At 33.9% G+C, this 72,089-nt stretch overlaps 3 protein-coding genes across 3 annotated transcripts; 1 reads left to right on the forward strand and 2 right to left on the reverse strand.

Moving 5' to 3' along the window:
• Positions 1-4,103: 4,103 nt before the first annotated feature.
• Positions 4,104-6,054, reverse strand: LOC140014387 (berberine bridge enzyme-like 21). The gene has a single exon (XM_072065201.1). The coding sequence runs from the start codon at positions 5,997-5,999 to the stop codon at positions 4,368-4,370; it is 1,632 nt and encodes a 543-aa protein (XP_071921302.1). The 5' UTR covers positions 6,000-6,054; the 3' UTR covers positions 4,104-4,367.
• A 21,496-nt stretch (positions 6,055-27,550) lies between these two features.
• LOC113707773 (berberine bridge enzyme-like 21) lies at positions 27,551-29,530 on the reverse strand. The gene is made up of 2 exons (XM_027230096.2): positions 27,790-29,530; positions 27,551-27,715 (listed from the first exon to the last, which is right to left on the reverse strand). Exon 1 carries the CDS (start codon positions 29,439-29,441, stop codon positions 27,801-27,803), a length of 1,641 nt encoding a protein of 546 aa, XP_027085897.1. The 5' UTR covers positions 29,442-29,530; the 3' UTR covers positions 27,551-27,715; positions 27,790-27,800.
• Positions 29,531-45,391: 15,861 nt separating this feature from the next.
• Positions 45,392-47,469, forward strand: LOC113708916 (berberine bridge enzyme-like 21). The gene has a single exon (XM_027231637.2). It carries the CDS (start codon positions 45,672-45,674, stop codon positions 47,298-47,300), a length of 1,629 nt encoding a protein of 542 aa, XP_027087438.2. The 5' UTR covers positions 45,392-45,671; the 3' UTR covers positions 47,301-47,469.
• The last annotated feature ends 24,620 nt before the right edge of the window (positions 47,470-72,089 follow it).

A 72,089-nucleotide genomic window follows, 5' to 3' on the forward strand; every position in this document is an offset into this window, starting at 1 on the left:
TGAAACAAATAACACATCAAAGACCCTTGGATAGCAGAATGGCTACATTGCTGGAGGATATCTATAATATGCAGAGTTTGTTTTGCATGTGCTCTTTTTGCTTCAGTAGGGAAGAAAATATGATAGATAGCAGAAAACTTAGTGCTGATGCCTTTGGCATTATTGTGGAAGAGGAAAGGATTTTTCCTCAGTGTCTTTGAGCACTTTTTGTATAGTTTCTCTCAAGTCGAGCGATTGCTCACACATGTATTTTCTTTACTATAATGAAATTCTCCTATCGTTTCGAAAAAAAAAATAGAACCAAAGTGGGGACCCTATTTTCAGGAGGTGTGGGGAAAAGAGAGAGATGGTGGAACATACCCTATTGAAACTGCAGAGAAGCTAAACAAATATGGCAGATTGGTCCAATCCAGTGGGAAGGCATGCAAGAGTATCATGGAAGTTTCAGAAGATAGTGGACCTCAATCACAGAAGCAAGACAGAGAACATTAGGTTCATAACATTTATCGTTAACTATCAACATACTCTGGTAGATATGGAAGGACAGGAATGACATGGAATTCAACGAAAAACACCACATTTCATGGAGGACAATGTAGAAGGCACAATAGGAATGCATAGAATTTAAAGAGATAGCAAACCAAGGAAGCTAGGATGAGCACAATAGAAACATTAACTCAACTTCAGAACCACCAGCAGCTAGGGCTAGAAGAGGAAACCGTCAAATTGAGAGTTGTAGTAACAAGACAAAAGGACAATCCTATCTCGAAAATTGGAATCACTACAACAGATGATAACCAAGAGTCAATGATAGGATGGGCACTGAGAGAAAGAAGCTCAGGCTCACATATTATTATTATGGATGAGGCAGTAGCACTAAAGCTACCATGAGCAAAGCTACCACTTTGCAACAAAGGAAAGTGCAATTTCAAGTGCAAAACAAGCAGCTTCTCAACACATTTGATCACAGAAGGCACGGGACATCAGAGTAGCATACTTTGGTGGAAGATATTATTCAATTAAGAGTGTTGTTTAAAATGTGTTCATTTTGTTTAGTTAATAATGATAAAAATTATATAAACTCTAAGATTAGCATTTATGCTTTAGGCATTACACTAGATGAGGAAATCATGTTTCCTCAGTGTCAAGTACACTGACTATAAAGTCAACTCAAGCTTTTGCTCGCAATTACATAACTTTTGACAACAATATAATCAAATATTGTTTCGACCAAAAAAAAAACAGCAATCAATGTAATAGAATTCAGCTACTTTACTTCACATCTACTGCGTAACTAGCAGTTCAATGTCATAACTGCAAAAGAACTATGGTCATCATGATCGAGAAATCACATTGATTGATGACTTGATGTTTATACCTTTTCTCACCTCCTTTTACAAAAGGATCCAGTGGACGGAGTTGGGATACTCTGTTCATTCTTGAAGAAATTTTCAGGATCTACCATGGTCTTCAATTTAACCAATATATCAAAATTGTCTTTGAAATATTTGCGCCCATAAAACTGCCGCTACGGATTTTTAGCTCCAGCCCTGTTCCTCTGGTGCTTAAAATTGCTGCTTGAACATGTGGGATTTCCAAAGGTGTGACAATTATGGATGGTTTTCTGGTACTGGAAATGTTGAACCTGAGCTTTCTAACATGGGCTTGTAATACAGAGTTGAATGAACTGTTTGTTGGACCATAAAGAATGTTAGAAATTTGGCCACTTGGGATTCCAACTTTTGTTAGACAAGTAGCAAAATTGTCATAGATCGAATCTGCAGCTGCAACACAAAAGGGTTGAGGAATTGAAGTGAACAAAGGAAAAAGAATGACAAGAAGAAGAAAGGGGAACATGGTAGAGGACAACATGTAATGAGCCCCAGGACAGAACACTAGGGTTATATAACTTCTGTTTCTTGTACATGTTAAAGTTTAGTAGACAACTAGAATGGTTGCTAGACTGTAGGCTAGTCGAAATTTTGGAAAATTGATGGAAATGCAAGGGGAACCGGAAAGTATGCCGTGAAGATTTCCATGACTGCCTAAACCATTGATCATGGAATTAATGGTTGAGAAAATGTTAGGCTAATGTAATCCCATGAAGACAGACAAGGGCGGACACATATTGACAAAGCTAGGAATAGCTGTGTCAATTAGGGCTTTTGAGCCGGATTTTAACAAACCCAAATTCGACTCACATATTATATGGATTTTTGGGTTTCAATCTCATAATAAAAAACTCAAACTCAATTCACACTATTATATGAGTTTTGGATTCAAATCGAACTTCACCCAAACTGATAATTAAATACATAATTATATATTTTATAATTATGAATTAATACAAATTTATATATAAATTATTAATTTTTTATATCGTAATATGTATAATTATAAATTATAGATATTATTTTATATACTTTACATATATAATTATACTCATATATGAGTCGAGTTTTAACCGCATCTGAGTCTAGTTTGAATCAAACTTGACTCACATTTAGTTTGGACCTAATATTTAAGTCCAAAATCTGCCTGACCCAATTAAAACTTAGATTCAAGGAACATTTCGGGACTGAACGAGTCGAGTTCAAATTGGCCTGACCCCATTGATAATCCTAGTTAGGAATGAATAAAGACTGAGTTGGTTAATTGTATAATGTTCCCCATATGTCTGTGTCTGTATCCATCAAAGATTTTCTCTGCTTAGTATTCAATGGACATTGTTTATTGTATAATGTTTCCACTGTGTCTAGATTCATATCCAACAAAGATTTTTTCTGCCTGGTATTCAATGGACATTCTTTAATGTGTTTTATTTTTGCCTAGTATATTATATATCATTTGTATATAGACACTTTCCTTAAATTAACATCACATTTTCAATAAAAAAAAGGACACCCTTTCAAGTCTTAACTAATTTCCATTTTCTACAATTTACAGTGTGTTATATATATATATATATATATATATATTCTTTTTCAAGTAGGATTGTGGATTGATAGTAGGATTGTACCTTCCTTGTGACTCCAATTTGGATCTATAGATGCATGTGAAATGTTGTACCAATTCAAGTCCATTTTTCCCTTTTATTTTTTAATTAAGGTCAAGTTTATTGATGCTGCGTGTATGTTTATGCGCTGACGTTTAATTCACAAAGATTCTCGAGTTGGCATAATCATGGGCATAAAAAAAAAAACAAAAGAAAAGCAACTAATGGAAAGATCTTGTTGAAAATGTTTCTTATGGGCCAAACCAAATACAATTGGCTTGTAAGTGATGTTAATGAAACTAAAGAAGAGAAGCACCAAACTCTTATACCCTTCTGTTCAACTATCTTTTCATAACTTGAACTGTAAATTTTCTATTACAGACGAAATGTATTGCCAGTTAAGATACACTCCGTTCTACTCTTTATTTCCCTCAATTTTGTTTTCACAGTATATCCACACCTGAACTTTTAACATTTTTGTAATATTCGAACTATCTCTGCCCCATGCAAGCTGGTTTACAAGATATATCATTATAACTGACACACAGAAAAAAAATTAGTCATGCGGATTAAAAAGTAGAATAACGTTTACACTTTTTTTTTTTAATACGGCAAGGCAGTGCATAAATTAAGTAGTAACAAGTCTTACATGACTAAATCCTCTCCTATCAGCCTCGACGAGGTTAGCATGTCCATAGGGGTAGGAGGAGAGGAGGTAGTTCTAAACAAGAAATAAAAGGTACAATAAGGCATTAACAGCCTGGATTGACAAAAAGTAAAGGGGGCAAAGCCAGTGATGATCCTATGTTGGCTAAGTGGTCTGCTCGATTCGATATTATCAACTGAATTAACTTGTGATCAACATTATCTACTGAACTAACTCGTATTGAGGGTCCATTTTTTTATTACCATTGCAAGTTTTTAAAAAATATCAAATTAATAAAACGCGAAAAATACATTGTTTAAGGCCAAGTTAACATTTTTTTTCAATTTGTATAGGGCAACAAATTCCCGTAAAATTACTAGAGATAAATATGCATATAAGTGTATCTTATTTGATTTTTTATATTTTTTTATACTTGTCTTTTACTTTCAGTATCATTCGAGATTCAACACAAGAAATTCACTGTTTTACAAAACCAAAATACAATATCATCCGTTTAATCAATTGACAACATATTTCGAGTCGGAATCTTATTCTATCAAATAGTAATCAATGAAATCGAATTCAGCTGCTTTACTTCCATCTACTGCATAACCAGCAGTTCAATGTCATAACTGCAAAAGAAGTATGGTCATCGTGGACAAGATATCACACAACTGTAAAACCATTGATGACTTGAAGTTTATACCTTTACTTTCCTCACCTCCTCTAACGAAAGGACCTAGCGGGCAGAGTTGGGATACTCTGTTCATTCTTGAAGAAATTTTCAGGATCTACCACAGTCTTCACTTTAACCAATCTGTCAAAATTGTCTTTGAAATATTTGCGCCCATAAACTTCTCCTTCACTATAACTGTTCTTCCCGTTATCAGTTGTACCGATATCAAGATCCCTATAGTTGAGAAAAGCCTGCCTTGGATTACTTGATACATAAGGGGTCGTGAAACTGTACAGTTCCCTTGCTTGCTCGAGGTATTGATTTGTTATGTTGGGGCTCGCATCGTCCCAATTCACTGAGTATTGAATCTTGTAAATGATCCCTGCCCTGTGAGGAAATGGTGTTTCATTTGCAGGGATTTCACTCATTCTTCCACCATATGGATTGAAAACAAGTCCAGGTTTTCCAAGCTGAACCATTTTGTTGAAGATTGAAGTCAGTGCATCCTTAGGAATTGGGGTTTGGACATAATCTGATTTTCTCTTCAAGAAATTGACATCAGAAGTTCTGTTAAGAAGAAGTTCAGGTTTTGCCCCAATGTCAAAATTGGACCAGAATAGCATTGACTGTATCCAGCTACCTTCTTTACAATCACTTTTCTGCAATCCCAGAGCAGGGAATCCAGCATTCATCACAGACATAAGATTGTCTGAATCTCCTAGATACAATGCAATGAATGTTAACCTGATGATCTTCTGACTCTTACTTTTGCCACTTTTTGAAGTAATTGGTTGGACAAGAATTCTTATGAAGAGACCATTGTCCATTTTGTCAATAACATTCTGCCACTGAACAAGAATATCTGTTGCATTTTCTGCCTCAGTCCTTTGAACATTAAAGACAGTCACTATCTCAGGCACCTGGACTAACTTAAGTTTGTATGCCAAAACAACCCCAAAACTGGCACCACCACCACCCCTGATAGCCCAGAAAAGATCTTCCCCCATCGCCTTTCTATCCAAAACCTGGCCTTTAACATCAACAATCTGTGCATCAAGAACATTATCCACCGCAAGACCAAATTTTCGCAACATTGCACCATAACCACCCCCACTGATGTGCCCGCCAACGCCTACAGTTGGGCAAAGACCAGCAGGGAATCCATATACTTTGCTCTTCTCCCAAATTCTATAGTAAAGTTCCCCGAGCGTCGCCCCGGCTTGTACCCAAGCAGATTCGCTCGGGATATCAACCGTGATGGACCTCAGATTAAACATGTCAAGAATGATAAAAGGGACATCAGAAACATACGAGATACCTTCATAATCATGACCGCCGCTACGGATTTTTAGCTCCAGCCCCGCTCCTTTGGTGCACAAAACTGCTGCTTGAACATGTGGGATTTCCAAGGGTGCGACAATTATGGATGGCTTTCTAGTACTGGATGTGTTGAACCTAAGGTTTCTAACATAGGCCTGTAATACTGAGTTGAATGAAGTATTTGTTGGACTATACAGAATGTTAGAAATTTGGCCACTTGGGATTCCATTTTTTGTTAGACAACTTGCAAAATTGTCATAGATTGAATCTGAAGCTGCAACACAAAAGGGTTGAGAAATTGAAGTGAAAAAAGGAAAAAGAACAAGAAGGAGAAGAAAGGGGAACATGGCAGGGGACAGCATGAAATTTGTCAACTGAAAGTTGTTCTAATAGTAGCGTTCCAAGGATGTTATTAAATAAGCACCAGGACAGAACAAAAGGAGAGCTGTATTATATACTTGTTGAAGTCAGTACCATACAACTAGATTATCAGAGTGCAGGCTGGACGAAACTGCAAAAAAATTGATGGAAATGTAATGGGAACCGGAAATTTTGCCGTGAATATTCCCTTGAAGGCCTAAACTTTTGACCACGGAATTAATGGTTGAGAAAATATTAGGCCAATGTAATCCCACGAAGGCAAAGACAAGGACAGATACAGATTGACAAAGCTAAGAATGAATGAAAGGCCGTGTTGGTTAATTGTACAATGTTTCCGCTGTGTCTAGTTACGCATCCAACAAAGATTTTTTCTACCCGGTATTATTTTTTACCTAGTATATTAGCTGATTTTGGGAGTGTTTTTAAAAAATTTTGCTGTAGCAGAGTTTTTAAATTATATTTTGAGATATTTTCAGAAAATATTTTGGAATATTTAAGAGTAGAAGAGTTTCTAGAATATATTTTGAGATATTTTTTAAAATTTTAAAAAAATTTAAACTAATTTTTAGATTATCTTTTAGAATATTTTTAAAAAAATTTTATTATATTTAAAAAATTAGTTTTAAAACACACTCCCATCCAAACAGTCGTTGGTGTTTAGACACTTTCTTTAAATTAACATCACTTTTTCAAAAAAAAAAAAAAAGAAGAAGTAGAAGAAGAAGACACCGTTTTAAGTCTTAACTAGTTTCCATTGGCTACTAAAACTCATTTTATACCATTTACATTGTTATAAATATCTTATTTTCAAAAAGGATTGATAGTATAATTGTACCTAACCTTTGTGACTCGAATTTGCATCCGTAAATGCACGTGAAATGCTATACCAATTAAGGTTCACTTTTTTTTTCCCCCTAGAATTGGGGTCCACTTTATTGATGCTTTATATATGTTTATGCGTTGATGATTACTTCACAAAGAAGTAAAACTAATCTTTTTAAGACATTATAACTCACATGATTGATTCTCAAGTAATTGATATCTTAATTAATGATTAATATTCAATCAATGATTAATTAGTATCTTCTATTTAATAATAATTGACTGCTATATTTGGTTAATTGATATCGTATTCAATAAAATGATTAATCAAATCAATCAAATAGTCAAAGATATTATTTGTAGTTATGAATTATGGTAAGATTTTCTTGATAGAAAGAAACAGTAGGCATTTTGATATTTGTTAGTAAGGGTCCTAACATAACTTATAAAAGGTCTCTGATACTCCATCTACAAGAAAGATTTTTTGGGTAGGCATAGGTTAAAAGATTTTTTACTCTAAGAAGACAAGGAGGTGTATGGGATTAATTTACACTTGACAATAATGAACAGAGATAAATTATTTAGATTTTCGCTACTTAGTACATGTCGTTTGTACTTATTTCATTTAACAAAAGATTCTCGAGTTGGCATTAGGGGAAAAAAAAAGAGCAACTAATGGAAACATCTCGAATGAAACTTGAAAATGTTTCTTAAGGGTCAAACTAAATGCAAATGGCCTGTAAGTGACGTTAGTTAAGCTAAAGAAGAAAAGGACCAACTGTTATACCCGCCCGTTAGAAAAAAAAAAAAAAAAAAAAAAACTGTTCTACCCTCCTTTTATGTTATTTCATTTTTAATTTTTTAAAAAGAATCAACAATAATTTCTCAATTATTTTTTGATACTTGGAACACGTAAACTGTTTATTATAGACAAAATGTATTACCAATTAAGATACATTTTGTTCTGTTCTTTATTTCTCTCAATTTTGCTTTCATATGTAGCACAGCCACACTTGGACTTTCACATTTTTGTAATATTCCAACACAAACAAGTTTGCAAGATGTACCGTTACAACTAACACAGAGAAAACCATTATTCATGCAGATTAAAAGTAGAACAACATTTAAACTTTTTTTTAGTACGGCAATATACTGCATAAATTCAGTAGTAAAATGTCTTACATGATTAAATCCTCTCCTATCAGCCTCTATGAGGTTAGCAAGTCCATAAGGGGAGGGGGAGAGGTGGGAGTTCTAAACAAGATATAAAAGGCAAAATATGGCCTTAAAATCCTTGATTAACAAAAAATAATGGAGCCAAAGCTAGTGTATAATCCTATATTGTCCAAGTGGTCTGGATAGTGATTTGCTGCACAAGGGAACCCGTCACCTCCTGCATTTGCTGCAGAAGGGCCCTGCATGCAATCACCCACAGGACAAGCATATGGACGTAGGGCAGGGATGGGGGGTATGCAGCGGCAAATTCAAAACCCCAAGGTGAATCTCTGACTAGAGCTGTTAAACGAACCGAGCTGTTCGGTAACTCGGTTCGTTTCGACTCATTCATGTTCGTGAAAGGCTCGTTCGAAACCTTAAACGAATCGAGTTCGAATGAATTTTTTTGTTCGATTAATAATCGAGCGAACACGAGTATGTTCGCGAGTTTTAATGAACGTTCGCGAACATGAACATAATTATCATTTGACAAATTTTAGGGTTAATTTTATGGCTGGATTTTTATATTTGGAGGGCAAATTATTTTGTTTTATTTGTTGTTTTTATATTAATGATAGTTATATAGCTAATGAATAATAGAATTTAGTCACTTAGTGCTTTAATTGTTTTTGAGAATGATTAATGATTTGCATGGCATATTTAAGGTTTAAAATAATTTGGATTCGAGTATTTCAAACATGTTCGCGAACAGCTCGTTTATGTTAAACGAGCCGAACACAAACTCGAACTCGAACACGAATTTTGCTTAACGAGCCGAACACGAACATAGGTTTGGAGTTCAAAAATTAACGAACGAACACGAATGTTGTTCGAATCGCTTAACGAACAGAGCTCAAACATGAGATACTCGGTTCAATTCAGTTTGTTTACAGTTCTATCTCTGACAGTGTACATTTTTTTTTATCCTTTATGTCAAATATGGTTTGAATTTTAAATTTTGCTTAAATTTGGTAGTGGAAATCATTCTATTTATTGAGTTTAGAATCATCGAAAGATATTATATATGGATTAGGATGCATATTTTAAGTCAAACACTTGTGAAACTGATCCATTGATAATCCTAGTTAGGAATGAATAAAGACTGAGTTGGTTAATTGTATAATGTTTCCCATATGTCTATGTCTGTATCCATCAAAGATTTTCTCTGTGAGAGCCCCACCTCCCCCTAAGGCGAACTAGAAGGGTTAGCGGACTGCCTGCTCAACTCTCGCCAGGACTAACGGGATAGTTCAATGCGATCTAAAACGTTTCGGAATGTACAAGCGCGTTTAAACAAGTCAAAATAGCATACAACAGTTATCCAACAAGCTTATACATGTACGGTTTGCAAATTACAACTCAACGAATTGGTTGGATCAAAATACACTTAGGGTTTTGCCCAAAAGGAGCTATTCAAAATACATTCACATAAGCTCAACTCGGCAACCAACATTCATAGCCTTTCCAAAAGTATTCAAATTCCTGTAAGAAAAACAAAAGGGAATAGAGTGAGCTTACGCCCAGTGATATACTACCACTCAAGCAACGAAGTTCATATAAGCATATAGCATTTCATTCCAATTCATCTAATAGGAAGTAAGCCAAGAGCACACATCATTAGAATGGGTAAAAGGATACGGACGACTCTCAGGAGCCCCTTTCCTCGCTTGTATACTTGATCGGATTTCATTGACCCTCCGTCAATGTTTACAAGGTAACCAACCGTAGGCTCCACTTTACTTCCATTCTTTCCACCCAACATACCCCTACCGGGCCCGAACTCCATACAGTATAATTTTGGTAATACTCGAGTATACCGAAATCGAAAGTCTTATACTACAAGATTCCATATAACAGTCCCTATGGCTCGTCAATTTTTCCGACCAAACCGTCGCTGGCTCGATTCAATCGACTACCAATGGGGTTGAGTTCAGTAGTAATAGTAATGGCCGTTGGATACTCGTTCAAACGACACCAAATCAAGTATTTGCATGTATCACTCAATTACACAGTAAACAGTCATATAAGATAAAAGGGTGAGAGTGATCAAATACACCCTCACCTCAATCAAGGTCAACAATGCAATTAAGCCATCAAATCATCGATTTTCAATGTAACAAAGCCACATAGTAACAATCAAGTGAGTAGTACACTCACCAAGCAAGCAAGTGAAATTTCATAAACTTCCGCCCAAAGAGCGTCTTGAATCACCGTCACGCCCTAAAATATTCAAACAAACACAATAAGACTCGATTACAAGTCATAAACCAATTCCACATACTACCAAAAATAAGGCTCCATTAGAACGTATAAGTACTAAAGTAAGCTAGGAAAAGTCCGGAAATGAAAGTTAAACTCTAAAACCCAAAAATAGTTTTGACATCTTTTAGCGTATTGGATACAACCGGCACTACGATTATCGGATGGATGTAAAATATACACCATTTCGAAGCTAACAGAAAGGGTTACAATGTTGAAGAAGGCCACTCAGTCCAGTTTGTAGTGCAACTAGGTCAAAAGTTCAATTGTACCAAACCAGAACCGCATAAACAGGTTGACGAACCGCATTCTGGTTAAATAATCATAATTCGGGCTACCAAAATCCAATTCAAGTGATTCCAAAGCCATCCGAAAGCTAAGATACCAGGCTATATTTCTTAAGAAGACATCAACAACCAAATCAGTACTATTCCCAATCAAATTTACCAATTACCAAAGCTGATTATCAGTTTCGGACAGAAACAGGACAGCAGGGGTATTTCAGTCTTTTCATAGGTACGTTACTCCGATTGGCCTGAAATTTTGCAGGAAACTATAAAACATCATTCTATAAAACTTTCATGTTTTAACCTATGGCTAATTTGGCCTCTAACTAGGGAAAATAGTACCGGGCAGAATGGGGTTAATTGAAACCCTAATTCCGAAATTTCCTTTCAAAGCGGAAATTTTCCGCAAATAGCCACAATTTACGCACTATAGCTTCATTCTAACCCATTCCCAACCATCATCCATGGCCACACAATATTAATCATATTAAAACAGAAAAATCATGAATAAATATAAAACTTCACCAATTTCTACCAAAAATCATGAAACAACACCTAAAATCATCACTTCATCTCACATAAGTCACTAATTAAACATTATTGAGAAGAAAGAGAGGTCCCTTAGCTACTCACCTTAACAACCCAAGAAAAGGAGCAACTTAGCACCTTAATCTTCCAAACCACTTCACTAATCACCTCATAATCACTAAATTAAGGATTTTTATGGAGAAATTTCAAGTTTAATCGGTTGAAACACAAGATTTAGGCAAGATTAGAAGCAAAAGGTTGAGAGTTTTCTTTCCTTGTCTTCTTGAGAGAGAGAGTTGGCCAAGAGAGGAAGAGAAGATGATGAATTTTGGTCAATTTTGGTATTAATTAATAAAGTACTGAATAGTGGTCAAAAAGTAAGAATAAATCTCCAAATGACACTTGTCACCACCATTGATGCATGGCTATCCTTTTGTCCCTCTCACACTAATCCATTTAGTAACCTTTAGTTATCTCTTAACACTTGTTAAAGTAAACCCGATATCCAAAACTTAACCTAACTGGTCGAATTTTTCCGAACTTTCTGCACTAGCGGGTTCCACGTCCGGTATACGCTCTTAATTTCTCAAAAACTAACCGATAATAGAAAAATCATCTTAAAACTATATTTACTCATAAAAATTATCTAGAAAATTTTTGCTAATAAAGAAAATGCAGAAAAACATGCCATTAAATAGAATAAAACCTAGAAAATGATAAAATTTACAGGGTCTTACGTTCTCTACTTAGTATTCAATGGACATTGTTTATTGTATAATGTTTCCACTGTGTCTAGATACATGTCCAACACAGATTTTTTCTACCTAGTGTTCAATAGACATTATTTAATGTGCCTTATTTTTTGCTAGTATATTATATATCATTTGTATATAGACACTTTCCTTAAATTAACATCACTTTTTCAATTAAAAAAAAGACACCCTTTCAAGTCTTAACTAATTTCCATTTGCTACTAAAACATGATTTCTACCGTTTACAGTGTTATATGTGAGGATTCATAATTTTATTATTTCAAAATATTATTAAATTGGTCATTTTAAAAATATTTCGTACTCGAGTTACCCAAAAAAAAATTTTACTAAAGTACATGAATTTCTCGAAAATAAATTTTACCGATTGGTTATTGAAGCGTATATTATTTTAATGCCCAAATTTATTCAAGATGAATTGCTTATCGTGATTTTTATTGTTATATATACTTGGATTATCATATTGTAGAGTTTTAGAATCGAATATGTTGAATTTCCAAGTTCAAACGAGAAAATCCTTAAATTTGACCTTTATACGCGAGCGCGCCGAAAAGGCCTCGACAGGCACATTAATTTGATTAATTTGAGATTTTAAGAACATGAGACTACTAGTAATGAACTATTAATGTACTAGGAGAATTACCTCAGAGGTTTAGTGCACAAAAGTTGCAAACGAGCTCGAAAATTGGACACGCGAAGACCCTAAACGGATCTAGCATGAGTTGACACTTAGACTTAACCATTAAGTCACCAATTCTCTCCACTTTCATTACAAAATCTGATTTCACTCTCTCTCCTCTCTTCACTCTCTATTTGGCCGAAAATAGGAAGAAAAAAAAAGGGAAGAGAAAAATCTAGACAAAATCCTCACAAACTTGCTTCAATCCACTTCCAAATTTCATCATCCATTAGAGGGTTTTGATCCTAGCTTGGAAGAGGGGGCTGTTCATCAGTTTTCTTGGAGGAATTTCGGTCAAAATTTTTGCCCTAAAGCTGTCCAACTAAGTTCTTGAGGTAACTCACTCACCCACACTTCAATCTTGCAAAATTATAGTTCAAATGGAGCAAAGGTAGCATGGGTTTGCAACCTATGGTAGAATTTGGGTTGATTGGTTGAGTAATTATTTTCTTGCAATTTCATGACATGCTTGAGGGCTTGAGGATGCTTATTGGTGGCTGATTTGATGAATTGACATGTTGTGGTTGCTGATATTGTGCTATGTTACATGTATATAGAATGATTGATGGAATGAAGTTGGAAGAAAGTTAGAAATTTGGAGAAGGTATTGTCTGAAATTTCAAGGACTTGCCGCCCTATTTTGCTTTGATATTTTCGTGCATAAATTGGCTACAAATGTGAGTGATATATGTTGTGTTATGTGTGTAGTGGTTGTCTACAAAAAAATTAGCCAATTTGGTTGGATAAATTTTGAGTTATGAGCAAAGAGGCAAAACTGGACTAGGTCCAAAAATTTTCTGACCAGTGATTTTGTGGAGATCATAATGTTTTTCTCGATGATCAAAATTGAGTGCCGTTTGTGGCATTTGAAAATAGACTCTTAGAACTTTAAAATGATACCAAGCTCATTTTCTAGTTCGTCCCGAACGATTCGTGGCGAGTCTTGAAAGTTGGCTGCCTGTTTATTACTGTTCATGCCGAGACTGTCCAGAAAATCCATTTTGTTGCTTGATTTTGAACCACTTATGTCTGGATTTTGGAAATTATTTCTTCTACGTAAATATGGCCTTGTAAACCTAGTTTCTAAAGCCACCAACTGTTTTCAATTTCACTGAGAATCGAGTGAGATACGGCCTAATTAGCGAAGTGCATTAAATCTGGAAAATTTCTGGAAAGGCCAACAGTCCAGGAATTTTAGCGAAACATCAACTTTTATTTCTTGAGCTAGGAACATTGGAATCGAGTTCCATTTTTTTTATTTGAAACCTGGATTGGAACTTTACCTGCATATCAAATTTCAAAGGCTAGTTTTGATTCTATGATTTTGGCAAAATTCCAAAGTTATTGGAAAAACTTGGACTGTTTTAACCTATCTTCAATTAAAAGTAAACTTTCTTGGAGAAATTGACTTGTTTCTGATTTGATTCTTGGAAAGTGACCCTCTACAAAGTTGTTATGTTTCAAATGAAGTTTCTGACGGTATAAAATTTTCCATTTTTAGACTTTCCAAACTTCCGAACTGATTTTTCCAAGAATGACTCGAAAAGTGAAAATTTCCAATTTGGACCTAAATGTTCTTTTAAGGGCATAGGTTACATTTTACAACTCTTAGAGCATTTCAAACCTATTTTCATGGTGAATTTGAGTTCACCTATCACTTGAGACCTCATTTGAAAGTCGGCTTCTTATGAACTGAAGTACTTTGGAAACTTGAATTTTGGAGTCAAAATTGACTATTTCTTTTCTTTACACGAATACTGTATGGCCTGGAATTTGATATACAATGCATTATTCCATACCTTCAGGATCTCAAGAGGACTTCGAGGGAACTCTCGGCGAAGCGTGTTAGAGCTAATTTCTCAAACTTTGACTTTTGATACTTGGTGAGTGTCAAGTGCATGTTTACTTGTACTTCACTTGAGATTTGTTGCCTACATGAACTCTACTTGAACTTGTTGTTACATGAACTATACTTGTTGAGAGAAATGTGTACTTTACCGCACTTCATCTCGTTTACTTGGATCAATACATGACTTGCTACATGAATTACATGAAATTACTAGATTTTACATGTACATGACCTGAAGTCGAATGCATAGAAAATCTCATCGACTAAAACTTGATTTGTTTTTGAAAACCTGACCTGTGGGGACGCCCAAACCCAATGGTTAAATCTCGTAATCTCGCAGCCAATTGTGAGGTCTTGGTCGGGAAAACTTGGTAAATCTTGGGATCTGAAACTTGATCTTTTGAGATCTAGTTTGGCATACTTGTATAGTATCGCCTTTACATGCCGGTTGGTTACGGATCCGAGAGGGTGAAATGATGAATGGAGGAAAGTAAGTGGAGATCTATAGATTGGATATTTATTCGGTTGACGAAGTGTCAACCCCTGGTTCGTGGATCGGAACTATGGCAAATAATCTGGAAATGAACTCCGAAGAGCTCCAGTATCCTTGAATTGTTTGTATTTATGAGTACTTGCCGATACTTGAAACTACATGACAATTACTTTTGATCACTTGATCATGTTACTTGAACTACGTGCGCATGTTATATATATGTATTTTTTTCCTGGCCTCACTGAGCAATTGCTTACCCCATTAGTTGTTTTCCTTAACGGGGATCTGGATCGGAGATGTTTTGAAGAGATCGACTTGTTTTTGATATTTTAGAACTTTGGAAATGAAATTTAAGGGCTGGTTATGAACTTGTATTTTGGAAATCTGAATGCATATATTGGATTCTTGTGTTGTAAGTTTGAATATATTGAAGGAAACGAATTTTATTTAATTTGCCCTTTTAGCCATTAATTGCTCGTTAGTTTAAGTATAAATGGACCTGAGTCCTGGCGAGAGTTAGGCAGGTACCCCGCCGATACCCTTGGGTATGCCCTTGGGAGAAGTGAGGGCGTCACATTATATGTTAAGTCTGACCCTAGAATATTGACGAAAGGATTTTGGCAACCCCGAAGACAAATAACAATGCAGAAATAAATAAAACAGAAACACAAGAATTTACGTGGTACGATCAAATTGGCCTACGTCCACGGATGAGAGAGGAGCAATATTTTACTATGAAAAATAAAGTACAAAAAATGCCTCAGGAAAGTGTTCTTAGCCCCAAAACACTTAATATTAAAACACAAGAAAGGCCAAAAATATTTAACTAAACAAAAGATTTAATGACCCAAATGCTCAAATAACCCATTAATGCTCTCCTGATTTTGGTGCACTTAACTCCATCATATGCCCACTATATTTATAGGTAACTAAGGGAAATGCTCCCTTATACAAAAGACAATGTGGGACAACGCCACCTTGACAAATTTCCACCTTGGCGTGTCCCCAACATCGACAATAGCAAAAACTGCTCCACCTTTCCACATAAGCCCCACTGAGTCTAAATTACCAACAACGAATATCTGCCCAATTCAAGTGTCGCACCTCATTTTTTGGAAAAAAAAAAGTTACGGGTTCGTAAAAATGAATTTTTATTAATTTTGAGTAAAAATGAGTTTTTAATTTTTAGAAAATAAAAAAATAGGCCTAAATGGGACTAAAAAGTGCGACGGTTTTGACCAAAAAATAATAGTTTAAAAAGAATTTTTAATGAAAAATAGGAATCACTATTTGGTATTGAGTTAAAGTGTATCAAGTCACCTAAAATGAAGTTTTAAAGAAAAAGTAGAAGAAAACCCTTTTTAAACGACTCCAAGTCTACGAAAATCAAGAGAAAATGGGTCGAGAGTTACATTTGAAGGAAGGGAAGGCAAGGATAAAATTCAAAGCATCCTTTCAACCTAACCAAGGCTAATTACGTGATTTAGTCAAAAATTTTCTTATTTTAATCTAAAAATTTATCACATTTTGATGTCACTATATGGATGTAAAACCTAAACCTAGGAGGATATCGGGGGGTCGAAATATCTCTTTAAAACTTAATTGGGGCAAATCGCATTAATTGTGATGCCCAAGAGTGACTCTTTGAAAAGGTCACGAATATGTAACATATGAGATTCGAAGGAAAGAAAAGAAAAGAAGATAATGATATATACAAATATACATGACTTAAAGGAATGCATTATAATGGGTGAGGAGAACTAACATTCGTGATTTCAATTTTCTCTTTGATAGAGGGAATACGAACGTGTTAAGGTTAGAGAGCCATACTCGTCCATATCACATATTCGATGGGTTATCTCCCTAATTTAATCAGGCAAATGCACTAATCTACCCCTAATTTCCTAAATGAGATGCAAATCTAAATACTATGTTTCACACATAGGGATAGGGAATATATAAAGGGGAAATATGGGATAAGGGATATATAGGAAAAATGTCATGCAAAAATGAAGAAACCCTAAAAAGTGAAAAATATTGCATGAAAATGTAGTGATTGTGTCATACAAACATGGTCTAACACGTAAACGGTCCTTAAGGGTCTAGCGTTGGACTAACCCATGTCTATAAGTTCTCACTAGTATTGGACTAGCGAGAAATCGAAACAAAAGACCACAACTAGCATTGAACTAGTGTGGTGTCGGAAAATGGAGGTCACAACTAGCGTTGGACTAGTGTGGTGACGTCATGCATTTATTATAATCAAATAAATTATATCCTTATACTATATAAGATTGAATTTTTGTTAAAGAATATGTTGAATTTCAACCGCATAGGTGAGGATTTTTTGGAAATATGAAATATTGTGTATTAGTTTAAAAACTTTAAGTACAAGTTAAGGAAGCATATATTTGGGTATGTTTATTGATTTAAAGTTGTCATTGATGAGCCATCTAGGTATTGATGGAATGTGTAATTAATGTACAACCGTTTTTGCATTTTGTACAACCCATATATGCTTGTATGTTGGTGTAATTATCGGAATATCCCTTAACTACCAATAATTTCCGTTTTCAGCCGCAGATAACCGTTTGAGATGTTGCTTTGTCTGAAACGTTTGAATGCACTCGGATTTAGGAAATGAGCCAACGATTTCTCTATCAATGGTAGAAACCCATTTCTCTATCATTTATAATCTGTATTTATGAGCCACAAATATTAGTCAATTTATCCCCTTTCAGATTCAGGAGTTAAGTTTTCCCTTTTTGCCTTTGTCTACAACGATTTGCCTCATCATTTTCTCTTCTATCCGAACTTAATTCTGAAATTAACTATTATTTCGTCATTAATTACGCCCAATTCAATTGCCGAACCGTTGGTATGTTAATGCCTAAACGGTTGATTATCAGTTTTTCCCTGTTTGCATTCTAGGATTGACATAATTCTACCTGATTTCATACTAATCAGCTCAGAATGCTCTTCAGTCCCAACTACTCCTGGTGGTTCAGCATGAGGTTAGATTTCACCCCCCCCCCAATTCTTCAGTTCCTCTCTTAATTTTGTCGGTGTGTTCTTAGTATCTACAATTAACGAGTCTTATCGCGTTGCCTAACTGCAAGATAGCATTTTTCGCGTTGTCTAACCCCAATTGGTCTGGGTTGGTTATAATCTTCTAGGTTTGGAGCAACAAAAAGAAAGAGTTCTCGGTGGGGATTTTGGAATAAGGTTAGCTTTCTGTATTGCTCTGCCTTTCTGCATTATCAACGACCTTCAATTTGACACAGTTTTATTGTAATGCTGTGTGAATTGATTGATTATATCATTTATCTTTTCATACTAAATTTTATTTATTCTCACAATATACTATTGTTTATTCAACAAAAAAACCTCCTTCCCCATAGGCACTAAACACTCGTGCGATGCGCGGGCACTCCCCCCTAGTAAAACATAATAAACACATGAATCATATGTAGCACATAGTACATAATTATGGTATCTAAATGCAAGACCCCCTAAGAAAGCGAGCAACACATAAACACACAATCATGCAAAACACACAAAACAAATAAAACAAATAAAGACCTAACTATTACATTCGAGAGCTTTAATTACAATCTAAAGGGGATAAAGAATGAAATAAAAGGCCTAATTACAATCTAAAGGGGTAAAGAATGAAATAAAATAATAGTCTAACTATTATAATTTTAGCATTTAATTGCCTTCCGAATGATTAAAAATTAAATTAGATTAAAATAAATACACAAAATTAAAACAAATAAAATGACTAAATAAATAAATAAATGAAAATAAAATAAAACATTCAAAAATTATGCAATTAAACACATAAAATCACATAGGAGCACATAGAATAAAATAAAATAAAATAAAAATAAAGGATAGAATATACCTCCCTTGAATTGATGACCTAAGGAAATAAAAATTTTCTTATTTACCCTCCAAAAAATAAATAAAAAGGTCAATGCATCACTTTAATTAACAAATAAAAAGAAATAACATGTAACGAAATAAAATTGATTAATTAAAACATTTAAATGGAAGTAAACAACCTATATTTAAGAAAATTAAAACAAGTAGGGACCTAATTGAAAAATTAAGAAAATTTTTAGGGGTCTATTTATGATTATTCTAAATATTAGGGGTTCAAATTGAAGAAAAACAAAGTTTAGGGATCTATTTGCAATTAAATTAAGGACCTGATTGAAAGAAATTAAAGGTTTTTAAGGCCGTAATATAATTATTTAAAAAGAAAGGGCTGATTTACAATTTCATTTTCTAGTTTCCGGTAGAGGCCAATGGCCATTTTTGCCTTGAGTTTGGGCCCAAAATCACTTGGTCCGACTGGAAGTCCAAGAAAGAAGCAGGTCAGCCCACTTGTTTTTACCAATTAAACCCAGATTTAAAATCCAATCAAATTAATCAAAACCCAACCAAAAGTGTTGGATTTTAACCTCCTAAATCCAAATCAAAAACCCAGAAAATAAGCCGACAACCCATTTCTAAAACCCAAGCCTAATAGACCAGATTTTTATACCAAAATCCAACCAAACAAACCTTAATTCAACCCTCTAACTATTTTTACTAAACCCAAAAATATAAAAAATCTACTAAAATTTATTAAAGATTGGTTATACTCTGAATTCCAGAAAATGCATTTGAAATATGAAAAAGAGGATTAGACCTCAATGGGGGGCAGAAATGGTTCGATTGCAACAGTTTTCAAGCCATAGTGAAATTATGCAAAAGTTTAAGGACCAAAATGAAATTTTAAAAAAACTCATGCAAATCAAAAGCGAAGCTTTCTTCTTCATTCTTCTTCTTGCAATTTACTGCAATTTACGAAGCTTTATGACCCAGAAACCACACAAACAAAATCCAAGCAAACAAGACCCCATACTCATGCCTTTTTTATTTTCATAACCCCAAAGCTAAACTCAAACATAAAAGGGCCATGACCAAGCAAATCATCTGAAATCAAGCATGGCAGAAACATGAAGCAAACCCATCAAACCAGCAGCAAAAGTTCAAAGTTCACATCCAAAAGGTTTTGTTCCTCATAAAAAATATGTTAAATCAAGTCAGGAAGGGAACTACGGTTACCTTAACCACCTTATGGAGTCGAAATTGCCATGGAAATCCACAGGAAGATGAGCAAAATCCCCCAAGGACGAAAATCCAGATTGTAGTCAAGAGCTCTTAACCTGGGGAATTTGGGCTCGGATTTGAAGGTGTTGTGGTGGTATTTTCTGAAAAACTCCAACACAAAACTTCCTCCTCTACCAACGTAGATTACCTAGAAAGAAAAATATTTCCAAAATAATCTCTGATCCGTTCGGAAAATGGCCGGGAAAGTCCCTAAATCTCCAACCCTGGCTCAGTTTTTTTTGTTGACGAAAATTTCTCTCTTTCTCTCTTGATTTTTTTTCTCCTTTTTTTACTGTTTTTCTCTCCCTCTAATCCCTTGTTCCGCCGCCCCTCTCTGTTTTTTATCTTTTTTATACCAGATAAGGGTTTGGAACCCTCATCTCAAGGGTTCCTATGAAACCCCAATTTTGCAGCCAATCTTTTAAGCCATTGGATTGACTTTGTTCAATGAGATTCTTGATGCTTGGATCAAGGCCCGGTGGATTGGTACTGGAATGATCAATGGAGCGAAAAAAAATGAAGAAAAAAGGGTGAAAAATGAAAGGAAATGGAGCTGCATCTTCCTTGTACTGTTTTCTGGTTTCTGGTACGAACCCAGCAAGAAGAAGGTGTGCGCGTGCGTTCAAAAAATTTTTTTTTTTACTGATTTGATCTTTGTTTTCTTCCTTTTCTTTTCTTTTCCGATGAATTAATTAATTAATTAATAAAAAATGATTTTCTTAACAAAATAGTAATAAAACAAATAAACAAAAATTTGAACAAAGTCAATTAAAATGAAATAAAAATGCTAAAATTTTGGTGTCTACATCAAACATTGTTTGAACTTGTAAACTGGAAGAGGTTTCGTGAACATGTCAGCAGGATTCTCCTTGGTACTGATTTTCTGAATAAGCATTTTTCCCTCAGCAATGGTATTTCGGATGAAATGAAATTTTACATCAATGTGTTTCGTTCTTTCATGATACAACTGGTATTTAGTCAAATGAATAGCACTTTGACTATCACAGTAAATAGTAGTAATATCTTGATTTAGACTAAGTTTACCAAACAAACTCTTCAATCATAAGGATTTTTTGATTGCCTAGATCATGGCCATATATTCTGCCTTCGTAGTAGATAAAGCTAAATAGATTTTAAAGTAGCTTTCCAACTAACTGCACAACCGCCAATGCAGAATACGTAACCTGAAAATAATTTTCTCTTGTTAAGATTCCCAACATAGTCAGAATCTACAAAACCAACCAAAGTGTCATTATTTCTCCTAAACTCCAAACAAAAGTTTGAAATCCCTCGCAAGTATCTAAGAATCCACTTCACAACCTGCCAATGTATTTTTTCAGGACAAGACATACACTTGCTAACCACATTAACCGCTTGTGCAATATCTGGACGAGTACAAATTATTGCATACATAATACTGCCGACTGTACTGGAATAAGGAACCCGTGGTATATATTCTTTCTCTTCAACTGACTGTGGCGATTGAATAGCAGATAGTCGAAAATGACTAGCAAGAGGAGTAGTCACAGGTTTAACATCTTTCATGCCAAACTTCTCTAAGACCTTTTCAAGGTAATTTTCTTGAGTCAAAAATAACTTTCCAGCTCCTCGGTCTCTTTTGATCTTCATGCCAATAATTTGTTTAACTACTCCCAAATATTTCATTTCAAATTCATTATTTAACTGCAACTTCAAAGTGTGAATTTCTGACAAATTCTTGGCAGCAATAAGCATGTCATCAACATAAAGCAGCAAATAAATGAAAGAACCATCATCTAACTTTCGGAAGTAAACGCAACTATCATACATGCTCCTTGAATAACTATGACCCAACATAAAAGTGTTAAACCACTTATACCACTATTTTGGAAATTGTTTCAATCCATACAAGGATTTCTTTAGCAAATAAACATGGTTTTCTTTTCCTTCAATTTCAAATCCTTGAAGTTGCTTTATATAAATTTTCTCTTCAAGTTCATCATGTAAGAAAACTGTCTTAACATCAAGCTGCTCCAACTCCAAATCATTCATGGCAACTAAAGCAAGCAAAACACGAATAGAGCTATGTTTAACTACAGATGAAAATATTTTATTAAAATCAACACCTAGCACCTGACTATAGTTTTTTGCAACCAATTGTGCTTTATATCTTGCATCTTCAACCCTTGAAATACTTTCTTTTCTTGAAAACCTATTTACGTCCAACAACTTTCTTATCTGGAGACGGCTTCACAAGAACTCAAGTTCTATTTCAATGGAGAGATTCAATTTCTTAATTCATTGCAATCAACCACTTAGCAGAGTCATCACAAGAAATCGTCTCTGAATAGGTATTAGGCTCACCGATTACATCAGTTTCTTCTACAACAGACAAAGTATATGCAACCAAATTTGCATATCTTTGTGGTGGTTGAATATCCCTCCTTGGTCTATTTCTGGCAATGGAATATTCTTCCTCTTCTGAATTATTTTTATCAGTAGATTCAAATGCATCTACTGGTACTTTTTGAATAGAAGGACCAGAACTACCAATCTCAAGTTTCACCTGCTTCTGCATACTATCATCCACTTGACAAAAACTAGACGATTCCTTCTTGGAAGAGAATATAGAAAATTCATCAGAAATAACATCTCTATTGATTATAAATTTTGAAAATTTGGGATCAAAACACCATAATCTGTATCATTTCACCCCAGAAGCTTACCCAAGGAAAATATATTTTTTAACTCGAGATTCTAATTTTTCATTATTTACTTGCATGTATGCTGGACACCCAAAAATTTTAAAATCAGAATAATCAGCAGGAGTATCTGATCAAATTTCTTCAAGAGTTTTGAAATTAAGAGCAGTAGAAGGAGCACAGTTGACAATATAATAGGCCATAGAAATTGTCTCAACCCAAAAATTCTTTGCCAATTCTGCGTTAGAAATCATGTACCTCGTTCTCTCCAAAAGTGTTATGTTCATGCGTTCGGTCACACCATTTTTCTAAGGTATCATCCTGACAGTGCGATACCGAACAATTCCTTCATTTTACAAATTTCTTCAAATTCTCTTTGATAAAATTTCATGCCATTATCTGTTCTAAGCTGCTTGATCTGTTTACTTGTCTGTTTTTCAATCAAAACTTTCTATTATTTGAAAGTGAGGTAAACATTATTCTTATATTTAAGAAAATAAACCCAAAATTTTCTTGAATAATCATTAATGAAAGTCAACATATACCTGACACCACCCTTAGACGGAATACGAGATGGACCCCAAAGATCTGAATGAATATAATCAAGAGTACCTTTCGTCTTATGGATTGCTGGAGAACTGAAAGTAACTCTTTTTTTCTTCCCAAAAACACAATGTTCACAGAATTTCAGTGACCGAGTACTCTGATCGCAAAGAAGTCCGCTTTTGCTTAGTATGCCCAAACCTTTCTCGCTCAAATGTCCCAAACGCATATGCCACAATTTGTTGATGTCAGAATCAGACAAAGATGATGACGAAACTGCAACCGACCCTGTGACAGTAAATCCCTGCAAAACAGTGGCGGAGCCAGAAACAAATCTTAATGGGGGCAAAAATAATATTAAAATTTTTTATCCACTTTTTATCTACTTTTTTAAGCAAAAAAATAAATAAATTCACCAATAAGTACAAATGATACATTTATTTCATGAAAAACATAAAAAGACAAACTCAAAATTATTAATGTAATAATAATTTTATTTCAAAAACAAACTAAACTATTTACAATTGCTCACGACGAATTTTCATATTTTGATAACGGTTTATAATTTTATCATTTTGAATTTCACAAAGTATATTTTTCTTAATATAAGTAACTAAACTAAATTTTGTGATCCATTCTTTCACATCTTTTCTAAAAAAACTCTGGGGGCACACTTAAAATTATGTCAAAATTGTATAAGTATTATAGAAATTTAAGGGGGACAGTGGGGACCCGTGCCCCCAGTGCCCCCACCTTAAATCCGCCCCTGCTGCAAAACATATAAACTACCCACCCTGCAAGCTTTTATTACAACGAGAGCATCTTTAAAAACCTTCATAATGCCATTTGCAGCTGCGTATTTGCACCCAAGAACCTCTAAAGTGTCCAAAGAGATGAGATTATTTTTCAAATAAAAAATATGTCTAACATTAGTGAGCGTTTTCACAATACCATCATACATTTAAATTCAGATTGTACCCTTACCAACAACATTATAAGTAGGGGTGGCAATTTTCGACACGACCTGAAAATACGACACGAACCTAACACGAAATTAATGGGTTTGGGTTGAGGTTTCGGGAATTCGGGTCAGAATCGGGTTGGACCCGATGAACCCGAAAAGAAAACAGGTCGATTTCGGGTCAACCCGTAGTGACCTAATATGACCCGATATGACCCGTTTACGAATTAAAAATAATTTAATAAATATAAAAATAATTTTATCTAACTAAACTAAGTTATTCTTTTTTTCAAAGGCATTAATTACTTAATCCTAAATGAATTTATTTAATTTGTGTGAAGTTGAAATTATTATATTTAGACAAATAATATATTATATTAGTTTTTACTTTTATACTATTTTAATTTATTTTATATTTTGTTTGGAATAAAACACTTTTACGGTGTTTAATTTATTTTAGATTTGGTTTGGAATTATTTATTTAAATTTTTATTACTTGATTATGTAATTAGTTTTGTGAGAAATTGATTTTATTAGAAATTACAGTGATAAATTAATAAATTAAAATTAAGTTTCGGGTCATTTCAGACCGACCCGCCAACCTGAAATTTTCGGGTTCGGGTCAGCATACCTGACCCGTCACGGGTTGGCGGGTCGGGTTCGGGTCAACAGATTTTCTGACGGGTTGACCCGAACCCGACCCGCCAACCTGATTTGGACCCGAATTGCCACCCCTAATTACAAGCGGCCTTATTGTCCATCAAAACAATTCCACCATTTTAAAATTCATAAGTACAAAACAAATCTCTATTGGGACACATGTGATAAGAACACCCCGAATTTAAAATCCATTCATTTTTAAACTTTGTCCTGTCATCAGTCACAAAAAAAATATTTCCTTCATTCTCATTAGCTGCAACACCAGTTTCGGCAGTCTCAATATTTTTCTCACAAGATTTTCTCTTTTGTTTCAATCTATTTTTCAATTTGAAACAATTTGCCTTAATGTGCCCCATTTTATAACAATAATTCCACTCCACATTTCTATGTCTTGATTTAGATCTACTACTGTTAAATTCTCTTCTTTCAATTTTGTCCCTAACAACCAGACCTTCTGCCTGACCTCCATTAATCAGATTTAATGTTTAAAATCATAGTATCGCGAAAATGTTTAAAATATTGGGGAAGGGGACACAAAAGTAACAGGGTCTGATTCTCATCATCAATTTTCGAATCTATATTCTTCAAATCCATAATAATGGAATCAAATTTATCAATATGTGAGAGTATAGATGTACCTTTAATCATGTGAAGCATATACAAACTTTGTTTTAAATAAAGCTGATTCTCAACTGTTTTTTTCATATATAAGATCTTAAATTTGTCCCACATGGTCTTTGCTGAAATTCCAGTGACCACTCCCGTAAAATCTCGTCAGAGAGATTTAAAATAATACTAGATCTTGCCTTTTTATCCATCTCAACAAAATTTGCATTTGTCACATCCTCTGGCTTTTTCTCAATTCCGTGTATTGTTAGGTCAACTCCATCTTAAACAAAAATGGTTTCCATCTTGAGCTACCACATCCCAAAATTGACATTCCTGTCGAATTTCTTGATAACAGTCTTTGTTATTGTCATTGTTGTCACAAAATCCAAAACCTCCGAAGAAGGTCTGATATGAATTTGTTAGGTCTGCCCAGAAAATTGACGAAAGAATTTTTGGCAACTCCAAAACAAATAACAAAGCAGAGATAAATAAAACAGAAACACAAAAATTTACGTGGTTCGATCAAATTGACTTACGTCCACGTGCAGAGGAGGAGCAATATTTTACTGTGAATAAGAGAATACAAAAAATACCTTAGGAAAGTGTTCAAAACTCAAACCACCTAATACTAAAATACAAGAGAGCCCAAAAACATTTAACTAAACAAATGGTTTAATAACTCAAAGGTTCAAATAACCCACTAATGCTCTCTTGATTTTGATGCACTTAATTCCATTACAGGTCTACTATATTTATAGACAACTAAGGGAAAGGTTCACTTATACAAAAAGCGATGTGGGACAACGTCACCTTAATATTATGTGTATATATATATATATTTCTTTTCAAGCAGGATTGTGGATTGATAGTCGGATTGTACCTTTCTTGTGACTCCAATTTGGATCTATAGATGCATGTGAAATGTTGTACCGATTCAAGTCCACTTTTCCCTTTTATTTTTAATTAAGGTCAACTTTATTGATGCCGCGTGAATGTTTATGCGTTGACGTTTACTTCACAGAGATTCTCGAGTTGGCATAATCATGGACATAAAAAAAAAAAAAAAGAAAAGCAACTAATGGAAAGATCTTCTTGAAAATGTTTCTTAAGTGCCAAACCAAACACAATTGGCTTGTAACTGATGTTAATGAAACTAAAGAAGAGAAGGACCAAGTTATACCCTTCTGTTCAAAAAAATAAATAAATAAATTTTATACCCTTTTTTTTTGTTTTTTATTTTTATTTTTTAAAACTGAATCAACATTGACTTTTCAACAATCTTTTCATAACTTGAACTGTAAACTCTCTATTACAGATGAAACATATTACCAATTGGGATACACTCAGTTCTACTCTTTATTTCTCTCAATTTTGCTTTCACAGCATATCCACACTTGAATTTTTAACATTTTTGTAATATTCGAACTATCTCTACCCCATGCAAACTAGTTTACAAGATATATCATTATAACTGACACACAGAAAAAAAATTAGTCATGCGGATTAAAAAGTAGAATAACGTTTACACTTTTTTTTTTTAATACGGCAAGGCAGTGCATAAATTAAGTAGTAACAAGTCTTACATGACTAAATCCTCTCCTATCAGCCTCGACGAGGTTAGCATGTCCATAGGGGTAGGAGGAGAGGAGGTAGCTCTAAACAAGAAATAAAAGGTACAATAAGGCATTAACAGCCTGGATTGACAAAAAGTAAAGGGGGCAAAGCCAGTGATGATCCTATGTTGGCCAAGTGGGTGATTCGAAATTATCAACTGAACTAACTTGTATTAAGAGTCCACTTTTGATTACCATTGCAAGCAAAAAATATCAAATTAATAAAACGTGAAAAATTCTTTGTTTAAGGCCAGGTTAACATTTTTTTTTTCAATTTGTAAAGGGCAAGAAATTCCCGCAAAAGTACTAGAGATAAATATGCATATATCTTATTTGATTTTTTATATTTTTTTATACTTGTCTTTTACTTTCAGTATCATTCGAGATTCAATACAAGAAATCCAAGAAATTCACTGTTTTACAAAACCAAAATACAAAATCATCCGTATAATCAATTGACAACCTATTTCGAGTTGGAATCTTATTCTATCAAATAGTAATCAATGAAATCGAATTCAGCTGCTTTACTTCCATCTACTGCATAACCAGCAATTCAATGTCATAACTGCAAAAGAAGTATGGTCATCATGATCAAGATATCACCCAACCGCAAAACGATTGATGGCTTGTAGTTTATACCTTTGCTTTCCTCACCTTCTCTTACGAAAGGACCTAGCGGGCAGAGTTGGGATACTCTGTTCATTCTTGAAGAAATTTTCAGGATCTACCACAGTCTTCACTTTAACCAATCTGTCAAAATTGTCTTTGAAATATTTGCGCCCATAAACTTCTCCTTCACTATAACTGTTCTTCCCGTTATCAGTTGTACCGATATCAAGATCCCTATAGTTGAGAAAAGCCTGCCTTGGATTACTTGATACATAAGGGGTCGTGAAACTGTACAGTTCCCTTGCTTGCTCGAGGTATTGATTTGTTATGTTGGGGCTCGCATCGTCCCAATTCACTGAGTATTGAATCTTGTAAATGATCCCTGCCCTGTGAGGAAATGGTGTTTCATTTGCAGGGATTTCACTCATTCTTCCACCATATGGATTGAAAACAAGTCCAGGTTTTCCTAGCTGAACCATTTTCTTGAAGATTGAAGTCAGTGCATCCTTAGGAATTGGGGTTTGGACATAATCTGATTTTCTCTTCAAGAAATTGACATCAGAAGTTCTGTTAAGAAGAAGTTCAGGTTTTGCGCCAATGTCAAAATTGGACCAGAATAGCATTGACTGTATCCAGCTCCCTTCTTTACAATCACTTTTCTGCAATCCCAGAGCAGGGAATCCAGCATTCATCACAGACATAAGACTGTCTGAATCTCCTAGATACAATGCAATGAATGTTAACCTGATGATCTTCTGACCCTTACTTTTGCCACTTTTTGAAGTAATTGGTTGGACAAGAACTCTTATGAAGAGACCATTGTCGATTTTGTCAGCAACATTCTGCCACTGAACAAGAATATCTGTTGCATTTTCTGCCTCAGTCCTTTGAACATTAAAGACAGTCACTATCTCAGGCACCTGGACTAACTTAAGTTTGTATGCCAAAACAACCCCAAAACTGGCACCACCACCACCCCTGATAGCCCAGAAAAGATCTTCCCCCATCGCCTTTCTATCCAAAACCTGGCCTTTAACATCAACAATCTGTGCATCAAGAACATTATCCACCGCAAGACCAAATTTTCGCAACATTGCACCATAACCACCCCCACTGATGTGCCCGCCAACGCCTACAGTTGGGCAAAGACCAGCAGGGAATCCATATACTTTGCTCTTCTCCCAAATTCTATAGTAAAGCTCCCCGAGCGTCGCCCCGGCTTGTACCCAAGCAGATTCGCTCGGGATATCAACCGTGATGGACCTCAGATTAAACATGTCAAGAATGATAAAAGGGACATCAGAAACATACGAGATACCTTCATAATCATGACCGCCGCTACGGATTTTTAGCTCCAGCCCCGTTCCTTTGGTGCACAAAACTGCTGCTTGAACATGTGGGATTTCCAAGGGTGCGACAATTATGGATGGTTTTCTAGTACTGGATGTGTTGAACCTAAGGTTTCTAACATAGGCCTGTAATACTGAGTTGAAAGAAGTATTTGTTGGACTATACAGAATGTTAGAAATTTGGCCACTTGGAATTCCATTTTTTGTTAGACAACTTGCAAAATTGTCATAGATTGAATCTGAAGCTGCAACACAAAAGGGTTGAGAAATTGAAGTGAAAAAAGGAAAAAGAACAAGGAGGAGAAGAAAGGGGAACATGGTAGGGGGCAGCATGTAATTTGGCAACTGAAAGTTGTTCTAATAGTAGCGTTCCAAGGATGTACTCAAATAAGCACCAGGACAGAACAAAAGGAGAGCTGTATTATATACCTGTTAAAGTTGGGTACTATACAACTATATTTTCAGAATGCAGGCTGGTCGAAACTGCGAAAATTTTGATGGAAATGTAATGGGAACCGGAAATTTCGCCGTGAAGATTCCCTTGAAGGCCTAAACTTTGACCACGGAATTAATGGTTGACAAAATATTAGGCCAATTTAATCCCACGAAGGCAAAGACAAGGACAGATACAGATTGACAAAGCTAAGAATGAATAAAGGCCGTGTTGGCTAATTGTATAATGTTTCCACTGTGTCTAGTTAAGTATCCAACAAAGATTTTTTCTACCGGGTATTATTTTTGGCCTAGTATGTTTTACACACTTTCTTTAAATTAACATCACTTTTTCAAAAAAAAAAAAAAAAAAAAGAAGAAGACACCGTTTTAAGTCTTAACTAGTTTCCATTAGCTACTAAAACTCGTTTTATACCATTTACATTGTTATAAATATTTTATTTTCAAAAAGGATTGATAGTATAATTGTACTTAACCTTTGTGACTCGAATTTGCATCCATAAATGCACGTGAAATGCTGTACCAATTAAGGTCCACTTTTTTTTTCCTGAGAATTGGGGTCCACTTTGTTGATGCTTTATATATGTTTATGCGTTGACGTTTCCTTCACAAAGACGCAAAACTAATCTTTTTAAGGCAATTATAGCTCACATGATTGATTCTCGATTCTCAAGTAATTGATATCTTAATTAATGTTTAATATTCAATCAATGATTAATTAGTATATTCTATTTAATAATAATTGACCGGTATATTTGGTTAATTGATATCTTATTCAATCAAATGATTAATCAAATCAATCAAATAGTCAAAGATATTATTTGTAGTTATGAATTATGGTAAGATTTTCTTGACGGAAAGAAATTGTAGGGATTTTGATATTTGTTAGTAAGGATCCCTAACATAACTTATAAAAAAGCCTGTGATACTCCATCTACAAAAAAGATTTTCTGGGTAGGCATAGGTTAAAAGACTTCTGATTCTAAGAAGACAAGGAGGTGTATGGGATTAATTTACACTTGACAATAATGATTAAAGATAAATTATTTAGATTTTTGCTACTTATTACATGTCGTTTGTACTTATTTCATTTAACAAAAGATTCTCGAGTTGGCATAATCATGGACATTAGGAAAAAAAAAAGGCAACTAATGGAAACATCTCGAATGAAACTTGAAAATGTTTCTTAAGGGCCAAACTAAATGCAAATGGCTTGTAAGTGACGTTAGTTAAGCTAAAGAAGAAAGGACCAACTGTTATACCCGTCCGTTCGAAAAAAAAAAAAGAAAAAACTGTCCTACCCTCCTTTTTTATGTTATTTCATATTTATTTTTTTTAAAAAGAATCAACAATAATTTCTCAATTATTTTTTGATAATTTGAACCCGTAAACTGTTTATTATAGACAAAACGTATTACCAATTAAGAAGCCACATTTGGACTTTAACATTTTTGTAATATTCCAACTATACCTATCCAACACGAACAAGTTTGCAAGATATACCGTTACAACTAACACAGAGAAAACCATTATTCATGCAGATTAAAAGTAGAACAACATTTAAACCTTTTTTTTTTTAAGTACGACAAGATAGTGCATAAATTCAGTAGTAACAAGGCTCACATGATTAAATCCTCTCCTATCAGCCTCTATGAGATTAGCAAGTCCATAAGGGGAGGGGGAGACGGGGGAGTTCTAGACAAGATATAAAAGGCAAAATATGGCCTTAAAATCCTTGATTAACACAAAACAGTAATGGAGCCAAAGCCAGTGTATAATCCTATATTGTCCAAGTGGTCTGGACAGTGATTTGCTTCACAAGGGAACCCGTCACCTCCTTCATTTGCTGCAGAAGGGGCCCCTGCTTGCAATCATCCACAAGACAAGGTTACGGATGTAGGGGGGGATGGGGTATGAAGCGGCAAATTCAAAACCCCAAGGTGAATCTCTGACAGTGTACATTTTTTTTTTTTTCCTTTATGTTTTTTTTTTTTAGGTGTGTCCCGCAGGGAGTGGATCCCGCAGACTATTCACCACCCTCAGCAACTTGCTGGCAGCAAGGTTCGAACCAGGGACCCGAGGCTCCATTTTCAGCAACCTCAACCACCAGACCAAGCCCCTGAGGGCTTTATCCTTTATGTTAAATATGGTTTGAAGTTTTAAATTGTGCTTAAATTTGGCAGTGGAAATCATTCTATTTATTTGAGTTTAGAATCATCGAAGAACTTGTATATGGGTTAGGATTCATATTTAAGTCAAACACCTGTGAAAATGTAACAATTTCAAATTTACAATTCTTTTTTTTTTTTTGGGGGGAGGGGAGGGGAGGGGAGGGGGATATAAAAGAGAATTTTATAAATTTTAATATTTCTTCTTTGGGGGGCATACTTGGACCTACATTAAAAATTTTTGAATTTTTTGAAAGCCTAGAAGTAAATTTTTTAAACTTGAAGTCGGTATGGATAGGTGACAGAGCAATATGACCGTCATATTCAACAACTTTTAGCATTTGGATGCAAGTTTATGGAAATTTTGTTAGAAAAATATATTGTATTGATATGATATACGTGAGATAAAAATATAATTAAAAAATATGCTGAGAGAACTTATCTACTCTTTTCATTCTATTGAAAGTATCATATTTTTCATTTTAAAATGTTTCAAAATGTTTGTCATGTTGAAAAAATCAAAACATTTTAATCTTTCATTCCTATATAATCCCTTCCTTTAATGATATATATATGTTACCATTTAAACTCAAAATTTGAATTTATGAAGATAAAATTAAAAAAATATATATAAATATTATAATCAAATCACTATCTTTAAAACGTTGGATTTTCGAAATATGACAAACAAATTGATACGAAATGAGTATAAAAATTTCCAATCAAACATGTAGTTATTTCTAGCCACCGAAATGGTTTAGACCAATCTTTATGTGCCAAAAAGTTCAGCTGCAATGTTGGTGGTGCTGCCAAGCTGATGATAATAGAAGCCAGCAGCCTAATGCCCTTTGTGATGGCAAATTAGGCAATCCGCACCAGCTTGTCGCCAATAGCTTAACACAATTAAACTTAGCCGTCTTGTCAAATTGTGTACAGTCCCATCATCCCCACTTGTTTTATTCTTGCCTTGTTGTCCGAACCTTCCTTCAACTTGATTTGTACGTGTTTTTCTGGCGGAATAACAAAGTAAAAGTGATGTACCAAATTGCACATGTGTGGTTATGATTGAATTGGACCGCTTCAAAGTTCAAAATGAAGACAAATTGAGCCAGGCTTACCGCACATGGTATTGAATAGTACTCAGAAGGGGACAGAGGAAGCATCTGCTTCTAGACCTCTAGTCAAGTTCTCTTGCTCATTTCCTCGGAAAGCCCATAAGTTTTAGTAATTAGGCTTTTCTCCTACAACTTACTTTGATTCACACCTAAGCGTTTGTATTTGATAAGTTGTAGGACTCAATGGGGCTGGGCCAGCCCGAGCTCGGCTCGTTCGGCCCGACAGAAAGCCCGATGAGCCCGATCATTTAGTGAGCCGGTCTGAGATTGAGCCTAAAAATTAGGCCCGAATTAAATGTGAGCCGAGCTTGGGCCTTATTAGGCTCATACCCGATATAGGCCCGGCCCTTTAATTACACATATATATAATATTTATATTTTGATATTATGTATAATTATATATCCAAATATATTTTTGCTAAATACTAAATATATATATAAATTACAAAACACAAAAACACATCTAAAGACTCTTTCATGAGCTTTCTTGAGAGCCAATATTAGTAATGCATAACTAAATCTCTAATTTTTCTTATTGGTTGAGTAACTTTTTGTATTGGCATATTATTGGTTGATTTTTTTTTTTGGTCTACAAACACAAAAATCATCAAGCATATTTGGATTTAAATCACAAGATTATAAAAAAAAGTTTCAACTTTTAAAGATGTATTGGCTTATGATTGCATGTTTTATTACTATTTTTCATGCATTTTAAACGGATTACATATAAATATTGTTGAAAAAATTTTGGTTTATATACTTTTTAAGAACTATTATTTGTTCATGTTTAGTTTTAATATTATAGTCTTGTAAATGTTAAATTAGTTTTACAACTTAATAGTTATAGTAATTATATTAAGAAAATTCAGGAGTAATAAGTGAGCTTGGGCTAAGCCCGATTAAGGCTCACAACCCGAATATTATGTGAGTTGAGTATGAGCTTCACATTTACGAACCCGAAGCTCATAGCCCGAAGCCCGAAAATGTCTCAAATTAAATGAGCTGAGCTTGAACACATCAAAGCCCGACTCATTAGGCCCGATTGACAGGCCTAATAAGTTGGTCAATTGAATCTATACATTACATCAAGGGATAATTTCATAATCCTCCATTGAGGGTTTTAACAATTTCATCTAGTTCTCTTGAGATTTGAATAATTATATATACCTCCCCCAAATTTACCATTTTAGTAAAAAAACTATTTAATAGCCAAAATTTTGAATGAATAACCCAAAATATCCTCATAAAATTGTGAAATTTATTTTACCTTCTTATAAAATTATTCAAAAACTGTAGAACATGAACAAAATCTTAAATTCATTTTCAATTCTCATTTCTACTATTTTAAACCTTTTATATTACCACATTTCAAATTAGTACCATTATCACCATAACCATTACTACCATCAATCCTTAAATTTCAAAACCTCAATAGAAATAAAACAAAAATCTCACTATCAAACTCAAAAATTTCAATAACCACATCAATATTACGTCCTTTCCTTCAAATGTTTGAGCATCAATACTAGCCCTATCCTTTTTAAATCCAATTTACATCTTCTTCTATTCATCTCTAGATCCTTCAAACAAAGCTAAAATTAATTTTTGATATGTTATTATTGTATTTAGGACATGATCGGTTATTCCACTAGTGAATTTTATTTTTGTTTTCATTTATTGTCTAATTGTGTGATGTATTCATATGAACAAAATTAGGAGTGGATTGTTTAATTACATGAAAAAATATTAATATGTTAAGGGTATTATAGTCATTTGGTAGGGTCAGGGAGGTATGTGTAATTGAAAACTTCGAGAACACTAGGTGAAATTATCAGAAATCTCGAGGGAGGTTTCCGAAATTATCCCTTACATCAACGGAAAACTAGTGCCCATAAAAATCACTAAGGGCTAATAATACAAGGGACACACAACGTATAATACTTCACCAAATGAAGTCATATTTGTGATGGAAAGAAAGAACATATCCTATTACAAAAATTAAGATTATCTGGGCCGCGAATGGTTGCATGGACATTCAGAAGTTTCAATTTTGACGATTACCATCATGAATAAGACACCAACGTATACGCAATGTGTTATGCTGATAAAGTCATTTCTGAAATTTTGTGTAGATACATTGACAATTGACGAAAACCTTTGTACATTAATTGAAACAATTGGTACTGGAGTTCATTTTTCCCCCAATTCGCGTACCATCTGATCAAGAATTAGAGGGTTCAAACAAAATAAGTCAAAATGTCAGATATCTAGTGCAATTTACACGCAAATACATGTGAAGCCGTGAAGGCCAGTGGCTTTGGTAGACGAGTCAATTCGCTTGTCATGTTGCAGGTAGACTTTGTCCGGTGTCTCCAGAATATACCGACTTTTCTGAGATTGCCCGGGGGAGAAATTTGATGCTTGGAACATTTGCAAAATGAAACTTGGAAGGCATTCAGCTTGATTAGTGGATTGAAGATTACAATTTGACATTCGGCAGCCGCAATCATGCAGTAATCTCCAAAGTTAAGTGTCTTTTCTGTTGAAAGAAGAGTAAAACACATTGGACATTGATTTGGTAATATGTGTTGATCCTCTTGTCCTCTTCTGATTTAGCACTGCTTTGCAAGAACTATTAAAAGAATATATTGTTATAAATGTTTTTAGAAGCCTAAAGCTACGTTTATAAAAGTATTGATAGGCTTGTTATATATGCATGCATGCATACACACATAGACATATACATATACATACACATACATACACATATATATACACACGCAGATAGAGAGAGAGACACACACACATAATCACTACAAGAAGTTGAAAAAAGGGCAAAGACAAACAAAAAGGACATGAGCTGATTTTTGCCGGCTAAAGTCATCGCAACTGCTCTTCTGTCTTACATTCTGTGCCACTCTATGAGTTTGTTTGGATAGGGTATTATTTGAAATATTATTTGGAATAATTACTGTAGCACTTTTTATGATGTGATGTATGTGAGATAAAAAGTTGATTGAAAATATAAAAAGGTGGGTTAGAAAATGTGTTTATGATGCAAGCGAAATATTATTTGGAATAATGTGTGTATCCAAACACTCCCATTCTTATTTCTCCTATATAAAAAAAATATTTCACTCTCTTCAGAAAAAAAAAATAAATAAGTGAATAAATGATTGAATAGAGGAAAGAAAGAAAGAAATAAACGAAAGATTCCATTCTCATTTCATAGAGGCACCCAGGACAATTCACGGTTCAAAAGAAGAAAGGTCAACCAGATTGTCCTGCACGATTCCTATCCTTTTCTATTTAGGATTTTCTTTTCTAATTTTTCAATTGTCAATTGATTTTGACCAGATATTTATCAAACGATTTATTCCCTATAAATCAACAGTAGTAAAGTGTAAATTCCCACATTTTAACAGTTGTGGATAATTGACAATAACATTTTCAGCAGTTCTCCACTCACTTCTCTTTGTGATTGTCAAATTTATTGTCATTTTCTTGCATTGGATCTGTTCATGAATCATGATGCAGTCGATAGCAACTTGGCGAAATTGGTGTTAGGATACCCAATTAGTTTGTTCTTTATATCGTTTTCAATTCAACAGCATTGCTTTTACTTTTCTCCAGCCCCCTTTTTTTTTTTTTTTATTGATGCCAGTAGCCTCCACAAGATGGATTTATGACCTTGTCAACTGAATATAGAATCAATTTCTTAATTACCTGGTGCAATTCAATGGATATCCTTCAATTAGCCAATAATAAAGATATGGATTTTATTATGATAATACAATAATAAACACTCACTAAATAATTTAGAGTAAGGCATTGTTTGATAACTTCATTTAGCACTTACACTTAATGGATTCAAATTTTAATATGTTTAGACGTGTTTGATAATGAAAAATTAAACATCTAAATTAATTAAGTGATACTGAATTTCATAGACAAAACTTGCTTCAAAAAATAAGTGATAAACTATTCACTTATCACTTAATGTGACGTATACTCAAATGTATCAGATATATGACTTAATAATTCAATAACTTAATGGATTCAAATTTCAGATTTCAGATTTCAATTTTCAAACTTCAATTTTATCAAACACATCCTAAATCTTATATATACACTGACAATGTATACGCTATTATAGTTGAATACATGACATATGAACAACATTTGAATTTAGATGAGTTATCATGTGTCTAACGGTGATGGTATGTACATTGTCTATGTATAAAAAAGTAATCCAATAATTTATGATGTACATTAACATCTACCTCTATTTACTTGAGAAATCTTTTCCTATAAAGAGATCTTTTGTGGGCTCAAAATTTGCTTTAGTCAAATATTAAATACTCTATGACTTAACAAAAATGGCTAACTTAAGATTATATGGGGGTATGTTTTTAACAATCAAAATGAAGGGCCAAGATATATAAAACAAAGAATGAAAATTTTACAAAGATTAAGGAAAAAAGTTAGTTTACAATTAGAAGAAATAAAAATTACATTCATATAAAATTCTAGAAAAAATAAGCAGAATTTAAACAAAAAATCTAAAGGGGAAAAACAAAAGAAAGGAGAGACTGAAACAAAGACATGCATCATTATAGGAAAGGATGACCAGTTTAATTACGCAACTTGAAATATATTAGCATCAATGCTTTTCTTAATAATAGCTGTACAAAGTGTTTATTTTTTGTTTATTCTTATTTTTTTGCTTCTCTGTTGATTCCTTAAACTTTATTCATCTTTAAGTTATGATGTTTTTTGGACAATTAAAAAAATAAAATCTAGTGTCTTGTATACAGTATTACGATGGTGATAATGGCCTAGACCCTCTTTTTCTAAAATTTTAAAATACTTCAATAGTTTAATCTACATGTTACTATTTTTAATAGGATAAATGAAAAGGAAAAAGAAATCTTTCAAGATTCCAAATGGAGCCAGTATAGGTGCGTGGCTGAAGATTGGTTCCTAAGAATCAAATGGGTATTTTTCAAAGAATTAATCTTATATACCTGACAATTTATCTATTACTTGATATGGATGCATGTTATTTAATATCAATTGAATTTAAATTTCACTTTTTGCATGTGTTCTATACCTGCTAATGTATATATTATTAGTGTATAGAAAATTAATTCTTTCTTAAATAATTGTGAAACAAATTAGAAAAGATCCCGTGATGAAAAACGGGATGAAGGAAATTCATTCAATCTACAATCTAAAATAATGAACGAAAGCAGAATATTCATACCGTATTAATAAGAATTTAAAACTGCTACATGCACAATCATAAGGGGTGCAAACGAGCCGAGTTGGAGTCGAGTTTTGGCTAATCGAGCCGAGCTCGAGTTAATTTTGTGAAGCTCGAACTCGAGCTCGAGGAGCTCAAAATATCAAGCTCGAGCTCGAGTTCGAGCTTAAAAAATAAAAAAATAATTATTACTATTTTATTTTTAAAAAATAAAAAATAATTATTTATTTTTTAAAAAAAATAAAATAATAATTTTTTTAATAAATAATAAAATATTAGGGATATATATGTAATTTTACTATTAAAATAAAAAAATATATATATATAATTGAGCTCGCGAGCCGCTCGCGAGCCAACGAGTTTAATGTTTTTGAGCTCGAACTCGAGCTCGAGATTGACTTAATTAGCTCGACCTCGACTCGAACTCGATATTGACAAACTCGAGTCGAGCTCGTATTCGAGCCGCTCGCGATCGGCTCGATTCGCGAAACACCCCTAATCATAACCATAATCATTTCAATACTTTTCCATCTTCTTATTTATTTACACAAGAAAGCAACTCCATCATCACCCAACCCAACGTATGTTTCACTCCCTCGCATTTTTTTCTACAATTCTTCAGTATTTCTAGCTGCACTCTAATTTCAAATTCTATCATTACTTTCACCAAGACCGCAAACAACTAGATGTATTTCAAGAAAGTCTTGATTGCCAATCACAAGATTGCCTAGGAGAAAAGAAGTGATTGTAAAACGAAATAGTGACAATCTTAGTCCCACGTCTATGGCAGAAGTTTAACAAATCGACCGTCATATTGTACATGTACCGAATTCGAGACAAGGATGGTCATTAGAATGACCGTTCCAGTAGTCTCGAATTCCTCTTATTGAGGTCTGAGAGACAATTGTTCAGAAATCGTCTCGAAATGATTGTTTCTTGGATCTCAATAAGAGGAATTTGGGAGAATGATATTCCGTTTGAATTAGTTGTTTTTAGAAATATTTTTGAAAAATTTTACTGTAACAGAGTTTTTATTGTATATTTTGGAATATTTTTAGAAAATATTTTAGGATATTTAGGAGTAGAAGAGTTTTTAAAATATATTTTGAGATATTTTTTAAATATTAAAAAAATTTGAACTACTTTTTATAGTACCTTTTAGAGTATTATTTAAAAATTTTAATAATATTTAAAAAATTAATTTTTGAAAAACTCTTGAATCCAAACAGCGCCTTGTATCAATAAATTTGGATCTCAATAATATCGTCTGTCAACGATTATCTCTGGGACCTCAATAAGAAGCTCAAGTTTAGTTAGTTCTTTGGATTAAAAAAAAAAACCCCACACCCCCCGTATTCGTACAAGTATCTGAGCCAATGCGGTGGGTTGATGGTCATGTTGTACTAGATTCAATGCAAATACAGTAGGTCAAATCTCAATTACGTGATTATATCGATTTAAAACGCCATGAAAGTGGCACCCGGCACTTGTACTAATAAGGACGAGGGGCTTGGACGGTTGTCTCTGACAACCGTTTCAGGCAGTTCACGGCCAGGATGAAGTTTTAAGAATTTGTGCGGCTCAAATCACGTCTTGTAACTAGATTTTCACGTCGTGTGAGACCTATAAAAATGTTGTTCTATTTTACTCGCTATTGTTCAATTGTTATATCTTGTATAAATGATATTACATCATGTATAAATGATGTTACACTTTTCGGAGCAATTGTTCTAACAATCGCTCCGGCCCCGCGTCCAATAAGGACGTGCGCTCGATGCGTGTATCCTGATGATTTCTTACTACGTTGTTGTTAGTTTTTATCGTATTATTCAAGTAATATGTTCAATAGTCTATAAGATCGTGAATTCATTAATTGATCTTAAAAATCCCTCGGACAAGGGGCAGGAACAGTTCGGGAATGACCGCTCCTGCCCCTCACGCCCCTCCCATGTCAATTGTTAAAGTTGATTACTTGGTCAAACTGACCATCGGATACCTATATTGTTAGGTACAGCGCAAGGCTGTAGCTGGACTATATGATGGAACTTCTTTGTGCGGTAATACAACTCGTCCACGTAATCTCTCAATGGGGCTGGATAGGAGTCAGCCGCATGCGATTGCGAATAGTAGCTAGAGTCAAAATTTGACTCGAATTCGATTAATATCGAGTTTGAGTTCTAATTCAAATTAAAAATTCTCAATTTATTAATTTACGAGTTGATTTAATTATATATATACATTAAAATTATATATATTCATAATATTTTATTATTTATTAAAAAATTTTATTTTATTCATTTTTAAAAATAATTATTTTTTATTTTTTTAAACTCGAGCTCCAATTCGACTTGGATGAATTTAAGGTCAAACTCAAGTTCAAATTTTACACTGAGAGTTCGTTGAACTCGAGTTCAAAATTAAATTTGGTAGAATTAAGTAGAGACACGATTTAATTAAACAAAACTCGATTCAACTTGAGTCGTTTGCAACCTTACTTCCAAATTTTGGTGAAATTTCAAAGCTAATAGCAATGGTCCTTTCTATGACCATCGTGCTTACGGTGTTTGCATCCAGATTCTCAACCAAGCGCAAGTGCAATGCTTTGACCTTGTTTGGATTGTGATTTTTTTTTAAAAAAAAAAACAAATTTTATGAAAAAATTTTACCTCACATTTTCGCGAACACATTATGTGAAAATAATTAGAGGTTTTGATCTGCTTATGCAGTGAGAAAAAAAAAATGAAATGAAATACATGCGTGTATTTTATCAAAGTTTGAGGTTTGAAAATGAAAGCTTCTTTTTCTCTTGTTATATTTTCTCAAATGGTTACCAGATAGCCTATATAGGTTTGAATACATAATTGAAAGATGAACAGAAAAAGAGTGAACTTGTGTATGTCTCCCAAATCAAAGCGACCATCAAGCCTGTCATATACACAGCTAGTTAGCGAGAAATAAAAATTAGAGTTAAATGCAAAAAACCCTCCACGAACTATATATTCAGTTGCAAACTTGTAATTTATCCCCTAAACTATAATAATAGATATTTTGTTCCCTTGAATGATAAGTTTGGACAACATTACCTTTACTATTTTAAGTATTTTCTATTTTCTCTATTCTTTTTGTTTCATTTTTTTTCCTTTTCATAATAAGTCTAATTCTCAACCAGCAATTGCACAATTATAGTTTGATTAGAAAAGTACCTTTAAGCTAAATTAAAAAAGAAAAAGAAAAAAAAGCATGCATACATATATACACACACATATATCCATCCCCAATTTAAGTTTGAGTCATCATTACTTGTTTCTAATTAAAATATTTCCTATTTGGCTTTCAACAACATATGCTCTTGGACAAAAGTGGCATCAAAATATGTTTTTAAAACATTATATTCCATCTATTATTCTTTTTTCATTTTCTTTGCCATTTTTTATTCATTTTTCTTTTTCATTTTCATTCTTCACAAAAGCTCTCCCCTTCTCGGTGAATCTATGTCAAGTGATTGCCTGTTAATTTTTCTTTTTCTTTATTTCTACAGTATCTGTATTGTCATGTCTCAAAATTTTGCTATTTCTCTTAGGTTTGCAAAAAAAAATTATGTAAATTATGTCTCAAATTATGTAAATTATTTACAATATTCCGCCTACATTTAAGTATGTTTATGCACTTAAATAACTCAAGATATATAAACAATAAGTTGGGCTAAAGAAAAAAGAAAGAGGAAAAGAAAATGAAGGGAGAAAAAAATGAAAAATGAATTGAGCATGAAAAAAAAAAGATCTATGTATTTTGAGGGCATCTTGCTCAAGAAACTTGAAACTGGGGGTAAATTAAAGTGCCTGTTAGAAAATTTTGGGGCCAAAGTGCTACTTCTTCAAAAGTCCTGGGGTTCACTGCAATTAACTCAAGAAAGATGATCCATTCTCATTTTCTTATCGAGCATTAACATTTCGATTAAATAAAAGATATGCCAAGTTGCCGACAACATTTTGTACGAGATCATTTCCCCTTCGTTTAATATCGTTATTTTCTCACGTGGGAATAGTTTATGTCGGCAATAGCTTTTTCATAGGTGCATGGCGTGTTTTCTTTGTTGCTATCTGTACTATTTTTTGCTTGTATTTAGTTTGAGTTTTCTAATTTTTCAATCATTTTTAGTTTGGTTGATCGCGCACACACACACACAAAATATAATGCTTAAATAATGGTAGTTGGTATAAACACTTTTGTCATCTTTTGAACTTTTAATTTTACTCTTATGAAAATTAATTTTTACCTTGATCACCTTATCATATTTTGCCAATATTACTACTTATAACCACCCTAAGTATTGTAATTACCAAATTATTATAATCATGGAAACCAAAGTTCTTTCATGAAAATTTTATACAAATTTTTGCTGTATGTAACAAACAAAATTAATACAAAAGTTGATTCATTTTAAATATTCCTTAATTATGTACGCATTAAGTGTGCCCTTAACACTAGTCCATACAATACCATATAAAATGCCTTAGCAATGGCAGTTGATGTAAACACATTTTTGTCATCTTTTAAAATTTCAATTTTACCCTAATCACCTTAGTAATGGTAGTTAATTTTTACCCTAATCACCTAATTACATTTTTCCAATTTATAATCACCCTAAATATTGTAATTACCAAATTACTCTAATCATATAAAGCAAATTTCTTTTATGAAAATTTTATATAAAAATTTTTATATGTAACAAACAAAATTGATTCATTTTAATTATTCCTTAACTGCATACATATTTGGTGTGCCTTTAACACTAGTTTCTACAATAAAAAAGCAAAAGTAAGTGGTTTGGTGTAAATAATATGTTGTCACTTTTTAGAATTTCTTTTTTATCTTTCAAATAACTTCTCACTACTAACCCACTACAATTCGATCACTAAAATCACGCAACCAATGATATACGTGTTTATAAACATAACAGCTTATAAATAATTGTTTGATTTAATTATTTGTTTCATTTTTATGATTTTTTTATATTAAATTTTTAAATTTAATATATTAGATTTTGTTGCCAAATAATAAATCTATATTCATTAGGTCAATTGAAGATTTTGTTTTTATTTTTTATCACTTGCACAGCATTATTTTCTCCTTAATATGCACACACATAGTGTGTTCCTTACCCGCCGGTCTATGTCTACATGGAAGAGGTCTCTTTTGGTGTAAAACATTTGTGTCATTTAGTGTTATACCAAGAATATCTTCTAATGTAAGGCCTTGTTTGGAAAGCCATTTTCCACCAAAACCCTCATTGGATAGGAGAAACGGTTAAATTACCATAGTTTGCTTAAGTAATGAAAATTTTATACAAAATTAATTCCCATAAAAGCATCTAAATTGGACAACATCGCGTGTTCCCTTAGAACTGGTATATATAATGCATGAGCAATGAATTTGATGTTTAAAAAATTTGCCATCATTTATTATTCTAATTTTACCCTTGCATGATAGAGTAATATACAACCACCCCATGATCACATAACTACTTCTACTACACTTATCTACTATTATGTGTTTCTACTAACTTTAATAAAAAAAAAAAGGAAATCTCAATACTCTGTAATGAATTGTTTTGCTGCAACAAATTTGTTATTCTATATTTTTTCATTGTATATTTTTCCCACTAGTATTCCTGAAACCGATGTCATTACAAAGAAATTAAAACCTCTTTTGACTTTAAAAACTAAACACAATGAGTAAGTCTTAAAACAATAAAAATGATTGGTGAATATTAACTGTGTGGTAGTTCCTGTTCAGTTTTATTGTCAATTTTACCCATTCTTATTCAAGTAAATTCTCATTCTACTTGTTGCCTCACATCTCCAAACTGACAAATATTGCACGGAAACAAGTACAGTAGCGTATAATTACCATTACGAGAATACAAGGAAAGAAAGAAGCCAAGTTTAACTACTTGGGATTAAATTGAAATGAGTAGAATATTACAGTGGGTTAACTCCTTGGGATTAAATTGAAATGACTAGAATATTACAGCGGACCAAGTACACTAAAACTTAAATATAGGGGTCGACTGGAATGGCGGTACAACCTTTCAAACATATGGTAATATTACAAATACTATTTATAATTTTGCCACTCATACAATCAAGTGGATATAAAATCATGATCATACTAAAATTGTACGAGTTACTCAGAATGTGGGATAATTTTAGAAACCTCCCTTGAAGTTTTATGAAATAACATTTAGCTCTCTTGAAGTTCTTAAAATTTCACTTAGCACCCTCGAAGTGACATTTTGATAATATTAGAAAATTCATGTTAGAGGAGAGAGACTATTTTAGTACCCTCAATACGCTTAGGCTACAAAAAAAATGAACATTTTACAAAGCAAGAAAAAAAACACTAAATTGGAACTATTTTAAAAGTGAGGGGGGGTGAAAGTTGATAAGAATTTATATTGTAGCCAATAGTCACTTCTATTATACAAAGAGACAATAAAAGCAATACTATTCTTTAGACCATTTCTACAAATAAAATGTCCCATACTGTTGAAGGCAATTAACATATAAAACTCATACATTTAAGCAAAAAAATCTTAGCAATAAATGAAATTCAACTTCAATATTATACAGAGAATTTACTCGAAATAAATCGACTTTTTCATGGGTATGAAAAATGAAAATTTTATTGTAAAAAGGAAAATGTTAGAATTTGAAAAACTACGGCATCCGGAATTTTAGTTAGTTGATTTCTCTCGCGCTTTATATAAATAGGAACAAATAATAAATAAATAGATAAATATAGTTGTGAAACACAAAAAAAGGGAAAAAAGAACCTGTAGCTCTTCTTCTTCAAATGCACAGAATATTTCATTGATTAAATCCTATATTTCATTGATATTTGCAATTCAATATATATATGTATGTATGTATGTATGTATCGATATTGTTAAAAAAAAGAGCAAGAAATATAGAGAAAGAAAAATAAGTTTAGAAAATTTAAATATCAAGATATTATTGATGATTCTTCACAGAGAAAGAAAAATAAGTTTAGAAAATTTAAATATCAAGATATTATTGATGATTCTTCACCTTCGATATTGGGATATGGTACCAACTATTATTTTAAGGGTGCTAAACGTGATTTTGAAAACCTCAAGAGAGGTAGGCAACATTTTGTGAAACCTTAGCGGATGTTTCTGAAATTTTCCCCTCAAAATATTGTAAGAATTATGTCATCCAGTCATCCAGTTGAACTTGAAATGCCATTCTTATTGGCCACTAAAAATGTTCCCATTTCTTCTTCTTCTCCTCCTCTCCATTTTTTATAGTATCTAAAAAGAAAAAATTACACAAACTTCTCCAGTTCATTCGGGGCATCTTTCCCCGATGAAGACTAAATTCATCACTCGTGGCATGCAAGAATATGACTTGGATTTACATATCAGGAACATGGGGAAAGTATAATTACACGGTTATGAGATTTGGGTAAAGAACAAGACAAAAAAGAAACCACCATCTTAGGCAGTTAGTCAATCCGAATACAATAATTGCCTTCTGCAATGTTCCCCTTTCTTCTTCTTCTCCTTTCCTTTATCACTTTCAGTTCACAACCATTTTCAGCAACTTCAGATACCATCTATGACAATTTTGCATATTGTCTAACAAGAAACGGAATCCCAAGTAACCAGATCTCTAAAATTCTGTATAGCCCATCAAACTCTTCATTCAATTCTGTTTTAGATGCCTATGTTCGAAACAAGAGGCTCAACACTCCAACTACTCGAAAACCATCCATAATTGTCACACCCTTGCAAGTTCAACATATCCAAGCTGCCATTCTGTGCACTAAAGGAACAGGGCTGCAACTAAATATCCGAAGCGGCGGTCATGATTTTGAAGGACTTTCATATGTTTCCGATGTCCCTTTCATCATTCTTGACCTGTTTAATCTGAGGTCCATTAATGTTGATACTGCAACTGAAACTGCTTGGGTACAAGCCGGCGCGACGCTTGGGGAACTGTACTACAGAATTTGGGAGAAGAGTAATATACTTGGATTTCCAGCTGGAGTTTGCCCAACCGTTGGAGTTGGTGGACACATAAGTGGTGGCGGCTACGGTTCACTGTTGCGAAGATATGGCCTGACGGTGGATAATGTTCTCGATGCACAGATTATCGATGTTAACGGCCGGGTTTTGGATAGAAAAGCAATGGGAGAAGATCTGTTTTGGGCTATTAGAGGTGGAGGTGGTGCTAGTTTTGGTGTTGTTTTGGCATATAGAATCAGGTTAGTCAGAGTGCTTGAAATTCACTCTGTTTTTACTGTGCAGAAGACTGAGGCAGAGAATGCAACAGATGTTCTTTACAAATGGCAAAATGTTGCTGACAAAATTGACAACGATCTGTTTATTAGAGTTCTGGTGCAGCCAATTACTGGAAAAGTGAAGGGTCAGAAAATCATTAGATTGACATTCATGGGACATTTCCTTGGAGATGCAAACAGATTTATTTCTGTTATGAATACTGGATTTCCTGAACTGGGATTGAAGAGAAGTGATTGTTTGGAAACAAGTTGGATTGATACAATGCTTTGGTGGTATAAGTACAAGATTGGGACAGCAAAGGAAGTACTATTGAGCAGGGCTTATGATCAATTGATCTTCTTTAAGAGAAAGTCAGATTATGTACAGAACCCCATTCCTAAAGATGGATTAGTATCACTGTTCAAGAAAATGAGCGAAATTACTTATGGTGGAAAAACAGGACTTGTTTTCAATCCTTATGGTGGAAGAATGAGAGAAATTCCTGAGAATGAAACACCATTTCCTCATAGGGCAGGGATCATTTTCAAGATTCAGTATTCAGTAAATTGGGAAGATGCAGATCCTAATTTAATCAATCAATATGTGGGGGAAGCAAGAAATTTGTACAGTTTCATGACCCCTTTTGTGTCCAAGAATCCAAGGCAGGCTTTTCTCAATTATAGGGACCTTGATATTGGAACCACCGACAACGGTAAGAATAGTTACAATGAAGGACAAGTTTATGGGGTCAAGTATTTCAAGAATAATTTTGATAGATTGGTGAAGGTGAAGACTATGGTGGATCCACAAAATTTCTTCAGGAATGAGCAGAGCATCCCTACTTTGAACCTTCAGACCTCTAAAGGAAGGAAGGGAAGAAAGTAAAGAGCAACAAATGATAATTGCTCATATATTAATGATTATCAAGTAGCACAGGTGCCTTATCCTCTCAATGGTTTTAGTATAAAATGTCATGTTAATGATTGGATATTGTGAGCATTACTTTTCCAGCATTATAATACCGAATGGTTCGTTGTGCATTAAAGAGGCAAAAGTGATGTACATTCATCGATTAATTTCACTTTGCACCCCCAACTATTTCCACATTGAAATGTGCATCCTAAACTTTTAATTTAGCTTGATTTTAAAATCGATCGGAGGATCAAAAGTTTAAGGTGGTTGATTGAGGAAATTAGAGCTTTAGAATGTGAAGTCTGATGACTGAATAGTTGAAGGGTGCAAACTGCAATTGACCCTATATATTCATGGCTTTTTGATTGAAGAATATAGAAGACTACTCAAGTTTGTAATCATTGCATTAATTGAATGATATACATAAAGTTTCTTTGTGCTTCACTACAGAATTGCACAGAGCATACATTAAACATTAAGGAATAGAAGTGCTGGTTGAAGTCATACAAGAACACCTCTTTCTTATTGTGCAAATACTTAAATTCTTGAGGAAGTACTGCAATTAAATTCTTAAAGAAAGGCAACAAACCATGTCTAGATAACATATACAATCTAAGTTAGCTTCATGTCTGCTTAGCAACTAGAAAATTGTTTACTGGTCACAGTCATAGGAGCATGTGATTAAAATATTTTTTTCTTGTATAATTATTAGATTAACCAAGTTGATGCACAGAAAACTTGGCTGAGATATTATTGTGGATTAATATTTTCTACATTGACAGTGTTTATACCATCAATGTTAGATGAATGATAACTATGTAAAATTTAAATTTAAAATTCAATTTTTACACATATGTCATGAATCCAATAATAATAGTTTATACACTGTTAGTGTATATGAGATTTACTCTATTATTACCCTATTATGGTATACATATGGACTCGGAACATGTCCTTGTGATCATCAACGGGGATAGGGAGGGAATGTTTTAAGTTTAATCATTCTTTATATCACTATTATATCTTTAAACTTCAGTAACTTTTTCTCCAAAATTTTGTATTTCAATGTCATAATTGCACCATAAAAATCTGTTAGACGATGAAACCTTACAACTTTGTGGATAAGTAAACTTTAACAGGGTTGGACCAACTAGGCAATCCCATGGGCTTCGAACTGGGATGTAGGTCCTAACAAAACTTATTAGCTGGTTGAGGTCCAACAGGCCTCCTTTGAGGATGTGAAAATCCATGCCTTGCTTCAAGTCTTGGACCAATTGCAGCATCTTATACCAAAAAGGATAAACAGGCAAACCCAAGCCTAGAAGTTCATTTCGACCAATCGAATGGTTTCTTTTAAAAAGCCGAAAAGATTAGTGCCAGAATAATAGATGCCAAAACGAACAATAGGTCTTGGACATGCAATAGATCTCTTGATCAAATCTCCCCGTATCAGAGTTACTCGTTATTGGTTGATCTAAAGTAAAAATTCGCCTTTCCAAATTGAAAAATTCCATAAAATGTTCTATTTAATCAGTACAATGGCCCTCCTTTATTTTTATCCGTCCACCACGTTTTTTTATAACTTATATTATATGTTATAAAAAGTTTTGAAAAATCTAGAAAAAGAAATTCAATGTGAGACTAGAAATCTTTGAAGAGCAGGATAAAAAATCGTTATTCTTATGACACAGACAACTTTCTTTCTTTTGTTAAAATCTAGGAAGACGAGTAATCTCTTTTAGAAGTACTTGTTTTTTTAACCGCGTATCAATTTACAAAAGAGTTTGGTCTGATTGTGATAATAAATTTTAGGGTTAACTACAATATACCCTCTTAAACTATCATCCGTTTGTGACATGCCCTCTAAACAATTAATTGTAGCAATATACCACCTTTGTCTTACTAATTTAGGACGCACTACTCCAATCAAACTAAAATCAATAAGAAAGAGATTGGAATAGAAGATTCTTTGGAATAATTAATGCTGCACTTTTTACAATGTAATGTATGTGAGATAAAAAAATGATTGAAATATAAAAAAGTGTGTTAGAAAATGTATTTATGATACAAGCAAATAATTTTTGACCAAATAATTGCTATCCAAACACACCATAACCTCATAAAACAAACCAAAATTTCCAAAATGGTCATATCTTTATCTCCCTCCTTTTGCAACCCATCTTGCTCCTTTTTGTCCCTTTCTTAATCTTTTCCCTTTGGTTCCCTAATTTCCTCCTATGTTTTCAAACTCAGACTGGACCGATCAGTCTAATCGATTAGATCGAGAATCAGCCAAACATCCGGTCCGAGTCTTCCTATAAACCGTTTGTCAAAATCGGGTTTGACCGGAAATCGATAAAACCAATTAGAACCCAATTTTCCAAATTTCTATCCCGATGACTTTTTTTTCCTTTTTCCTTTTTCTTTTTCCCCTTCCATAGACCTCCCAAAAGAATTATTTAAATGGAATCTTTTTGGACTAAATCTAAATTCATCAAATATGTATCTAAAGTTATAAATTTAAGCACCCACGCAGAAGTCCGAAAGCAGAATTATTATTTGTATGGCTTAAGGTATCACCAGTCGATGTCAACATTTCAGGACATCTTGAAATGTTGTTCACTAGCTCTGGAGGGCAGTGTTTGGAGGAAATATTTGATGGAATTCCACACTCAATCACAGACCAAATAAACAACAACTTAACCAAAGCTGTAGAAGAAAAGGAAGTAAAGAAAGCCTTGTTCTCAATGAATCCTAATAAAGCCCCAGGACCAGATGGAATGTCCCCTCTTTTTTTTTTTTTTTTTCCCAAAAGTTTTGGTATCTCATTAAAGAAGACATGGTAAAGGCTATTCAAAGTTTTTTCCATTCCAGTCACATGCTTAAGGCCATGAACAACACTGTCATTTCTCTCATTCCTAAAATAGGTAACCCCACTGATCTGAAGCATTATAGACCTATTAGTCTTTGCAATGTGACCTACAAAGTGATTTCTAAAATTCTTGCTAATAGACTGAAAAGGGTTTTGGAACTCTGTATAAGCAAAAACCAAGCTTTCAGGAAGACAAATACTAGACAATGTGATTCTCTCACATGAATTTTTGCACCATCTAAAGAACAAAAGGAAAGGAAATGCAGGTTTTTTGGCTTTAAAGTTGGACATGTCTAAAGCGTATGACAGGGTGGAATGGAGGTTCTTAGAGGTGGTAATGAAGAAAATAGGTTTTTGCAACAAATGGATCAATTCGATCAAGAGCTGTATTGCCACAGTCACATACTCATTCAATATCAATGGGGAGCATAGAGGATTTGTCACTCCAAAAAGAGGTATAAGACAAGGTAATCCACTGTCACCTTATCTTTTCCTCTTTTGCTCAGAGGGAATGTCTAATCTCCTTAAAAAAACTGAAGAGAATAAGAAAATCACTAGAATGAAAATTAGCAGAAGAGGTCCATCAATCACACACTTGTTTTTTGCAGATGATTCTTTAATATTCTGTAAGGTTGAGCCCAATCAAGCTAGGGAGCTAATGCACCTTCACACTACAAGAAAATTGGTCATCAGTGACAACTTTTCTCTGTGACGAAAAAAAGTTGTCACAAAAGTGGATCCTTTATTGACGACTTTCTAACTCGTCACAAACCTCTAATGGGAGCCAACTCATTTGTGACGACTTAGAACATCATCACTATTGCTTGGACTATTTACAGACGACTTTTAGTTGTCGTCACTGATCACTATAAAAAAAATTTATTAGTGACAACAATTTTTAGTGATGACAATAAGTCGTCACAAAAGGTACTTCTTTAGTCGCGACACCTAAAGTTGTCACAATTGCATCAAAGCAACTAAATGTTTAGTGACGACCCGTTATTTTCGTCACAAACTACACCGCAAGAAATATGATCATTAGTGACAACATTTTTAGTGACGACAAAAGTCGTCATAAAAAGTGGTTGTTTAGTGACGACAAGGAAAGTTGTCATAATTGCTCAAAGCAACTAAGTTTTCAGTGATGACCTTGAAAAAGTTGTCACTAAAATGATCTATATAGTGACAACTTCTAATATCGTCACTGTCACTCCACCAATTCAGATTTAGTGACAAGAATTAATCGTCACTGTTTAAAATACTTATTTCTAAGTCACTTTCATTAATTCTACTGTGCCACCCTAACTTTTGCGATTTAGCCCCAAATGTTGTAAAAAATTTCATTATGATACCTTAACTTTTACAATTTAGCCCCATATGTAGTACACCGATTTTTTTAATTCTATTATTACTCCCTAACTTTTGTAATTTAGCCCCATATGTAATTCACTAATTTCATTAATTCTACTATGGCACTCTAACTTTTGCAATTTAACACCTATATGTAATACACCAATTTTATTATTTCTATTATGGCACCCTAGCTTTTATAATTTAACCCCTATTTTTTTATTAGGAAATTGCGAATGGTATCTTGATAAACTATGCATAAATATTTTATAATTTTCTCAAACTTAAGTAATAATTTGTTATAAACTCTAAAGATATATCTTTCATTACAATAGTTATAAGGCAGGCAGGTCTTTTTATCAATGGAATAAGAAATTTATGCCAGATTTATCCTTTGTACTACATGCCAAGTAGTATTAGCAAAGGAATAACAAAGTACTACAAAGTAATTAACAAAATAGCCTTCAGGGAGTATAGTTTATGGGCAAATGAGCATTATCTATTCAAAGTACCAACTTTTTATGGGCATTTTACTCTCAAACATATAATTTATGATAAATTTATAAATGTTTGTAAGTAAAATTCAAAAAGTGTTACACTGATTTCTTACAAAACGAAAACTGGTAGGTTATCTTTTCAATATAAATTAAATTTTTAAAAAAAAAAAAGAAATGGCCCATAAAGTACCAACTCTTTGTGGGTTTCCTCCATTACATGAACAAATATTCTGCTCTTTATGGGCATTTCACTCTGAATCATTTAATTTATGTTAAATACATAAATGTTTGTAAGTAAAATTCAAAAAGTGTTGCACTAATATTTTTATGAGAGGGAAATTGGTAGGTTTTGTATTTAACATAAATTAAATATGTGAAAGCAAAAAAAAAAAGAAATTACCCATAAATCTATGTCTTGCAAATCTATACTAGTAAAATAGTTTCAAACAAAATTAAACATTAAAATAAACTGTAATTTATACACATTAAAATATCTGTAATTTATACACATTTTGCAACTACTACTTTGTGTTTTCTCTGTAATGAATTTTTTAACTATTGAGAACTTAAGTTTTGTCTTGCAAATCTATACTAGTACAATAGTTTTAAACAAAATTAAACATTAAAATAAATGTTTGAAAAAGAACAAAAGTATATTTTCACTTATATGTAATTAACAAATTTTGCCACCTATATTGATGAAAATTTGTGTTTTTGTACTAAAAAATAAAGAATAATACTATAGCAATAAAATCTATGCTTCAAACCAAATTAAAAATAAAAAAAAGCATGATGATTGGTCTCAAATATTGGGAAAATGATTATTTTTATTGAAACTATGTTATAACGATATAATTTGAGTTTAATTATTTTGAATTACATGATGTTCTTTAGTGCTGCAATTATAAGAAACTAGTATAAAATATTAGCAAATTATAAAAGTACATTTTCAATTATATGAAATTAACAAATTTTGCCACCTATGTTGATGAAAATTTTTATTTTTTGCTAAAAAATAAAGAATAATACTATAGCATTAAAATCTATGGTTCAAACCATATTACAAATCTAGAAAAAAACATGATTTTTGGTATCAAATGGGGGGAAAATGAGTGAAGTCAAAATTTTGATCAAATCATAGGAAAGTGCCGCGCAACAAAAACAATATCCAAAGCAAAGCAAAGACCAAAGCAGCGGAACACATTCTGAAAACAAAAGCAACGGAACACTTGGTCTGAAACACAAACAAGCTTCTGCACTGAGCTGAAACAGAGCTTCCTATACATTTTCCCCAATTTTTCCAAATCCCTAATATTCTACTACATTTTCCCCAATTTTTCCAAATCCCTACTACATTTGCTTTTCTCCTTTTTTTTTCCAATCTTTTGCCCCCTCTATTTATGTCGAGGAAGCACAGGGGAGCAAGGTGTTGGAGCTGAGAGGAAAAAGACTGAAACAAGAAGGAAAAACTGAGAAGAGAAATCGAGAGAGCCGAGAGTAAGGCTGAGAAATTCTAAGCAAAAGGAAAGGGAAAGCAGCGAGTGAAGGAGAAAACCATCGCTTTCCATCATCGGTTTCCATCATCGTTGAAGGGCAACTCTGTCCGCTAAAGATCTTTCCAATCCGCTTCCTTTTTGCTGTCCAGGTATGTTACTTCTTATCTATCTGTTTGACGATGACGAGGTAGCCTTGCCATACTTATGATTTTAAGGTTCTTGGTACAGTCTATGATGAACCCATGAGGTCTTTCGTTGGATGTTTATGGTTGCCCTCTTATGTTTTGACAGGCCAAAATCAGAAAAATCACATAAATTTCCTGTTTCAACGTTCCATTCCTTTACTTGTGGTAGTGATTAATGGTTTTGTTAGAACCCCTGCAACAAGATGAAACCTTTTGCTTGTTGCAACTGTTTCCGGTACTTTTTTTTTTTAATCTTTTTTGGCCTTTCGGTCGCTGAGATAGCGTTTGATGTGATGCTGTGTTTGTTGTTTGATCCAAAGGTTTTAACTTTCTCCAATCTGGTAAGCCAAAGACTACATCTTTGGTCCTTATTTGCATAACCTGGGTCTGTTAGGGCCTTTGGAGTCCAATCGAAGGATGCGCTGCGACAAGCTCGAAGTTATCGGCTTGTTGCAGCAGTCTTTTCTTTCTGGGATTGCTAAAGTTGTGGTTTCATTTGATAATCTTGTTTTCGTTTGCAACTGGAGTGGGATACTATGAACATATCAGCTATCAGGGCTGTGTTTAGAAAGTCATTAGCCTTGAACTAAAGGCACACTGTCCTCTTTTCCCATTCCCTCGCTGTTATGCGAGCAATTCCAGTAGCTGAGAGTTGCTGCAACAAGGACGGTGCTCCTTGTCCTGCTGCAGCAATGTAGACAGATTAGAGCCCTATTCTCTATTGCAGCAATAAAAATTTTGATCTTTTGAATTGTTGAAGTTTCTGGAATGGTTTGAATTTCCTTTTTGGTTGGTTTGTTGTTTGATAATAATCTCATATATGAGTATGCTACGATTTAAAACAGCAATCAGTAAGCCTGCTACCTTCTGTTGTGCTCCTGTTCGTTCACTTGTTTAAGTAACTGTTTTCTTACGTTTCTGTGGAGTTTTGCTTAAGAGCCCGTTTGAGAGATTTTGACTTGCTTTACCATGAAACAAGACTTTCACTGCTGTTTTCCTTTTCATAATGCCGACCAAGTGTGAGTGTTAACTTGTTAAGTGAACTCCCATAGGTAAATTCAGAACTGGTGGAGACCTTTTGAATGAATTAGAATTTGCAAACTTTCACTTTGTTAGCTCTTATCCTCTTGTATGTACAACATGGCATTTTGATTATGAGTTTACGAAAGTTAATGTCGGTTTGGCTGCTGAATCTGTTTGGGTTTGAGCTGCAATTGTTGCAGCAGAAAGAGCTTGCTTTGTGGGAGCAAAGAAAGCTTCGGTCTGCCGGAGCCCAGAAACCTTTAGGAAATTTTAGGAACCTGAAGTTTTGGATGCTCCTTTGTTCTTTCTTAAAGCTGTGCTTTGTATCTTTTGATGGGGAGCTTATGTATATGGTGTATCAGTTTCTCCCGTGAAACTGAAGTAATGTGAGCTGCTAACTTTGGGTGGTTTTCGCTCGTCCATGAATTAAGTTTGTTTTAAGGGCCTGTGATTCAAAGCTGTGATTGCTTGGATGTAGGCTGTGTTCGACAGTCCTTTTTTTTTCCTTTCTTCTTTCTTTTTGATTCCAAGCTCCGGTGTTTTCTGTTTAGTTAACAAATCAATCAAGTTTTTCTTGGTTTGTTCACATGAATGCATCTAAGTTGAATAAAGAAATTGCATGAGAATGGTTGGGGAAGAAAAGAAAAAAATTTCTGAAGTATAGAAAGTAGTTGCAGAGGTTTGTTTCTCAGTTAATTTGCATAATTGCCTTGTCAGCTGTTGTTTAGTCTTGTTTTAATTAAAGTTAGTTCAAAGTTTCGCTTGCTGAAGGTTTATGAATGAAGCTTGCGGATGAAATCATAGGGAATTCACTTTTTAGCATGTTGGAAGTTGTTTTTTTTTTTGGTTTGTTGCTGCAGAAGCTGGGTCGTAGCATTTTGCATGCATTTTGCATGGGAATGTTCAAAAAATTGTACTTTAACCCCTTAATTTGGGTTTAGTGCTACTATGGCCCATAAGATTGAAAAGATTAATCATTTTTATCCTTTTGACATATTATTTTTCCTTGGTTTGTTTTCATTTGATTTGTGGATAGATTTTTCATGAACTTTAGGATGAAATAGGAAAGTTTAATGGTTTTCTAAAGAACTTATAGTTTTGATGGTGCTACTATGGCCCATAATAACTCAATCACAGCAAATGCTGGATGAAGACTGTCCTTATTGAGGAAATATTTCACTCGTTTTCTTCTTATTTTTATCTTGGATTTGTGTATCAATTTGCTTTCAAAGCAAATCCAGATTAAAAAAAATGGGATGTTGACTTGTGGAAAATGTGAACCAATTAATGTTGAATATTGATTTGAGTCCCATTTCGGATGGTTTTGTTCCTATCCATTTATTATCATCACTTTTTTTTTGGAATAAAGCAAAGTGGTCATATTGTGAAGCTCACATTATAGTATTATACTTAACAAATTTGAAAATTAGATAACCTTCATGTATTTGTGACATGTTTGACAGTTAGTTTCCTTTTTGTATTTATGAACCAAATGTGTAGTTGTGACATGTTTGAATTTACTAATAGCTGTGTTGTATTTTGTTTAATTTTTATTATTGTTGTATGGGAAGATTAATTTCCTGTATTGAGCTTAATTTCCTATATTTATTATATGTGTTGTCGTTGTAGTATCATGGTTGCGTTTTTTTTTGTGTTAGGATCAACAGTGCTTGTGAAAAAACATGGATAGGAGTTGGATGACAATTAAAGATTACTTGCATCCTAGATATTTGGCAGGAGTGAAAGAATTCGTTGAATTTGCTTATTTAGGCAAGGATCCCACATATAAGCTCCCTTGTCCATGTAAAGGGTGCAACAACTTTGAGGATCAAACTATGGAGGTCATGAAAAGTCATTTGTGTGGGGGAATTGTTGAGAGCTATACTAGGTGGGTATATCATGGTGAAAGGTTTGAAGATTCTGATGAGGATGAAAATGATAACATAGTTTTAGATGAAGAAAACAGTGAGTCAGATGATATTCAAGAAATGTTAAATGACGTTGGTACTGCAAACTTTGGCGAGAATTGGAGAAATTCGGGGGAACATAATAGGGATATACCAAATAAGCAAGAGGGGGAAGCAAGTAAGTTTCTTAGATTATTATCTGAAGCTGAAAAAAGTCTCTACCCGGGTTGTGATAAGTACTCAAAACTTTCCTTTGTTGTCCATATCCTTCATTTGAAAACTATGAATCGGTGGACTTGCAAATCCATCGATATGCTACTGAAATTCCTCATTCAAGTCTTCCCCATGGCATCAATTCCTAGCTCATACTATGATGCAAAAAATTTAATTCGTGAGCTAGGACTCAAGTGTGAAAAAATACATGCATGTGAAAATGATTGTGCACTTTATTGGAAAGAAAATGAAAGCCTCGATCACTGCCCAAATGAAAAATGTAAAGCACCTCGTTATAAATCCCCGGGTTCTAAAATTCCTAGAAAAGTGCTTCGCTATTTCCCCTTAAAATCAAGGTTGCAAAGACTATTCATAAACAAGGAGATAGCTCAAGATATGAGGTGGCATAAAGAGAGACGCGTTCCCAAGGAAAACACAATGACACACCCTGCTGACTCAATAGCTTGGAAGGAGTTTGATAACAGTCACCCATCTTTTGCCGAAGATCCTCGTAATGTTAGGTTGGGGCTTTCAACTGATGGTTTCAATCCCTATGGAAACATGAATAATGCATATAGTATATGGCCTGTAATCCTTGTTCCTTACAATCTACCACCTTGGAAATGCTTAAAGGACCCTTTTTTCCTGTTATCAATGATTATTCCAGGTCCTAAGTGCATAGGAAATGATATGGATATATTTTTTAGGCCTCTAATTGATGAGTTGAAAGAGTTTTTTGACACTGGCTTTGAGACTTATGATGCAGCCGTGGGAGAAAAATTTATGTTACGGGCTGCTCTATTGTGGACTATAAGTGATTTTCCAGCATATGCCTATTTGTCAGGGTGGAGTACGAAAGGTTATAAGGCCTGTCCTATTTGTTTAGATGATACAACCAGTGTATATCTGAGAAATGGATTAAAATGTTGCTATATGGGGCACCGGCGATTTTTGCCAGCGGACCATAAATGGCGCAGAGAAAGAAAGTCATTTGATGGCAAGAGTGATCTTAGACAGCCTGTTAGAACTTTATCCGGTGAAGAAATCTTTGAACAACTTCAAGAGTTTGATCAAATGGTGTTTGGTAAGGCACCTGAATTGCTTAAAGAGAAGAAAAGAAAACGCATGCAAAATCAGTCAAATTGGTTGAAGAAAAGCATTTTTTTTGAGCTGCCATATTGGAGTACTAACAAAATTAGACACAACTTGGACATTATGCATATCGTGAAGAATGTGTGTGAAATTTTGTTGGCTACAGTGATGGGTACGGGACACAAAAATAGGGACACTTGGCAAGCTAGAGAGGATTTGAAGGAAATGAGATTGAGGGAAGAATTGCATCTTCAAACTCAAGGGGATTCAAGGGTGATGCCCGCTGCATGCTACACTCTTTCACGCAGCGAAAGACAAAAACTATGCCAGTTTTTGAGCTCACTCAAGTTCCCCGATGGATTTGCCTCAAACATATCTCATTGTGTTAAGCCAAAAGAGTGCCAAATTTCAGGGATGAAGAGTCATGATTATCATGTATTCTTGCAACGTCTACTTCCATTAGCAATTAGAGGCATGCTGCCAAAGGATGTTTCCCAAACTTTGGTAGAACTAAGCAATTTTTTTAGGAAAATTTGTTCCAGGACTCTTTATGTAGATGAGTTAGATGCACAGGAGAAAAACATTGTTGTAATACTCTGCAAACTTGAAAAAATTTTCCCTCCAAATTTCTTCGATGTAATGGTCCATTTAATGGTCCATTTACCTGCTGAAGCAAAACTTGCTGGCCCAGCACAATACCGGTGGATGTTCCCATTTGAGAGGTAGTGTAAAGGCTATTTTAAGACTGAATCTTCTTTTGCTTCATAGGGTCGTACTGCTGTGACATCTTATGGCTGCATTTTTTTGACACAGAAAAATGGGTCAATACAAAGGTTATGTGCACAACAGAGCTCGACCGGAAGGATGCATTGTTGAGCGTTACTTGGATGATGAATGTCTAACATTCATTTCTAGGTACTTGCACAATGTTCCTACAATATTTAATGAACCAGAAAGAAACACCGAACGCTTTGAGGCTGCTGGAAAGTTGTCTATTTTTTCTGGAATGGCTCGGCCTTTTGGGGCAGCAACATTTTGTTGCTTAAGTGAATCAGAGTTGATGAAAATACATTTATTCATCTTGAAAAATTGTGAAGAAATTGATGATTACATAAGGTAATAAATTTATTACCTTATGTATATGAGAAGTGTTATATGTTTAGTCAATTATAGCACTAACCGTAGCACATAGATAACTAATAATACTATTGTATAGGATGCACAAAGAATTGCTTCAGCAGCAAAATGTGTCGAATGTAGAGCAGATGCACGATTTAGAGTTTCCAAAGTGGTTTGAAGATCGTGTAAGTATGGAACAAACTACTAGAAAACTTGTGGTATTTATATAGTTGTTAATTTGTTCAGTCATTCTAATTTCTTATTTGGGTTATATAGGTCACTTACATGCATACACAAGGCAGATGCTGTGATGAATTGTTGTCTTTGGCCAAAGGACTGGATTTTAGAGTGATCAAATATCCTGGTTGTAATGTCAATGGGTTTAGATTTCATACCAAAACACGTGAGGTAGACAGAAAAACCCAGAATAGTGGCATTATGGTGAAGGGTGAGCATGCTGATGTAGAAATAAACTTCTATGGTGCTATTACAGATATCTTAGAGGTTGAATACTCCTTCAGTCAAAGCCGAGTAGTTCTGTTCAAGTGTGATTGGTGGGACTTGAAAAATAGCTCATGTCTTAAAATAGACAAACAGAGTAATCTAAGCAGCGTCAATTTGTCAAAAAAATGGTATATAGACCAGCCATTTGTATTCGCTTCCCAAGCCGAACAGGTCTTTTACGTAAAGGATATGAGGCTTGGAGGTGATTGGCATGTTGTCGAGTCAGTCTGTCCACGTTCATCATATGCTGTTCTTGAAAAGGATGAGGATAAATCATGTGAAGAAGAGGTTTACCAAGAAGATTATCTTGAAGACCTAATTGGGGTTCAAGAGAATGTCGATTTGTCTAACTTGAAAAGAGGTGATATGCTAGCTGATGAAGCTGTAGAAACTGGCATCCTAAATTCTGATTCTTCAGCTAAACATGCCAGGAAAATGGATGATTTTTTTGTTGATGATGATGAGATTCAGCAATTGAGCTCGAGTGAAGATGAAAGTGAAAAATTTGTAGAAAGTGATGACTATGAGTCTGACTAAACGATGTTGTAAATAACATTTTCAGTTTCTATTTATAGTTACCATGTAACTTTTGGTTCAAATCAAGTGTATTTCTTATCTTGAATTATTTTTAGTTACTCTTATCTTCTAATTTGCAATATCTATTGTAAAATACAAGGCATATTAATTAAGTTCCTCCTTCGGGTGAGCATGCTGGTAATTGTACCTTGTCCTGGCTTTTTAGACATATTTAGTCTAAATGCATGGCTGATTGATATCTTTTTATCATGTAGTTACATGGCTGGGCCAGGGAAGAAAGGAAAATGTCCTATGCGACCAACTCGAGGTGCTGAAATACCTAATGCAGCAGAAGCTAGAGAAAAAATAGGTGAACAGGTGATGAAAATTGACTTTGCTATGTACTTGTACCTTCACTTCTTTATACCATTGGTTTTAAACAATTAAGCATCTGCCCTGCTGTGTATTTCTTACTTCACTATAGCAAGTTGGTGGCCCAAAAGGTAGTCTAGCTAGCAATGCCAATAATGGTGCTGAATTCAGCCTATCTAGAAAGTCAGTTCAAATTCGCCTATTTGATGAGACTGAGGTTAGTTCTTACTTTTGGTAGTTGGCAATATTTCAAAAATACATTTCTAATATGTAGTTGGCTGGATTTTAGGATCCTACTACCTCAAATGGTCGCAAAACTGCTACAGGATCATCAAGACATGAGTTGACAACTCCTACATCTATTGAGCAGCAAAATACTACTCCTACTTCAGTACAAGTCGGATCTAACCAGTCCATTGGTTGTGGAAGTGACCGGAATAATGAGAGCGATGATGTTCAACAGAATGATACCGGTATATGAGATTTACTTGTAATTTATATTACACAGCTAATTTCATTTCAGATTTTTCCACTCACATTCATAACTGTGTACTATGTTTTGGGTAGGTGGTATCAATGTAACTAGGAAAAGAGGATATACTCGCAATATTGCACTGTCCAAGGAAAAGAAGGCCGGCAAAAAGGTAAAAGTCCAGGTCTCTGAAGTTAGTGGAAGAGTAATTGGAGAAGGGGCACAACAGTACATCTCAGAGGCAAGTTGTGTCATTCGTAAATATGGCAAATGGAAAGCAGAAAAATGGTCCAAACTCCAAGAATCTGATAGAGAAGGAATGCTAAAACTTGTTAATGTAAGTGAAATTGTTTTGAAGGCTTGTTTTTCTTCTTGACTTGGTAACAACTAGTTCTGCAACAGGTCATTTATGCACTTTTTCTGACATTTACAATAAATTTTTCACTCATATTTCAGAATAGTTTTGCTTATGATGAAGGAGAACATGTTAAGCCAGCACTTCTTAAGCAGTTAAATACACAGTACAGAAGTCGACGATACAATTTTCACAAGATTTTCAAGAAATTTAGTACAAAAGAGGAAGCACTTGCAAATCGTCCACAATATGTTGAAGAATCTGATTGGATTTACCTTTGTGACTATTTCTGTAGTCTAAATTTTATGGTATAGAGGCCGACTTTTGATCATTTACTATTGTTCTTTCTCATGTTTTTTGTGTGTTAAATTTTGATCACGGTTGAACTTGATAAGTGCAGAAGATAAGTGAGAGGAACAAGATCAATAGATCAAAGCAAAAAACTGCTCATACAGCTGGAACAAAATCCTTTCTTCGTCATAAAGCTGACCGGGTATTTGATTATCTTGAAGACATGTCTTTTGGATTGTTTAGGCAGGTTATTTAACTTCTTATTGTAACAGGAAGCACAAGAAGGGAGGGAAGTTGGACCAATAGAACTTTATGACATCACCCATTACAGCAAGAAGAAGAATGCAATGGTTGACGAAACATCTGCTATGAACTTAGTAAGAAAAATGGAATTGGTACTCTAATATTGTTGTACAACTCTTATGAAAGTCTAACTTCAGAATTTACCTTTGTGACAGAGCATGATGAAGGAGAAAAAGTTGGAATCTGAATCCAGTGGTGCAAATAGGACTGAAGAAGACATTTCCATTGAAGTAACTGGACGTGTAACCGGATACGTACATGGCCGTGGTCCCTCCAAAGCTGGAATAATTGCCCAAAAGCTTGCAGAGATAGATGATTTCAAGAAAAGAGCAGAACAAGCGGAGAAGCGCTCAGCTGAGTTGGAAATAACGGTCCAATCTCAACAACAACTTATGGAGAAGCTTGTGAACCAGCAAAGTGAAATGCAGAACCAACAAAGTGAAATGCAAGATCTCCTTAAATCTTTGAAAGCACAGCTGCAAGCCAACAAGTAAGACGATGAAGGCACATCTGAACGAACTGATTGGTAAGCAATTTTTCAACTATATATACTTGTCTAAATAGATATAATGGCTGCTATGGTTTAAAGTTAACATAAGTTATTGCAAATTAGTTATTGGTAGGTGACAATATTAACTTGTAATATCAAGACTGAGGAGGGACATTTAAGAATTACTTCTGTCAACACAAGGTTCTAATCAGATGGTGTTTTGATCCTGGGAGTACATTTGTGGCTTTATCATAGCTTTGTTATCATGAAACAATAACATTACACAAAAAAAAAGCTTCAATAGTGTTTCTGTTTCATGATATTAATTTGAGGAGCACAGAAGGGCTAAAGAATAGAAAAGATTATTATTGTCATTTGGCCAATGAGTTAGCTAAAAACTTTTCATGGCCAATGAGTTAGCTAAAAACTTTTGACGGAACAAGATATACAGTCCCAAGTGTTAAGTGAACAATTTAATCAATCTCCGACTTGTGTTGGGTTGGGAGAATACTGCATTTGATTACGTGAACATTTTATCAATCGCTGACTTGTATTGTAAGATTACTGATTTGATTACGTGACTATTCTAAAAGGAATATTCCTCTTGTATAGCAGAGTGGTAGTATAGTAGTGATGGACGAACAAAACAGAAGATTTATTCATCTTTGACAGTATTTTGACAGATTAAAGAAACATTGCTGATGCCAAAATTGGTCTTCATTTGTGACAAACCTCCTCTTTACAACCGTTAACACTCCTCGTTCTTTGGTAGTCAACCAAGGCATCTTGTGTAGTAGATAAGGCCTGCAATTATCACAGTTCCCAGTTTTTCCCTGTTTCCATCCATTGCAGCAAAAACATATCATTTCTTGACATCCAGGCAAAATTTGCAGAAACAAGATTTTTCTACCCCACCGATGTCTTCAGCAATCAAATTCGGATCATCAATCCAATCCACCAACTCTTTCCTCCTACACACACTCCTGTGCACTAATTTTTTTTTTCCACAGACCATCAATCCATTTACAATCCTCCGGATGGCATGCAGGGTGGAATCCGATTCAGCTCTACAGACTTCAGTTCTAAAGATTGCTTTTTCTTCATTGGGGTAAACAGTTTTGTTATGTCTTACCAGCCATGAGAAGAACTGCCACCTACCTACCTAGTCCTCCTTGCTCACCTGTTACACATACTCTCCCCTTCTCCATCTTCTCCCCTTCCATTAATTTGTGTCCGTCTAGCCTTTAATACCAGTATAGTACTGTTTGGTCTCTCTGCAGTGGATTGTCAGTTTCAACTTGAAGAATTAATGTATTTCTAGTATAGTATTTCACTTGAAGAATACCAGTTTAGTACATGCGAAATGTATTTCCTTCAAGTAGTTAAAGGGAATCTTCCTTGTTAGTTAGACTGTTGTGCTGAGTCAACAATCAAGTAGTTATTTTGTTATTCTTGAGCTGTATAAGAATGCAGAAATCTGGATTGGGCAACATGGAAATATCATTTTGAATAATATCTCTCTTTCTTCTTCCTCAAGTCTAGTTTCTCTCCCCCTTATCACTCTATTTCTGCTGCAATTGCTGCATTCATTACGGTGGTATCAGATTAGTGAATGCTTGTTACTTTTGTTGTTTATTTAGCAATTAGAGACTATTTTGCTTTTGTCACCTGATAACTTTACTAATAACTTTACTACTTTATTGCAGATATATTGCTCATTTTGGAGGTTTCGAAGAAGATTAGCAGTTCGGCTTACATGTCGGCTCAAAAACTGTGGTTATAGTGCTGTCTTAAGTTTAGAAAATGTTTCAGAAGCGTAGGAAATGTTTTGGGACTTGGAACATGTTTTTTAGTGCAGCCTTGACTTATATGAGTAGTATTTGTTCTACTCAAACTTATGAAACTATTTGTACTATGATGTTGCACTTATTTATGACATTTGAATATTTAATATATTATTTTGGCATATTCTATTGTAACGGTGCCTACATTTGTTATTTATTAAACATTGCTGATATTTTCATTTTTTAGATATTATTGTAGTAGGAAAGTCATGTGTAAGGTGTTGTAAATGAGTAGTATTTTTCTAGGCAGGATGTCTTTATTGACAATTGTTATTGTCACTCAATCAAAACTGTCTATTGATAAGGGAATGTTGTCACAGTTGATCAGGGGTTTATTGACCACAAAGTCGTCACTAATTCCCCTATGCCCTCACTATCGTCCCTTCATGCATCACTTGCATCACTGACAAGAGAAGGTGTTGTCACTAGATTTATAGCTTTTACTGATGACATATGTTGTCATTAAAAGTTTCATTGTATAATTTCATTGTATATACAGCTTTTACTGTATAATTTCATCTTTTACTGACGACATACATTGTCATAAAAAAGGTTCTATTTACTGACGACTTTAAAGTCGTCACTGTATACTTTTACCGACGGAGATTCAGTGACGACCTTGCGACAACTGAAATGTTGTCAATAATGGTCATCAGTGACGACTTTTTGATTATTTGTGACGAAAAGTAGTTATCACTGATGACCAAAATTCTTGTAGTGAGGAGAGAGGACAATCCAAGCGGGAGTTATGATGGTAGGCAAGGGTGGAAGTAGCTGTGGAAGTTGAATGTCAAACAAAAGCTAAAAGTTTTTATTTGGAAAGGTATGAACAATGCACTACCAGTTAATGAGCTAATTTTTGCTAGAACTAAGATGGGAGATCCCAGGTGCACAGGTTGTGGAGAAGAAGAAGAAACAGTGGAACACTTATTTTTTCGTTGCAAGAATGCAGAACAAGTGTGGAATATAGCACCTGTACAATAGGATGGGATCGCAGATCAAAGAGGATGTTTCAAGAAATGGTGGAATGCCTTAGTAGGAGCAAGATACAGGCAGGAAGGGTTGGAGCATATAGGCCTTACAGTTAACATACTATGGCAGCTGTGGAAAGCAAGGAATGAGAGAGTTTTCCAGGGAAAGGAAAAACAACCATTACAAGTAATACAAAAAGCCAATACAAGAATGGATGGAACACTTGACGGTTATGGAAGGGAACAGGAGTCTGAGCATTCCAGAAACACTTGATGCACATGACAAGTCAGGATTAAACACAAGTGAGGAGAAATGTATCAATGTAGAAGTAGCTATATCACACAAAGATGATGGGCAGGTGGTAGGGGTTGGAGTGATTGCAATAGACAACAATGACCAGGAAAAAGCTACATGGGCCATGAGAGAAAGGAGCATGGCTTTGGACTATGCAGAAGCAGTGAAACTGGCAATGGCGAAAGCAAGAGCTCAACACTGGTCAACTATAAGGTTTGGAAACACGGATCAACAGTTGCTAAACAACTACTGTCAGGAAGATCCAAGGATATCAGATTATTTGCACAAGTGGAGGAGATTAATAGCCTCATATCAATGTTTAGGCAATGCACATTTTATCTGCTCCAAGATGAACAAAGAGGTAGAAGTAGACAGATTAGTTCATATGCTATATGCATTCCGTTAGATGAAGAACGACCGTTTCCTTAGTGTCTTCGTACACTATGTATAGTGTGTTTGGGTCTTCACCCATACTTTTGTAAAGTTACTATGGTTTATCAATATAATCTCCTAACGTTTCCGGAAAAAAAAAACAGGTTCTCCCTCGTGGAGGGTCCAATGATTTCCAGGTACTCCCCACCGGAGGGTCATTGAGTTTTCAGGTACTCTCCTCTGACTGATGGAAACTAGTAGGGGTGCAAACGAGTCGAGCTCGAGTCGAGTTTTGGCTAATCGAGCCAAGCTCGAGTTAATTTTGTGAAGCTCAAACTCGAGCTCGACTCAAATTCGAGTCGAGCTCGAGCTTAAAAAATAAAAAAAAATTATTATTTTTTTTATTTTTAAAAAATAAAAAATAATTATTTATTTTAAAAAATGAATAAAACAATAATTTTTTTAACAAATAATAAAATATTAGGAATATATATATAATTTTACTATTAAAATAAAAAATAAAAATAAAAATAATATACATATAATTGAACTCGCGAGCCGCTCGCGAACCAACGAGCTTAATGTTTTTGATCTCGAGATCGACTTAATTAGCTTGAGTTCGACTCGAGCTCGTATTCGAGTCGCTCGCGATCGGATCGCGAGCGGTTCGATTCGCGAAACACCCCTAGAAACTCCGATCGCGAGCGGCTCGATTCGCGAAACACCCCTAGAAACTAGTCTCTAATGACACTACCAAGTTACCAAGTTTAGCCAAGAGCCAAACCAGTAATATGAACTAAACTTCGTCAATGCAAGTATTTCACAGTCATCATTTTAGTATAACTCATACAAGTCGAAGCAAGCAAATAGGACATGCTCAAATTAGATTTTGTACTAAAGAAATAAATTTTCTAATAATTCAAGCTAAAGGAGAACATTTGCAAATTTGGAGGAGTACAAGAACCACTTCCTTTTATACAATGCAAGATACTGGTCTAGTTTTTTGTGTGTCATCGGCCACAAAACAATCATACGCAATTTGCAATCCTACCAAAAATTACAAAAACTCCTAACCAACTACACCAGCATTATCATCAAATAACACCAATTCTGGCAATTCCCAACTTTTAATTGTCGTATCTAATGCAATATAAGGATATGATAGTAGCAATATTATGACTGTTCATTCCTATGGTTGGAGTTTTGAATCATCTTTAAGTTGTAAATCATCTTTAGGTCGTAATCTATACCCGTAGTAGTCCATATAGATATCTTCTGCCCATATCTTTGTTGCTTTTCTTTTAACTAGTTTTTTCAACCTCACGTGATGCGTGAGGATGCCCTGGCTATATGTTAATCAAGATCAAATGAAGGTAAGTGGATTAATGTAAATTGGTTATATATTTAATACATGATAGGTGTTAATAAATGTGGAGATTTTGACTTTAGGTAAATTGAATATTGTTGTTACTCGTTTACTCATTTGATTTGTAATTTTCTCTTAGATAGTCAGTCTTTGGCTTAAGATCTTTGTGAATTCTTGATACTATAAATAAATGATGCATTCATTTAAAATGTACAAGTACATACAAATATCATAAATATGGTGACGCTGATCAGTTTTAAAATTATGCACACACTATTTGTATCTAATCAAGAATGAAATAAGTTTCAACAAGATCAGCCAGGTGAGAGTGTGAAAACTTCACCTTGTAAAACTGTCAAATCCAGGTCTTCAATTGAAGAAAGAAACACATCCAATATGTTGCTTTCAGATGGCTTTCTCTCAAGATTACATAGGCAAGAGAGCTAAAACTCTGAATGAAAAAAATACCAATAAAAGTATCTAAAACTAAAGGTTAGGTAGTACATTACTTTTCTGAAATTTCTTATCAAGAATTAGTTCAAACATGTTCAAAAAATCTTTTCTTGTTATACATAATAGTGATTAAGGCGCACTCAGATGTGTATATAACTAATTAGAATAAAAATATTTGTAATAATAATTCTCTTATAAAAGTGAAGTATTATAGGGGAAACAAGTGCATGGACTTAATTTGGGTGATGTTAATAAAGAAAAATTGAAGAAATGTGTGTCAAATATAGTAGATAAACATGGAGAAATTGAACGTAAAAATATGGGAAGATTCGAAATTATGGTAAAATTGTTGTTTTATTATTTTGTTACAGAATAAATCCATTTTATCCTTTATAATAAAGGCAAAAAAAATAAAAAATAAAAAGAAGAAAGAACTAACAATGCAACACCGTAAAGGGTATCAAGTTTTATATATGACACATATATGCTTCCTAAAAAATGCCACTGGAGGGAGAGGGGAAAGAATTCTAGCGTCTGAACTCAGGAGCAAGAGGGCAAGCCCAAACAAATGCCTATGAAATGCCACTGGAATTGTCGAAATTTACAGCATAACCAGTCTATCTGCCTATGAAATGCCACTGAAGTTGCTCAAAATTACCGGATAACCGGCCTGCCTATGAAAATGCCACTGAAGTTGCTCAAAATTACCGGATAACCGGCCCATGAGCACTGTAGCAACTCCAACTGGCACTTTTAGTATAGTAAGGATAAAATTGTTGTTTTATTATTTTGTTACAGAATAAATCCATTTTATCCTTTATAATAAAGGCAAAAAAAATAAAAAATAAAAAGAAGAAAGAACTAACAATGCAACACCGTAAAGGGTATCAAGTTTTATATATGACACATATATGCTTCCTAAAAAATGCCACTGGAGGGAGAGGGGAAAGAATTCTAGCGTCTGAACTCAGGAGCAAGAGGGCAAGCCCAAACAAATGCCTATGAAATGCCACTGGAATTGTCGAAATTTACAGCATAACCAGTCTATCTGCCTATGAAATGCCACTGAAGTTGCTCAAAATTACCGGATAACCGGCCTGCCTATGAAAATGCCACTGAAGTTGCTCAAAATTACCGGATAACCGGCCCATGAGCACTGTAGCAACTCCAACTGGCACTTTTAGTATAGTAAGGATTACTTCCAGGGTTGGCCAAATTCAAAGTCAACATACCAATCACCATATATGAATAATTAAACATTTAGTTTCCAATTAAAGTCTCCCCAATATACATAAGTAATATCAGGTTTGCTGTAGAAATCCATGAATAGTCAAAACAATCCCAATGCCACTAAATACGCACATGAATTCTGTACATGTACTTGAACCCAATTAATGTTCCTCTTTTTTTTTTCCACCTTATATAGCGACTACACATGGTGTCTCGACCTCCACAAGCAAAGAAAACTATTGACACACATCCGGATGAGAACCAAAGCATTAGACTTCTCAATCCATGTGATCTATTTATTTCTTTCTTTTTAACCCCCAATTTCTCTTGCATGAATCCAACCAAAATCTTAATAATTATTTGGATTATTATCACTTTACCCCCTTAACGTTTGGTGTCACTATCAATTTCCCCCTTAACGTTATCTTTTAGTTACTTTACCTTCAAGACTAACGGTCAAACTTAATGAAATTTGTTAATTAAAATGAAAATACATGTTTAACCCTTAAAATGATTATCACTTTACCCCCATAAACTATAGTCTCATTATCAATTTACCCCCTAGAGTTATTTTTTAGGCAATTTATCTTACCATTAAACCAACATAACAAGTTCAAAAACTTTAGAAGCAAATATCCTCCTCTTTGCATAATAAAACTAATAAAAAATTTAGAGTGGCTCTTCTCCTTTTTAGTATCAAATAAAAAAATCAAAGAATTCATTTCTTTCTTCTTGGCAATCTTATTAATATTGAAAAAAATAGAAAGATGGAGAGGGGGAGGGGAGACGGAGAGAGAGAGCTCAATTCTTTTTTTAAAAATTACAAATAAGAAAGAATTGAATACTTTTATTATTTTAAAATTATTTCATTTTTTTGTTTACTACCAAATTTCAATCCTAATCTCGACAACCTTAAAGTAATACGATAATGCTATACTTTTCTTTATTTTCTTTCTTTGTAAAATCTAATTTTCTGTCTCTTTCTTTCCCATCTCTTTTTCTTTTTTTTCGTGTATTAATAAGTGTGAAAAAAAAGAAATTTGAGAAAATCTTTTTATTTTTATGTTTTTTTTATCTCTTAAAGTGAAAAAAAGAAGAATAGCCATTCCAACTTTTTATTTTTAATTATATATAAAATAGGGTAAATATATTTAAAATTTTTTGACCATACTAGTTAGATTAACGATGGGGTAAAATGCCTCGAAAATAATGTTGAGAACTAAAGTGATTATATCACTATAATCTAAATGAATAAAGTGATAATAACAATGTAATAATGCTATAAAATAAAAGAGCATTTTTGTCCAAAATTTTTTAATATGTTGAGTTGAATTACTTAAGGGGGTAAGGTGACGAAAAGATAACGTTAGGGGATAAACTGATAGTGGTGATATAGTTTAAGGGGGTAAAGTGATAATAACCCTAATTATTTACGCCTAGAAACTTACTCATCATCGTATAAATAAGGGTTAATCACATTTAATCCCCTTAAGGTATATCCCATTTCTCAGTTTACCTCATAACCTTTAATTTTGTTCACTTAACCCCCTATAAGACAAAATTGCCCTTGCATAATTTTGACTTTTCGTTTACCTTGTTTTTCTTTCTTTTCTTTCTTTTTCTCTTTCTTCTTTATTTAATTCTTCCTCTTTCCCACAAAAATCTTCACCTTAATGATTGAAATAAAAAAAGAGGAATTGCAGAGATCTATCTTCTCCTTAAATGATTAAAAAAAATATTCAAATCACTTTCCTAAAATACAATTTTTTTAGCCTTTCAATTCTTTTAATTTTGGATTTTCCTCTTTCCTTTCTAATTTCTCATTTTACTCCCAAGAAAATATCTTAAGATGAAATTGTGACCTAATTAACAATCATCAATTGAAATTTGTGACACGTGACATCATACAAAAAATCAAAATTAGTTTTTGATGCCTTTTAAACCTTCACCCAGAAATATGCAATTACAAATTCAAAACAAAAATTTTCTTTGAAATGGAATTTTTTTATTGGGAAGGATGAAAGAGAGAAGAGAAAGAAAGGAAAACAATTTCATCTTATGATATTTTCTTGGGAATAAAATGAGAAAGTAGAAAGAAATTTCGAAATGTTATTTTTTGAGGCACACTTGATGCTTTTTCAAGTTATCAAAAAAAATATTTTTAATTGAAAGAATCACATAAATAGTGCAAGTGAAAATAAAAAAAATTATTGATAAGGGAGAATGTGAGAATTGGAGGAGGTACTTTTAGTTGAGTAAGATTTGTGTGTCAGCTAATTATAGATGAAAGTTAATGGATGATAGAGATAAGGGTTAATTAAAATAGAAATAAATATACATTTGAAAATACACAAAGTAAATACCAAGTTAACTATCTACACACACTTTATTATTATAAAGATGTAAAATTGTCAAGTGAAAATAAAATGAGAAAGAATTAAAGAAGATTCTTCAAGCTCACTGCCCACTGTTGGACGCGAGTATCGGAAGTACCGGACGTCTGATACTCCCAACAACTAGTTGACTCTTCAGTTACTTTCTATCCATTGGAAGCATTAATGGAATACTTTTTGGTCTCACATAAATAGTGCATGGTCAACTACTTTCAAAGGACTTTTGCACATTGAGAATACGAAAGATCAAGAGTGTTTTTAGTGTAAAAATACTCTACAAAGAAGATTTGTACTCTTAGTTGTGTGAATTTCGTGTAAGCTTTTCTTGTATGAGAAAAATACTTCAATAGTATAGATTTGTGAGGATTATTCTGAGTGATAGTAAAACTTCATAACTTGACCAAGTGTAACTTGGGGCAAGGAGGAAGTGATCATTTTTTTGTACACAACGATTGATTGTATTTCATCAACTTGAAAAATCTTGTTTTATAAAGTGATTTTCAAGTTCAAGAGGAGCTTAGAAGTCCAATTGGTTTGCTATTCTTCCCTTATTATTTACTGTCTTATGAATCTTAATTGCTTATCTCTTCTACTCTTAAGCAATTTTGCTCTCTTATTTATTGTTCATTGAGTGGTCATCTAGAAAAGAGGGTAAATTTCATATTGAACAAAAAATTGTATTATAATCTGATTAGTTTTTAAATAACCTAATTCACCCCCTCTTAGATTGTTTTCGATCCTTATAATTAACTATTAATCTTAGTTCTCCATGTTTAAGAAA

The sequence above is a fragment of the Coffea arabica genome, chromosome 9c, assembly GCF_036785885.1.
Source record: "Coffea arabica cultivar ET-39 chromosome 9c, Coffea Arabica ET-39 HiFi, whole genome shotgun sequence".
In the NCBI taxonomy this organism is placed as follows: domain Eukaryota; kingdom Viridiplantae; phylum Streptophyta; class Magnoliopsida; order Gentianales; family Rubiaceae; genus Coffea; species Coffea arabica.

Coding starts and splice junctions, on each gene's coding strand:
- LOC140014387 (XM_072065201.1), bottom strand. CDS start 5,999: ATGCTGTCCCCTGCCATGTTCCCCTTTCTTCTCCTTCTTGTTCTTTTT.
- LOC113707773 (XM_027230096.2), bottom strand. CDS start 29,441: ATGCTGCCCCCTACCATGTTCCCCTTTCTTCTCCTCCTTGTTCTTTTT.
- LOC113708916 (XM_027231637.2), top strand. CDS start 45,672: ATGTTCCCCTTTCTTCTTCTTCTCCTTTCCTTTATCACTTTCAGTTCA.